The following is a 72089-nucleotide window of genomic DNA, read 5'->3' as shown; positions in this document are numbered from 1 at the left end:
CGTTACAACGATAATCGTTACATATATGTCTCGTTTCGAAACCCTTAATTTAGTAGTCTTGTTTTTACATATGTAGTTCATTGTTAATATACTTAATGATATGTTTACTTATTAATTATCGTATTTAAACATAGTGTAACAATATCTTAATATGATTCATATGTATTTAGTAAGACGTTGTTATAACGATAATCGTTATATATATCGTTTCGAGTTTCTTAATTCAATAAACTCATGTTTATGTATATCACTCATTGTTGATATACTTAGTGAGATACTTACTTATCATAATATCATGTTAACAATATATATATCCATATATATGTCATCATATAGTTTTTACAAGTTTTAACGTTCGTGAATCACCGGTCAACCTGGGTGGTCAATTGTCTATATGAAACCTATTTCAATTAATCAAGTCTTAACAAGTTTGATTGCTTAACATGTTGAAAACACTTAATCATGTAAATATCAATTTCATTTAATATATATATATATATATATATATATATATATATATATATATATATATATATATATATATATATATATATATATATATATATATATATATGTAAACATGGAAAAGTTCGGGTCACTACAGCTGTGTTAGACTTCCGCTGCATTACTTAGAGATGTCTCAATCATGGACCTTTTATTTTGCATTCGCAACTTATGTTATTTTAAATAATAGCTTTGTAACGACCTTTGTGTCACATTATCTTTTGTAAAACGTAATCTTTTCATGAATGCAAAACTCGTTTTAAAACAGCATGTAGTATTATACCGTGTAATGGACCTGTTGTTGACGATTCGTACATGATGGTTTTGTACGGAGCATAAAAATGGTAAATTGTTAATTATCTTCTTGAACACTGAGAGTGGAAGTGTGATGACCCATCCAAATCCATATAGACGAATATATCATTCATCGATTTCTTTGCGAGGTATTTGACCTCTATATGGTACGTTTTGTAAACATTGCATTCTTTTGAAAAGGCACACCATAAATGAATATTTAAATACAAGGTTTTCGACATCTGATGATTTCTACATATAGATAATCACCGTAAATAATAGTTTACAATAATACTTCCGTTGACAATGCAGTCAAAATAGATACATGGTGATGATTTTGTGAATGCAACGTTTTCTCGAATAAAGCATGTATGACTCCATGCACATAGCTTGTATAACATATAAGCAAACAGCGAAAGGCTTCTAGGAACTTGAGAATAAACATGCTAACAAGTGTCAACACAAAGGTTGGTTAGTTCATAGTTTTAATGTTGCGCATAATCCGTATGTAAAGGTGGATCACAAGATTTCAGTTGTTTCATCCAGAAACGTTTATCAAAATATTCTACAAGATTGAGCACCCTGGTAACTAAACTTTAACGTATATATAATAAGTACCCCTGTTTTAACATACATGTAACCAACAAGTACAATACACGTAATCCAACGTGTACTAACCTTAAATAGCATACGTCTGTTTTATAGTTCAGGCTAGGGTTTCTATACCTGGAACAGACGGGGATGTCAAGCCCTATGGATCCATATACAACTATTCATGCCCACCAGTTCTTATAACCGGCAGCTACTAGTTACTAAAGCTAAAGGATTTTCGGTTCAAACTCAGTGTAGAATTTAGTATGTACTTATATCCATTGCGTTTAAAATAAAGTGCATGTATTCTCAGCCCAAAAATATAGATTGCAAAAGCAATTAAAAAGGGAGCAAATGAAACTCACCTTAGCAGCACGTAAAGTCGTTCACCGAAATGTGACCGAAACACAGAATACCAAATAACCGTAGATCTCAACCTAGAGAACATATGTTGGTCAATAAATATCTATCAAGCTAGGTCAGGTCATAGTGTATCGCAATCCTAATGCTCGAGATCGACATACAAAAGTTATCAAAAGTCATTTCAAAAAGTCAATCTGACTCAATACTATAGTTGAATGATCATGGCAATCGAAATATTTTAACATTTCACATAGTTTCCCAATTCTTGTAAAATTAGACTATAGTTTTTATAAGGCTTTAAAATATGATAAAACAGTCAATTTTGACAATTGTTCAACAAAACGAGACGTGTCTTATATAAGGATTCATTTACTCGGCTGGTAATATTTGAAAATCCACTTTATCAATCTCATAAACAAGTTGTTTAAATCTTAATTGTAGATTCAAAAGCAATTTCAATTAACGTCAATCATAATTCAGTTGATCATATCTTTTAATTCGTTCATCGAAATTACGCGATTTCTAAATGAAAAGTTATTGATTTTTCGCCAACTTTCCAATAACATGCATATCATATACTTTTTATCAGTAGTATATATATTAAATTCGTGATTCATCATACACTATCTAACAACAAAAATTAGCATACAAGCATGCATAAACATATATACTCGAGCACTAGACATGTATACACTATTTATATATAAAAGATAAGATATGAATGCTCACGTATCAATATTGTGATTCAATATTGCAGGAAAGTACGTAGACGCAACAGATATGATAAACGCTAGGTTTGACTTGCGAACAATACCCATGAACCGGAGAATAATAATAATAATAATAATAATAATAATAATAATAATAATAATAATAATAATAATAATAATAATAATAATAATAATAATAATAATATAAATATAGAGAGATCGAGAGATAGAAAGTTGATGGATTCAGCAGAGAAAATTCGGGCTTTTATAGCCACTTCTGAAATCAGTCCCTATGCGATCACATGGGGTTTGTAGGTATAAACCATGCGATCACATGGTACCCTGGGACAGCTCACATTATTCTTGCCCCGCGATCGCGACATTTTGTGTGATATGGGCCTCGCGATCGCGGGCCTGTAATATCCAGCTCATCAATTTTTGGCCACTTCCTTGTCGACATATTATTTTATTATATATATAATTTATATAATTTATATAATTAATTATATATTATATTTTATTCTCGCGCATAGTTGATTTGTAATTTTTGTTCCAATAATTCGTACGTCGTCACTCGACTTATGTCCCGGTTCCAGTTTTTCGAACGTCCTTTCGTACACTGAGAAAACTTGTACTTTATGTTACGTGACTCGTACCTTTGTCAAAATATAGACTTAAATTATCCATAAACTATACCACTCGAAATATAACCTATACATTTAAGTGTTTTGGTCATTTACTTCTATAAATCATCTTCTTGTTATTTACTAATATAATAGTATTATCAAACGTTTTATAACCAAATTAATATATATTCAATATTCATAAACACGTTTTAAATACATGTCGCAAGTTATTCATACAATTAATACTTTGTTACGCTTTCAAGTTATATTATATATATATATATATATATATATATATATATATATATATATATATATATATATATATATATATATATATATATTTACATATAATTGTTCACGAATCGTCGAGAACAAACAAAGTGTAATTGAATATATGAAAGTAGTTCAAAAATTTTGAGATTCAGTTTTACAGACTTTGCTTATCGTGTCGGAAATGTTAATCATACAAAGATTAAGTTTAAATTTGGTCAGAAATTTCCGGGTCGTCACAGTACCTACCCGTTAAAGAAATTTTGTCCCAAAATTTGAGTGAGGTCGTCATGGCTAACAATAAAAATGTTTTCATGACGAATATGAGTTGATAAATAGAGTTTTATCACCGTTGAATAATATGAATAAAACAATTTGATCACACGAAGATTACGAGTGAAGTTATAATAAAAAAGAGTGAAATGGAGAATAAAGATTCGTCTTAACTCTTGACGTAGTAACGATTGATTTCCGGAATTTAAAGAATAGAAAATCTTCATAATCTAAATAAGATTTGATTCTTCGGGAATTAAGGAAATTATTATTTCCTTTGATTAAATGTGTAATCTGCCTCGATTGTTATGTCTGATTGATAATGCTAAAAACGAACATATATTTCATAGCATTATCCCTCAAGAAAGACAAGCTTTTAGTTGCAATTGTCCTAATTACAAGTGATATTCGTTTAAATAATAAAAGGTGAAGACAAAAGACAGATTCGACTAATTGAAGACGCAAACGACCAAAAAGCTCAAAAGTACAAAGTACAATCAAAGAGGTTCAAATTATTGATGAGAAACGTCTCAAAATTACAAGAGTACAAGACGCGAAACGCAAAGTACAAGATATTAAATTATACGCAAGGACGTTCAAAAATCCGGAACCGGGACCAGAGTCAACTCTCAACGCTCGATGCAACGGACTAAAAATTACAAGTTAACTATGTATATAAATATAATATAATATATAATTAATTATATAAATTATATATATATTATATTTATATATTAAAACCGTCGGCAGACTAGGATCCAAACTTGTGTGAGCTGGGTTTACGAACTCCGCGACTTGTGGAGTTTGTAATGCAAAAATGCCGCGACTTGCGGAGATACCCTGGACAAAAATGCCTATAAAAGCTAACGCATTTTGATCGTATCATATATCCTTTTTCTTCTTCTCTCATCAAACGTATTATATATATATATATATATATATATATATATATATATATATATATATATTATAATTTTAATTTTAATTTTAATTTTAATTCTAATAATAAGGGTATGTTAGCGAATGTTGTAAGGGTGTAAGTCGAAATTCTGTCCGTGTAACGCTACGCTATTTTTAATCATTGTAAGTTATGTTCAACCTTTTTAATTTAATGTCTCGTAGCTAAGTTATTATTATGCTTATTTAAATCGAAGTAATCATGATGTTGGGCTAATTACTAAAATTGGGTAATTGGGCTTTGTACCATAATTGGGGTTTGGACAAAAGAACGACACTTGTGGAAATTAGACTATGGGCTATTAATGGGCTTTATATTTGTTTAACTAAATGATAGTTTGTTAATTTTAATATAAAGATTTACAATTGGACGTCCCTATAAATAACCATATACACTCGATCGGATACGATGGGCGGGGTATTTATATGTACGAATAATCGTTCATTTAACCGGACATGGGAATGGATTAATAGTCTATGAAATTATTAAAACAGGGGTGAAATTATGTACAAGGACACTTGACATAATTGATAATAAAGTATTAAAACCTTGTTACAGTTTAAGTCCCCAATTAGTTGGAATATTTGACTTCGGGTATAAGGATAATTTGACGAGGACACTCGCACTTTATATTTATGACTGATAGACTGTTATGGACAAAAACCAGATGGACATATTAAATAATCCAGGACAAAGGACAATTAACCCATGGGCATAAAACTAAAATCAACACGTCAAACATCATGATTACGGAAGTTTAAATAAGCATAATTATTTTATTTCATATTTAATTTCCTTTATTTTATATTTAATTGCACTTCTAATTATCGCACTTTTATTTATTGTTATTGTATTTAATTGCACTTTTAATTATCGTACTTTTTAATTATCGCAATTTTATTTTATCGCACTTTTATTTATCGCAATTTCATTATCATTATTTACTTTACGCTTTAAATTAAGTTATATTTATTTTTAATATTTTACATTAGGTTTTAACTGCGACTAAAGTTTTTAAAATCGACAAACCGGTCATTAAACGGTAAAAACCCCCCTTTATAATAATAATATTACTTATTTATATATTTGTATTTTTATAAATTAAAACTAATATAGCGTTAAGCTTTGGTTAAAGATTTTCCCTGTGGAACGAACCGGACTTACTAAAAACTACACTACTGTACGATTAGGTACACTGCCTATAAGTGTTGTAGCAAGGTTTAAGTATATCCATTCTTTAAATAAATAAATATCTTGTGTAAAATTGTATCGTATTTAATAGTATTTTCTAGTAAAATATACACTATTTCATATACACCTCTGCGCACATCACTGATATTTCGCTATAAATTGACCTTTTCCGTTTAATTTATTTTCACCACTCCTACATCTTCTTCCCCATTTCATACTTCCAAAAGATTTTGAAAATGCTTCATCCAGTTCTGGTCCTTGATCTCATTTTGACTGTCACTACAATCATTTTTTTATTCCAACTCCCACCGAAGGAATCTGTTTACTTCTACTTCGCTCTTGGAATAGTGGTTTTCATAATCCTTCCTTGCATTTGTCTTTCCATAATTATTGACATCTACGATTAATGATTTCTTCTATCTGCTATGATTTATACTCCTCAATATATTTCGAAGCTTTGTGTTATTGTTTTCTCTTCTCGGCTTTGTGTGAAGCAAGTAATGGTCCAGAATTCGTAGCTATGCATTTCGGAATGAACATAGTTAATGTTCTAAGAAAGAAATTGTAATGGCACGATCTTGATTTGTCAAATTGCCAGAATTCAAAGGAAGAGATAGAATTATCAAGAGAATATGTTCTTGATATGTTTAGAGATTAGATAAAATGTAAGAGTCGTGTAACATGGCACATGATGATGGTATGGTCTGTGAATCATCATATTCCATTAGAAACTCATCATGACTTACTGTAATATAATCACGTTGATCAAGTGTCATTATATTATACTAACTCATGCTTCAATTCCCAACACTACTTCAAAAACATCCATTTTTCGAAATTTTCAGAATTTAGAAACTAAAATAGTTTCTTTTATGATGTAACACAGATAACGCGAAGAGATAAATAATTTCGGATAATAATAGTTATGAAGATATCTTCAGAAATATCGAAGATATTTATAATGAAAGATATGATGATATCTTAGAATTTCTAATATCGAAGGATGATGAACAAGATTTGTTCGTAAAGGTTTAGAGTCAGGAGCAAGGTATTTGTTAATGACTTCAGCAGATACTGAATCATTTGGATTCTTTGAAGGCAGGTTTAGTCTTTGTGATTTGTCCACAGCCTCCTTCATGGTTTGCTCAATTAGTTTTCCAGTTTCAACTTTTCTGAGTTTTGCCACATTTTATCATCAAACTTTCGACCGTTAAGGACGTTTACAGTTTTTGCTGCTTCATTCAGCTTTTTCAACATTCAGAGTATTGATTCGTAGACTGGGTGCTTTTCAGAATTTCAGAATGGAAGATCATAATTCTAAGAGATAAATGTTATATGTAGACATATAACTGTTGATGTAGAAACGCTGCGTGATTCAAAAGGATCTAGCATAGTTTTGAATTCAAAGTATGGTTTTGTAAGATGTGAAAATCTAATGGTGATATCTTCTGTTAAATCTTGACTCAGATTCTGATCTGTCAACAATCAGAATGTGTAATCGAATTTGTATGAAAATGGTTGTTATGATTCTTATGGAAGAATGTATATCGTTGTGAGTATAGTTAATGATTCTTGAATCAAAATTGAATAATGTACATTGTAACATATTAATTGTGAACTTATATATTTCCCGGGTAATACCTACCCGTTAAAAATTTCAAAAGTAATATTTTGTACAGAAGAATTTTACTACAGTCTTTATGAAAATATGTATGTATATTTTCTTCAGATGTAATACGGATTTAATGAGCTAATATACTATTAAACTCATTTGATTTTCGGCTGGAACTAGAAGTAAATAATCTCTAAAACATTTAGAAACTACATATTCTCTGCAGAATATTTCTTCAATGAAGTGATGAATCGATACTTCATCGTTTATTGTTGTTGGTACTCCTTGGTACCTATGGTGCGTATGATGTTGATGTTCGAAGTACAGATTTTAGATGTGATATTGAGGTGTGGGTTGCGGATGTGGTTGTTGGTGGTGGTAATGATACTGTTGGTATTGATGATGGTGGTACTGTTGATGCCAGTGATGCTGCTGGTGCTTGTGGTATTGAGGTTTGTAGATGTTGTTGGTGGTACTGGTGTTGTTGCTGTAGACGTAAGTTTATCTTCCAAATTGCGTACTGTACCTTCCAGAAACTCCATTCTTTCTTCAAGCCTAGCACGAAGCTCTCTAACTTCTTCCACTAATCCTACTTGATAGTAGATGATGAATTACTAACATAATTCTATGAATGCGTTATTCAAGGCGGAATATTCGGGCAAAGAGTGTGAAAACGGTATTGCGAATTGGTTGACCGGTGAGCACGTCAAGTTCTCCGATGTCGGGAGGTAAATTTGGTTCGCGGTAGGGTTCTCCCTCTTCATTTCTCCAGCGAGTGGGTATGTCTCGAACCCATCTCCATCTCCTCCAGAAAGAAGTGTAGTCAACCAGTTGAGGCACTTCGGTCACATTACCTTCAGAGTCTTCATAATCGCCTTCAGAACTATATGAACTCGAATTTGGTACAGGTTCCATCTTACACGATCAGCTAAAGAATTTTCGATATGAAATGATTTTTGGATTCGGATGATATTCCAATTACATAGAATACCTATATATAGTCCAACAGATTCCGTAGATTACGGAGGAACTTTCAGAAGCTGTCAGGCAGAGTTTATAGTAACAGATACGTTAAGATATGAATTTTGTCTATACACTATTCATGCAATTAATACAGTAAGATGTGTCTTAGACTAAGAATGATAAGCAGGTAATTTTCGACAAGAAATGATAAGTAAAACTTTTGACATGCAAACACGGTCGAAGTCCAGACTTACTAATGCATCCTAACAACTATCAGTTAGACACACTAATGCAAGACCTGGTTCGCTATGACCAATGCTCTGAAACTAACTGTGATGACCCGTCCAAATCCATATAGACGAATACATCATTCATCGATTTCTTTGCGAGGTATTTGACCTCTATATGATACGTTTTGTAAACATTGCATTCTTTTAAAAAGGCACATCATAAATGAATATTTAAATCAAAGGTTTTCGACATCTGATGATTTCTACATATATGTCTATCAAGCTAGGTCAGGTCATAGTGTATCACAATCCTAATGTTCGAGATCGACATACAAATGTTATCAAAAGTCATTTCAAAAAGTCAATCTGACTCAATACTATAGTTGAATGATCATGGCAATCGAAAAATTTTAACATTTCACATAGTTTCCCAATTCTTGTAAAATTAGACTATAGTTTTTATAAGGCTTTAAAATATGATAAAACAGTCAATTTTGACAATTGTTCAACAAAACGAGACGTGCCTTATATAAGGATTCATTTACTCGGCTGGTAATATTTTAAAATCCACTTTATCAATCTCATAAACAAGTTGTTTAAATCTTAATTGCAGATTCAAAAGCAATTTCAATTAACGTCAATCATAATTCAGTTGATCATATCTTTTAATTCGTTCATCGAAATTACGCGATTTCTAAACGAAAAGTTATTGATTTTTTGCCAGCTTTCCAATAACATGCATATCATATACTTTTTATCAGTAGTATATGTATTAAATTCGTGATTCATCATAAACTATCTAACGACGAAAATTAGCATACAAGCATGCATAAACATATATACTCGAGCACTAGACATGTATACACTATTTATATATAAAAGATAAGATATGAATGCTCACGTATCAATATTGTGATTCAATATTGCAGGAAAGTACGTAGACGCAACAGAGATGATAAACACTAGGTTTGACTTACGAACAATACCCATGAACATTACCCATAACCTCCATAGCTATAACTCATAGTTTCCTTAGCTTAAATCCGTTTGAAAACTCGTTTTGAAAGTGACACGCTCATGACCTCGTCGTAGTATTTTATGTATAATACTACTAATAATAATAATAAGATTAATCATAATATTAACCTTAATAATAATATTAATAATAATAATGATAATAATAATAATAATAATAATAATAATAATAATAATAATAATAATAATAATAATAATAATAATAATAATAATAATAATATAAATATAGAGAGATCGAGAGATAGAAAGTGGATGGATTCAGCAGAGAAAATTCGGGCTTTTATAGCCACTTCTGAAATCAGTCCCCATGCGATCGCATGGGGTTTGTGGGTATAAACCATGCGGGGACAACTCACATTATTCTTGCTCCACGATCGTGACATTTTGTGTGATATGGGCTCCGCAATCGCGGGCCTGTAATATCCAGCTCATCAATTTTTGGCCACTTCCTTGTCGACATATTATTTTATTATATATATAATTTATATAATTAATTATATATTATATTTTATTTTCGTGCATAGTTGATTTGTAATTTTTGTTCCGATAAGTCGTACGTCTTCACTCGACTTATGTCCCGGTTCCGGTTTTTTGAACGTCATTTCGTACACTGAGAAAACTTGTACTTTACGTTACGTGACTCGTACCTTTGTCAAAATATAGACTTAAATTATCCATAAACTATACCACTTGAAATATAACCTATACATTTGAGTGTTTTGGTCATTTACTTCTATAAATCATCGTCTTGTTATTTACTAATATAATAGTATTATCAAACGTTTTATAACCAAGTTAATATATATTCAATATTCATAAACACGTTTTAAATACATGTCGCAAGTTATTCATACAATTAATACTTTGTTACGCTTTCAAGTTATAGTATATATATATGTATCTATTTACATATAATTGTTCGCGAATCGTCGAGAACAAACAAAGGGTAATTGAATATATGAAAGTAGTTCTAAAATTTTGAGATTCAGTTTTACAGACTTTGCTTATCGTGTCGGAAACGTTAATCATACAAAGATTAAGTTTAAATTTGGTCAGAAATTTCCGGGTCGTCACAGGAAGCCTTTTTCCGGTGTTATCCTTTCGGAATGTTGAAAACGATGATTCACCCACTCCTCACCTCCGTTGTCGGTCGTTGGCCTCACCCGACCACTTTAACGTCTTATTTAATAAATAGTTATATATTAAAAGGTCATCTAAGTATATCATTTTGTGTTTGTAAACTAACCATATTTGAAAATAAATTTGTAGGCCACTCAAATTTTTTTCTTATTTTTTTTCACATTAAATGAGGCTAGAAAGTCATAATAAATAAGTAAAAGTAAAATAATACATATATACTTTTATATCTGGAGAAAAACCTAAGTAATAGAGATAGTATTAACAAAGAAATCCTTGTGTATTCACATTTCTTGATGAGTTTTTATTGGAATCCAATGATTCAATGAAGAATATGGAGGAAGAAGAAGGCGATGGAGCAAACGTCGATTTATTGGCGACTTGAATGCCGCTTAGAGACTAAATTGAACTTCAGACATGCTAAAAAATTCATGAAAATTTGATTCTACCATTTAATAACATCTCACACGTTTTCTTTTTTCATTTTTAAACCAGCTTATTGGTTGGAGGTCCATTCGGAAGCAAACATCTCTATCACTTTAGGCAGATAAATGATATCTTTTTATTTAAGTATAGGGAAATGATTGTCTACATCATACCTCCCAATACCCCATTTATGTGGGATTGAGTTTTGTTGTTGTTGTTGTTGTTGTTGTTGTAATAAGGCGATGTAGATGAAGATGAAGAATTTCCGTGCTTGATTCGATCTTTTATTCATTTGTGTTTTCTTGGTTTTTTTCATGGCTTTCAAAGTTTGTTCATAGTTAGTTGTAAGAGTTGCGTCTATCGAGTGTATATAATTTGTGGTTGTGTGATTTATGTATATAAGAGATGTTTAATATGTTGTCGTATGAAGACTGGTGTATGTGGTCGTCAATATCGCTGTATTTTTATAGTTTCTGACTAGTTTCTTTATCATATTCATTTACTTGCATATCAGATAAAAACATGAATCAATATTTAAATTTAAGTATTCCACAAAATCGTTTTAATATAAACAACGTACAAACACAATTTTACAGGCCTCGAGATATATAATTCCTACCAATGCGGAGCTAGGGAGGGGGCAGGGGGATGCTGGGCCTCCCCCATCAGGCCCAAGTGCATTGAGGAATTAGTAGTCTATATATATACTTGTTGATGAAGCCCCATGCATTAATGTATATAATTATTTAATTATTTAATATAGATCTAGCGCAAATGATGCAAGTCCACTTATTGAAGAAGAATATTGTTTAATACTAACAATAGATGTTGGTCGTTAGCTAATGGATTTCATAATAAATTTGGAGTTAGGTGAAGTCATATACATAATTGTAGTTGTACTCGATTAACATTACTATGCAGATTGAACTTTATTTGAATATTTTGTGTGACATAATTAAAGAGATATCTACAAAACTTAAGCAATCACATAGGTTTATAAGAGATAAATTTAGAAAATATACGTTGGTTGAATTTATTTTGTGGAACTTTGGGAATTAGCTCATTAATGAAAATAACTGAAGATTATCGTTATTGTTCCTCAAGAGAGATTTTAAAACGCATTTTTTCGTTCGATAATGTTCTCATTGTTGCAGGTTTTGTAACGGCCTCCAACTCTTTATGTTTTTTGGTAAATGTATACGCTCCTCAAGAGAGATCAAAGAAAGCTAACCTTTGGTCTTTCCTTCTTTCTTTTATGTCTAATAATCCTGGTGAGTACATTGTGTTTGGAGACTTTAACGTGGTGCGTAATGCATGGGAACGACAAGGATCAAGATTTTGTTCTCTTAAGGCTCAAGATTTTAATAGTTTCATAGATGATTCAGGATTGATTGATTTCCCCATGGGCGGTCGAGCTTTTACACGCTCTAGTAAGTCTTGTGACAATCGTGCTAAGCTAGACCGGTTCATTATTTCTAATGGGTTTTGTAATGCATTCCCGGATTTAAAAGCTCGTGTTCTTCCCAATCTCTGGTCGGATCATTGCCCGATTATTATCTTTAATGAACAAGTTGATTTCGGTCCGATTCCCTTCAAGATCTTTTCTTCTTGGTTTGTTATTGATGGTTTCGATGATGTGGTTAAACAAGCTTGGGATAACCCCTCGTTGTTAGCTACTTGTATCGGGATTAATCCTTTTATTGCTTTCAAGTTGAAGCTTCAGTTTGTTAAAGACTGTCTTAAAAAATGGAGAAAGGATAAATTTGATTCTTCTTCTAATAATAAGTTACTGATTCTAGAAGAAATTGATGTTATCGACTCGGAGTTGGTAAATGGTGGAGATCATGTTACCTTGTCTAATAGAAGAGTGCAACTTGTCAAAGAATTGCATGATATTAACAAGACAGAAAGTATGGATGTAGCACAAAAAAACAGAAAACTTTGGATGGTTCACGGTGATGAAAACTCTAAATTTTTCCATGCTTCGTTAAAAAGAAAACGTCGAAAACTCGTTGTTAATGGTATCAATGTAGATGGAATTTGGACCTCCTCTCCTTTGGAAGTCAAGCATGCTTTCCTGGATTTTTTTCGTAAGAAATTCAAGAAACATCATACTGTGAAATTTTCTCATCCTTCTTCTCATTTTCGGACTCTTTCTCAAGAACAAGCGGATAGCATTGAATCTCCTTTCTCATATTCAGAAATTAAAGAAGCAGTTTGGGCTTGTGGTGATGATAAATCGCCTGGACCTGACGGGTTCTCTATTCGATTTATAAAACATTTCTGGGATTTGATTCAGGCGGATGTGGTGGCTTTTGTTCAGAATTTTCACTCTTCGGGATTTATTCCCAAAGGTTGTAACTCGTCCTTTTTTACATTGATTCCAAAATTATCAAACCCCTTGAATGTGAAAGATTTCAGGCCTATCAGTCTCATTGGGGTGCAATACAAAATTATAGCTAAGCTTCTTGCTAATCGATTGGCCAAAGTCATTGATACGGTTATCAGCAAAGAGCAATCAGCTTATGTTAAAGAGAGACAAATTCTTGACGGGCCTCTTATTATTAACGAGTTTATTGATTGGTGTAAGAGAAAGAAGAAAACCACCATGCTCTTCAAAGTAGACTTTGAAAAGGCGTTCGATACTATCAGCTGGGATTTTCTTGTTTCTATGCTTGAATTCCTAGGATTTGGGCGGCGGTGGATTTTTTGGTTAAAAGGGTGCCTTTATTCTTCTCTAGCTTCGGTTCTGGTTAATGGCAACCCTTCCGAGGAGTTTAAAATTGAAAGGGGCCTTCGCCAAGGAGATCCTTTATCTCCCTTCTTGTTTATCATCTGTATGGAGGGTCTTCACGGTGCCATACTGAATGCGATTGATTGCAATTTCTTCAAGGGCATATCGATAGAGGGAGCTTCTTCATTTGTGACTTTATCTCATTGTTTTTTTGCAGATGATGCTTTGTTTATAGGGGAATGGAACGACCGGAACGTTCAAAATCTAATACGCATCCTTCATTGCTTTTACCTTGTTTCCGGACTACAAATTAACGTAAACAAATCTAATTTATTTGGTATCGGTATCGAGGAATCTGAGGTTCAACGGCTTGCTAATGGCACTGGTTGTGGCTCGAAAATCCTCCCATTTTCGTACCTTGGCCTCCCAGTCGGAGCTAACATGAACCTTATTAACAACTGGAAACAAATCATCGAAAAAGTCTAGTCTCGACTTGCTTCTTGGAAGGTGCCTTTACTTTTGTTTGGAGGTCGGCTTACTTTAATTAAATCTGTTCTGGGCTCGCTTGGTACTTACTTCTTTTCGCTCTATAAGGCTCCTAAAAGCATCATTAAATCTATTGAAGCTCTTCGGCAAAGTTTCTGTGGGGTGGTGTTAAAGATGATCGGAAAATTCATTGGGTCAAGTGAGAAGTTGTGTGTAAAAGTAAACAAAAAGGTGGTCTCGGGGTTACAAATCTTGAATCTCTAAACTTGGCTTTACTTTATAAATGGAGATGGAGATATTTACATTGCACGGATTGGATTTGGGTCAAGGTTATAAAGGCTATTCATGGACCTCAGATAGATGGATTCTCTCCTCCGATTAAACCGTCGTCTGGGGGTGAGTGGGCTAGCATTAATCGGGTCATTATTGACTTGCATAATCGCTTTCCAGTTACCTCCTCTTTACTTTTGATTAAGGTTGGTAATGGTCTGGATACTTGTTTTTGGATGGATACATGGATTGGGAAAACTTCTTTGAGTGCTCGCTTCCCTCGAATGTTTGCTCTCGAATTGAACAAGACTTGTAAGATAGCAAATCGTCGCTCGATTAATGGGGTCTGGGATTGGCATTGGCGTAGAGATCCTAGACCGGGAATTGAATCTCAACAATTTAATGATATGCTCGATTGTTTAGCTATGGCTACCTTTTCTAACTCTCCGGACTCTTGGACGTGCCCCCTTTTTAAAGATGGCAGATTCTCTGTCAGCGGTTTTCGCAAGCTCATTATCGCGGATCAGATGGGGGAATGGCCGACTCATTGGTGTAACATTATACCTCCAAAAGTTAACTTCTTCCTTTGGAGGGCTCGGTTGGATCGATTACCAGATAAATGCAATTTACTAGATCGTGGGGTGGTTGCTTCTATCCTCCTTTGTTCATCTTGTAATATCCAGATCGAAGACTCTTCTCACATATTCTTTGATTGTGAAGTCGCGACGCAAGTTTGGTCCTTTGTTGCTCAATGGCTCGAGATCGATATACCTCGGTGGCAAAACTTTGACGCTTTCTGGCAATGGTGTATGGCCTCATCCAATGATTTCAAGAAGGTCATGGTGACGGAAGTGGTGTGCTACGCGGCTCTTTGGACAATTTGGCGCTATCGAAATGGAGTCATCTTTAATCCTAATAAGTTTCGGAAGTGCCATTTACTAGATTCGGTTGTTTTTTCTTCGTACGACTGGATTTCTTCTCGTTATAAGAAAGCTAGACTTAATTGGAATTTATGGTTATTATTTCCGTTAATGTCCTTGTAACTTTGTTCTCTAGCGTCTTGCTAGCTTTTTAATAATATTTGAGCCGTTCAAAAAAAAAAAAAAATTATCGTTATTGTTCCTTTTATCTACTGATGTCCAATTTGTTATGATTTTGAATTTTATTAATGTTCTTTTGACTACTCTTTAGACGGAATATTTTAAACTTGACCTTTGTTAAACTCGTAAGTTGGATAATTTAGTAAGCCACCCTAATTTCCGAATCCTGGCTCCGCCCCTGATTCCTACTGTTGTAGAAAACCCGATTACTCACAGATTAATCCATGATTACTCGTTATTAAGAACTGTCCGTTTCGAGTTTTCAAAATCCGTTCAATTAATCGTTTAATGTCGGTTAACGAGTCAAAATCGGATTTGTTATCAAACTCCGTCAATGTCAATCAACATTTTATAATGTATTTAAACTAAATTTAGAGTTTTTGGAAGAAAAAAAAATAACGATTTTAGACTATTATGTTAAAGTCTATGTTTGTGTTTATGAGTTTCTTCTATATTTATACATTATTATTTAAATGTATGAAAAGTCCAATTCGAATAATTCTCGAGTGATTCTCGAATTACCGATTAATCCACAAATAACAAATTTTGCAACCTTGGCTATCATCATTAAGACCACAGATAACGCGTTCGTACTTCACCCAACCCACTTTGATGTTTCGCCACAAATGCCCCACAAACGTCAGTAATGAGGCGTTTGTCAAAGAAACACGAAAAATTTCGAGTGCATTTGTAATTTTATATTTTAGTTATCTTTCATATATTTTTCATCACATTTTAACCAACCTCCAATTTTATATTATGCTCCATCGCCGACAAATGCTTTCTAACAATCTTACTCATTGCATTACAGCAATACTAAACACAAACATAACCAAAAAAATCTTCACATGAGCAGGGGTGGAACATTATAGAGACAGAAGGGGGTATCCGCCCCCCTCGATTTCGGGAAATTTTTTTTTTAAAGAAAAAATAAGATTTTTTTTAGTGTTTACCCCCCTTCAATTAGTTTCGCTCTCTCGAGTCGGGGTCAAGTTCCGCCACTGCACATAAGCGTCACCAATATTTTGTATTGGTGGTCTAATTATTATTACTCCATACTTAGTAATATTAATGGAGTATTACTGTAAATTTATATTTATCTAATCATCAATATTTTTAAATTTATATAATCACCAATATTTTTTTTTTTTTTTTTTTGATAACCTGAGTATCCAATATTTTTTTAAACTGACTAATCCCAAGACGACTACCCGCTTTGCGAGCAGCCCGAAGTCATTGCAGACGAACCTCCGTGGCCATAAGGGAGAATAACTTTGTGGGTGCAAGGAATCGAACCCTTGACTTCCACATTGGAAGGTAAGGGTCTCACCATGTCACCACCACCCTCATGGTTTTATAAAAGGGAGTTGATATTGAGGTTATCAACTACTTTTAAGGTTGTAACATATGATTTATGAGCTGTAACATGATAACTTGGATGATGTAATATTAGTTGTATTAATAATTATTAATCGATAATTATTTTTATTTAAATTAAAATATAGAAAAATTACTTAAATACATACTCCCTCCGTCTCATTACAAGTGTCCACTTACTTTTTGCACACATTTTTAGAAAATCCCACTAACTTCATTCTCCACCAATCAGAATTCTTCTCTCTCCAGAATAACCTCTTCTCATTGGTTGAAACACAAAGTGGACACTTGATATAGGACATCTCAAAATAGAAATGTGGACACTTGTGGCGGGACGGAGGAGGTAGTAACTCTTATTCTCTCTCTAAAATACATGGAGCTTTGAATGTTATACTTTATTTATATTTTAAGTACAAGCTTATAATGCATGGTACAAGCTAATAAAGTATAAAAATAATTCACAATTCATTTTTACGAAGATGTTAAGTTAACTTTTGAGTTTGACTTTGAAAAGTGTTTTCAAACAAAAAAAATATATGAGATATATACATAGTATTTTGAGAATTGTAAATTATAACTATGAAAACACCATGTATAATAGAAAAAATATATTTAATAAGTGTTATGTTAAATTACTATCAAAGCAATATAGACTATATAGTTTTATGTGCAAAACCAATTTTTAACGTAATTATAGTTCTAAGTTTTACGGCTCTATTGAGTCGATATCAATCGTCGATTTATTGGCGACTTGACTGATTTTTAGAGCCTAAATTAAATTCCAGTCAGGATTTAAAACCCATGAAAATTTGATTCTACCATTTTCATGGCGTCTATTATTATTTTTATTTTAGTTTTTTTTTATTTTAAAAAAAACTTTTTCTTACTTAAAGGCCGGAGGTTATCTCGAAATCAATCTCTTTATCCGTCGAATAAAGAGAGAGATGACTTTCTCTACTCATGAGAGTGTTACACTCTGGATGGAGAAATAACTTGTCTTTATTCTATAATAGAGGAAAAATTGTCTATATATCACCTGCACATACCTCATGTGTTATTAGATTTTGCGGGTTGTTGTGTATAATTCTAAGTTATTAAATAATCAGATTTCTAAAATAAACCTGTATTTTCACGAGCCAAATTGCAAATAGTGGATGAAACAAATACGGAGTAGTCAAAGGGTTTTGTCTCCTTTGTGCTGCCGTAGCGCAATGGCTGCCGTTGCAACCTCACCTCTCCTTATCCTCCACCCCCGTCGTCTCACTCTCTTCGCCACCACTCTCCGCCCATTCTCCGCCTTCCACCACCACCCATTTACATTCCACACTCTCACTCAAACTCGCCTTCCTGTTATTTTCGCCAGTACCAGTAAGCACCACTCGTTTTCGACCTCCCCGTTAACCACCCACCAGAATTACATTTCCAATGCCACTGAACCGCCTCACGCCGGCCGATCCGGTTCAGTTTCTTCACCGCCGGTCGATTACGCAGAACCGCAACAAAAAATAGACGTGAATCCCCCTAAAGGCACCCGAGATTTCCCTCCTGAAGAAATGCGTCTCCGCAATTGGCTCTTCAATAACTTCAAAGAGGTTTTTATTTATTTATTTATTTAATCAATTCACACACTCATGTTCATGTAGCACTAATTAGGTTATGTTATTTAATCAATTTGATTGGGAAATTGTTTCTATAGTGTTGTTAGGGTTTGCGTAATCGAATATTCTGTTGAATGTTAGGTTTCACATTTGTTTGGATTTGAAGAGGTTGATTATCCTGTGCTAGAAACCGAAGCTCTTTATATAAGAAAAGCAGGGGAGGAAATAAGAGACCAGGTTTAGTATTTTTTTAATTCATTCTTGTTGCATATATATGACTCGAGTATGCTGACGTGTTAGTAGCAGTTTCATATTTGCAATGTGAAATGCAATGCAGCTTTATTGTTTTGAGGATAGAGGAAATCGAAGAGTTGCGTTGAGGCCAGAGCTTACACCTTCTTTAGCTAGACTTGTCATACAGAAAGGGTACTTCTTATATATGGTTGATAAATTTCTACTGTTTCATGGTGAAATGAAACGGGTCATGTGTATAGTTATTTATTTACTTCAGTATTTTGTGATTTGTGTATTCAGGTACGGATGTCAGAATTTGATCTCCGTGTTTTTTTATGTTCAGAAAATCTGTACCTTTGCCGATAAAATGGTTTGCTGTGGGACAATGCTGGCGGTACGAGCGAATGACTAGGGGACGGCGTCGTGAACATTATCAATGGAACATGGATATAATTGGTGTGCCTGATGTATCAGTATGTTCTTGTTACTTCATTTAGTATTAGTATGTTTATCTTTGTAGTGTTTTCGCAAAATTGACCCATAAGGTGCCTAGTTGGTTGTCTCGTGTACTGATGTTAGATTATAGAAACATATTCATATTAAATAAGCTCAAGTATTTATTGTATTATGATAGGGTGAGGCCGAACTCATCTCGTCTATTGTTACATTTTTCAAGCGAATTGGGATTACTGCAAAAGATGTCGGGTTCAAGATATCTAGCAGAAAGGTGTGGATTACTCATCATTATCGTTTTATAGTACTTGAGATTGTTTCTTACTTCGTTGCATTCCGTATATTACTCCATGCGGAGCTGTGCAAAATTTCATTGTAGTATTGCAAGCGAAATTGTATACCTTTTATTTAAGTCATAAACCTACATGTATGGTTCTGATATCTATATTGTAATTGTAACCTGAATAGGGAAAACATCCTCCGTTTATCCATCTCATAATTTTTGCCTGAAATTAGTAAGGGCAGGGCATTGATTTTGTGCTAATGCATATTAGTTGGTATGTGTTAAGCTGTTCCATATAGGCTCTAAATTTGTAATTATTAAGTTGCTCTCTATCTCTCAGCACAGGTTCTACAGGAAGTGCTGAGCTTGTATTCCGTACCAGAAACTTCTTTCGCCAAAGCTTGCATCATTATAGATAAGGTTAGTGGTTCGTATATGTCAAAATCTAAATTCGACATTTGCTTCTGGTGCCCATGTAGTATTGTCCAACTGCATATGAATACTTCTGGTTCAACCTTGTCATCATTTCTTGTGTGCATATTAGCTATAATCTACATTGTACATTACACTTTTGTATGTTAAACGATGTATTATGTACTCTGTTGGTAAAAAGATGGGGAAGATACCTATGGAAGAGATCAAGAAAGACTTGGAGTTGGTTGACTTATCAACTGAGGCTATTGAGGATTTACTGCAAGTTCTTTCCATGAAGTCTTTGACGGAGTTGGAAGGTATAATTTACTGTTTTAAAATTTAAATAAAAAATACATATTCATGGGCTATATGATAGTTCTATGTTGAGTTGGATAAAAGACCATTGTTTGTTTCCCGCAGAAAAACTTGGAGGTGAAGGGGAAGCGGTGAGCGAACTAAGACAACTGTTTACACTTGCTGAGAAATATGGTTATTCAGAATGGATTCAGTTTGATGCTTCTGTTGTTCGAGGCCTAGCTTATTATACTGGAATTGTATTTGAGGTCAGATTGATAATTTTGTGTGTTCATAAAGATAAATACCATGAGAATATTTGAAGTAAATTGTCTTCATGAATCGTTACTTTAATCACTGTTTATGCGATATTTATATTTGTTCAGGGTTTTGATAGAGAAGGTAAGTTGCGTGCCATTTGTGGTGGTGGGCGTTATGATCGTTTGCTTTCTACTTTTGGTGGTGATGATTTACCTGCATGTGGCTTTGGCTTTGGTGATGCAGTCATTATTGAAGTGAGTTGGAAAACTCTGAATATATGCATACAACCTTATTTCATGTATTTGTTTTTATAGTCTTATGACAAAAATAACATTAACAACTTATTGGTTTATGTGATTGTGGATAACTAACAGCTGTTGAAGGAGAGACAACTCTTACCGGAACTTCCTCTTGAAATTGAAAACATTGTTTGCTCGCTCGATCCCGATCTTCAAGGCGCAGCTGCCGCAGTTGCTAATGCACTTAGAGAGAAGGGTCAGTGTGTTGATCTGGTTTTGGAAAACAAACCACTTAAATGGTAAGCAGTTTTAATATGTCATTGTATATCTGCTTCTGTTCATTGTTGCCTTATATTAGATACGTTGGTTTCTAGAGGTGTCAAAATGGACGGGTTTGTCAGGTTGGCTAAACGAGTCAAATCAGGGGTGAGTCAAAATTTCATTCTTGGTACAGGTTGGGTCTGGTTAACCTGGAAAACCTTTTATTAAATTTAATTCTAGTAAATTTTCGGTGTGTCAAATAGTTTTACAGAAGTTATGTTATTTCATTATTCTGATTTTTGAGCTTGTTTGCGTTATAAATATATTTTGGGTGATTATCAACGTCTTCGAGTCATTTGATTTTAAGCATTTTTTTATACTCTAACTATGTTGTCCGTTTGCGATCATAGAGAAGAAACATAGCCCAAATCGATCGATTAATTAGTGAATGGTAAGTGTGTATAACCACTCTTGATATATGTCTGTCTCAGGGTGTTCAAGCGAGCAGCGCGAATAAATGCACGGAGATTGATACTTGTAGGAAGCTCCGAGTGGCAGAGAGGTATGGTGAGGGTCAAGATCCTATCAACCGGGGAACAATACGAAGTTAACATTGATGAATTAGAGTGACATGAAACTAATTTTTTTGCTTGTTAGTACATATGAGAGAATATTTTTATGATTATATATCCACTGAAAACAAGTGGTGTCATAAATTGGATTGCTTAGAATTTTCTAATGTATCAATTGATTATTTTAGCTATAATATTTGGCTTGTCAATTTATTATTTACTGACTAAACAACTTCTTCACCAACTGTTATGTCTGATAAACTGTGTCTTAAATTGAGTAATCCTTGGTGTAATGGGGTTATTAATTCCACTATCATTATTTGTATTGAGCTACTCCCTTGAGAGATTTTTTGAGTAATCTTTGATTGATCAAATAGATTTATATACCTTCTTTTACCATTTTTAAAAAGGTTATGTCAAACTTCTCACATTTTTACCCTGGCATGACTCATGATAGTGGTTGAGTTACTATTATCTTCACGTGTATACAAGGTAACTAAACTCCTTTAGACCAATTGTAATGATGATAGGTTTTTTTGTTGTGTTGATGAGTAAAGTGAGGTAGTTGACGGTGATGTGAGAGGTGTTGGTAAAATAAAGGGTAATAATATATCAACCATTAAAATTACTTCATCCACTACAAATATGCATTATTTAGTTGTACAGTACAATTTATTAATGTATAGTTTGTGGTGGATGAACTAATTTGGATGGTGGAAAAATTAACTTTCTAAAATAAAGAGAGGTGATCCGTACACCACATTTATTTTGCCATACACTACTAAATAAATTTTTTGGACATTTTTACCCTTCCTTTTGTTCTCCACCAACTCCCCTTAACTTCTCAAAGGAAGGGTAAAACTGTCTAAATAATTGTTTTGGTGGTGTATGGCAAAAACAAGTTGGTGTACGGATCAACTCCCTAAAATAAAGGGTAGTATAGAAGTTTTTAATAAAAAAAGAGATAAAAAATATTTAAAAGATATTAATTAATGTAATATTAAAACATTGTTAAATGCATACAATTGCCACCAACACGCTATGAAGGTTCATGTGCTACCATCCCACATTTGCCACCACCAAGCCGCGCTACCGTGCGTTGGTCAATTTTTGCTCTAAAACGCCATGTTACAAGTAGTTTTAACTAGTTCGGATCCGGCCCGCGCGATGCGGCGGGGACTTTCGGCCTACGTATTTATATTTAACGTAGTTTTATGTATTTACAGAAGGGAAAACGGTTCATGTGTTAAGCGCCGTTGGTGGTGTTGTCGTCTTTACTGTTTTTTAAAATCTGTCCGGTTCGAACGTAGTTAGTTTCGTTTTGTTGATAAAATTATTTCGAGTCTGACGGTGCTGGCGAAAAAATATAACTCGCTGCGAGCAGGAAGATACCGGCTGTCGTTGTTTTTAGCGTTTTTTAAAAAATGTCCGTTTCAAACGTACTTTTTATCGTTTTGTTCGTAAAATTATTTCGAGTATGACGCTCATGTCGAAAAAATTTAACTCGCGGTGAGCGGAAAGATACGGGTTGTCGTTGTGTTTAGCGTTTTTTGAGAAGTGTCCGTTTCGCGTATAGTTAGTCCCGTTGGGTTCGTGAGTTTTTTTGGAGTTGAACGGTGATCTCGGAAAAATTTAACTCGCACCGAGCGAGAAGATAGAGTCCGTTATAAATTTGGGTGGAATTATTTTCTTTTATTTTAATATAATTATATATTTACACTTTTTATTCCTGAGAAAGTGTAAACTTTAGGGGCTGTTGTGTAAATATAACGGAAGTTGAGGGACCGTGTGTAATGTAAACGCAAACTCAAAATTACAATCGTTTTTAACTAAAACTACACAAATTTCCACCTCTTATATACTATAAGGGAAACTACAATCGGTTTTAACTAAAACTACACAAATTTCCACCTCTTTTAGTATATAAGGGTTAATTAATTAATAATTAATAATAATAATTTGGATAGTTGATAGTTGAATAATTGTTACTTGTTAGTTGGTATTTGTTTTGAACTTTTAACTAAAATTGAAAAATTTAACTATATTCTTTAAAAATTATACGGAGTACTTAGTAAAGATAGAATACAGTAATTATCCCTCCAATCTAACATGCGTTCGTAATTGTGTCATTTTATTATTGTCATGTTGTCGGTCAATCTAAGTTATATTATTTATCTACTAATCTTAACATGTGTGGTTTCACTACCAAATCCGGTGACTTTCATGTTTCGATGCTATCAATATCAAAATATTTTTTATATACAATTTTTTATTTATAAATTCACATCATGCTTTATTTACTAATTTGTTGGTATTAAATGAAGATATATTCATATTCATATTTGCTTTTGTTTTTTTATATTTCATTTTTACAAATTATGTTCTATAAACAATTTATATTTTTTATTAATAAACATTTAATTGTTTTTGTGAGTAGATAACATTTAACAAGTTAGAGTTAATGTAGAATAATGAAACCCGAACTGGTTTGGACCATAACATAACAACTTATTCCACTGTTGCAAAACACCCCGTCTCGAGCCGTTGCGACGCTCGTTGCGATAGTTTGGTGACTAGCCCGTCCCGTCTCGAAGAAAACCGTCTATTGTGACAGTCAACGTTCAAAATTTGGGTCAAAGTTGAAAAAAATCATGTCAAAGTCTCTCAAAATTCGGAAAAGCCAGAAAGTCGGTAAAATCGGTCAAATTTGTCGTATTTTAGTTTGAATTTTCTGTATATTAACGGTGATAGCGATTATGGGTACAAATTAGTCAATTAAAATTTTGGCTTTAAAATATGTACACATATACATTTATATACTTATATATAAAACTCAACTTTGGTCAACGTCCGTCTCAACCCCGTCTCGAACGTCTCGACCTTTTTAGAACCCGTCCGTCTCGACCCCGTCTCACGTACTTTGCAACCTTGATTTATTCTAATAGTTACCTAATACATTAGCGATAAATATATGTTCCCATATAATTTATTACTTGTCATGCAAGCTATTTGTCTTGTTACGCAAGTTTATGAGTTTGAATTATAGTAGGAGTCTAGTTTCCTAATTGACAAAATTTCATTCCTCGTCCCTGAACTTAACATCGACTTTGACTCCCGGTCCTTTTTCTTTTTTTTGTGCAATCCGAGTCCCCAAACTATGAAAAGGGTACAGCCCTCGTCCCCCCGTCTACTTTCTGTCAAAACCTACCGTTACCCCTTATCACGTGCATGTCATGTGAGGGCATTTTTGTCATTGTATTTTCTTCTTCTATCATAAAAACCCCCAAAACTTCACCTCACTCTTTATTCCTCGTCCCCAAATTAGGTCAAGTTCTTCTTTAACGATCCTGAGGCTCGTATTCGATGGATTACACAATTCGACCTATAGATCCTGATTATGATCTTGGATTTATTTACGGTGAGTATCTGTGTATCTTAATTGCATTTTTTGTTCTGTAATTTCACACTCGATATCATTTTAAACCCTAATTTTTTACATTTTATTTTGTGTTTTATTCGTAACAGGGTGTGATGATTTACTGTTTACACTAAAGATTCATCATGGTGGAGAGTTTACTGATGCTCCAGGAAGGGAATATGTGAATGGGAAAGTAAGTTACATTGATTTTATTGACATGGATATGTTTTCAATACATGAGCTTGACCATCTCATTCAGGACTTGGGATATGATGGTTTCAAGGTGATAGTATATCACTTTCTTAGGCCTGGTAGTGACCTTGATTTTGGTTTAGAACCATTAGGTTCAGATGATGATGTTAGAAATATGCTTAAATATGTCAAAGAAAGTAGGAAGAAGAATAGGGTTGTGGAAATGTCTGTTTACACAGAACATGAACTCAACCCAAAGGTGATTGTGCCTGAGTTTGTTAGTCCAGCTGGTAGAAGTAAATTTGTGCTAAAGGAGATAGTTGAGGAAGAGGAAATAACAGTTAAGAAAAAACCAAAAGGTAAAAAAGGCAAAGTTGCTAAGAAGCTAGTTGTAGAAGGAGCTGAAGTAACAGTTAGTGAAGTTCCATTGGTCCCTGCATGTGAAGTTCCAGTAGTAATGGATGAAGCTAATAATGTTGAAGATGATGAACCATTGGTGCTATCTAGTGAAGTTCCAGTAGTTAGTGAAGTTCCATTGGACCCTGCATGTGAAGTTTCAGTAATTAGGGATGAAGCTAATAATGTTGAAGATGATGAACCAGTGGTCCTTTCTAGTGAAGCTCCAGTAGTTAGTGAAGAAGGTGTTGAAGATGATCAGCCTGAGGCATTAATTGAAAGTGATAATGATGATGATGAAGATGATGCTGAGTTTATTGTAGATGAAGAGAATGATATATTTGATGAGTTTGTTGACATGAGAGAATTTGTAAACAATATTGATATTGATGTTGAATACATGGGAAATTCAACCAAACAACCTACTGAAGCACAAAAGGATGACTATGTTGATAATGAAGTTTTTGGTATTGATCAATTTGATAGTGATATTGGTGATGAGGATGACCCTGGTTTTATGAGGAAAAAAAAATTAAACAATTGAAGGCACAAGAGCAGGAAAGACCAATTGGAGTTGGTACTATTAGGTTCATTCATGGTCAAGAGTTTGGAACTAAGGCAGAGGTTACAGAAGCAATAAATTTGCATGCAGTTGAGAGTAGAAGGAATCTGGTAATAGTGAAAAATGACAAGATTAGAGTGAGGGCAAGGTGTGAGGGTGTTGTTTGGAAAGAGTCTGGTCAAACTTCAAAAGATGCGAAGGTAGGTGAGACTAGTGGGACCAAATTAAAGGTGGGAAATAAAGGGAAAAAGACAAATACACCCACTACACCCAATAAAGATAAGAATAAAAAATCACATCATAGGGCAAAGCACATTGAATGTGACTGGGTTTTACATGTGTCCAAGGAACCTAATGCAGATACATGGGTGGTTAAAACATACAGAGATCGGCATGATTGTTTTGAATCAAGAATCATTAGGCAATGTACATCAAAATTACTTTCTAAACAGTTGGTTGATCATTTACAAACAAACCCAGAAATCCCAGTGAAAGCAGTGAAAGCCCAATTAGAGAAGGATTTGGAGGTCAAAATACATCCACATAAAGCTTTTAGGGCACTTCAAAAAGCCAGACAATTGATAAAGGGAAGCTACATGGATCAATATGGAGAACTAAGAGATTATATACTTGAACTGAGAAGGTCTAACCCTGGTAGCACTGTTAAGCTTGAGGTAGAAGATTGTGATACACCATCATCAATGACAAGAGTGTTCAAAAGGATTTACATATGTTTGGGTCCATTGAAAAGAGGTTTTAATGCTATTGGAAGAGATCTTCTTGGTTTGGATGGAGCTTTTATGAAAGAACCAGCTAGTGGTTTTATGTTAACAGCTGTTGGTCTTGACTCCAATAATGGAATATACCCTCTTGCTTATGCAATTGTGGAATCAGAATGCTACAGTTCATGGTTGTGGTTTCTTGAATTATTGGCTAGAGACTTGGATTTGACTGAGATGTCCAATTTCACTTTCATAAGTGATAGGCAGAAGGTACCATTAATACCATGTCTAATTTATGTCATATATTACTTAGTTTTTAATGTCTAATTTATATACTATGGTTATACTGTGGTTACAGGGACTAATAGCTGCTGTTGGTAAAGTTTTTCCTGTGGCTGAACATAGATTCTGTTTGAGGCACATTCAACAGAATATGAAGAAGTATTGGAGTGGGGTTGCATATAAGAATCATTTGTGGGCTTGTGCAAGTGCCACCACTGTACCTCAGTTTGAAAGGAGAATGGCTGAGTTTAAAGATTTTAGTGAACCTGCACATCTGTATCTTTCTAAAATACAACCTGCACAATGGGCAAGAAGTCATTTTACAGGTAAAATTGGTCTTTATTTCCTTTAAATTCATAGTTTGGTACCATTTACAGTTGCATTTTATTAAAGTTTTAAATATACTGTCCCATAGGGCGTGCACATTCAGACATATTGTTAAACAATCATTGTGAAGTGCTAAATAGATGGCTATGTGAGGCTAGAGACAAGCCAATCATTACTGCTTTGGAGTATATCAGAACATATTTGATGAAAAGAATTGCTAATGTTAGAACAACAATCTCAAAGTCTAAAGGGCCACTTACACCAGCTGCCACTAAGATGTTTGACAACATAAAGAAAGAAGCAATGAAATGTGATGTTATTTGGAATGGGGATGATAAGTATCAGGTGAATGGTCATCATCATGACCAATGTGTGGTTGACATGACTTTGAGAACTTGCAGCTGTAGAAAATGGGAGCTTACAGGCATGCCTTGTAAGCATGCAGTAGCTGCAATGTTGAACATGTCTGTTTATAGTCAAGATGTTGTTTTAGAGTCAAATGTTCATCCTGTTTATTGGTTATCTACTTGGGAACAAACTTATTCACATACCATTAACCCTGTGAAAGGCAAATCTGAGTGGGTCAAGTCTCCAGTACCAACAACTTTGGTATGTCCAAAAAAAATTCCAACTGCAGGTCGTCCTAAGAAGAACAGGAGGAAATCACTTGAAGAAAAAGATGACATGGTTAATAAAGGAAAGCTGTCAAAGAAGGGTACAAGTATTAAATGTTCAAGGTGTGGAATATATGGTCATAATGTAAGGGGTTGCCCAACTAGAGGTGAAGGGTTGAAAAGAAAGCAAGCAAGTGGTAAAGGTGCCAACAAGCAATCAAGTGGTAAAGGTAGCAAGAAGAAAGCAAAAACTGGAAATGGTGGTCCTTGAATGTGATTCTGTTTATTGTCTTTTGGTTTGTGTTACTTGTCTTTAGAACAATGTTATTTGGTATTTGGTGTTAATGTAATGAACAATCTAGTGTATTGTCTTTTGGTAATTTGGTACTTTTGTAACGAACAATGAATTGCTTTAATTAGTACTTGTCTTTTGGTAAATTGGTACTTGTTATGTGGTACTTGTCATTAGCTAAATTAGATGTTATTTCTCTTGCTAATTGATGTTATTTTGCAAACACAATGAGGGAATCAAAACATTGATTTTTATTGATGTTAAAACACAACATTGGCACATACAGTACTTCAGCATACATTACCAACATTTTACAATCCCAAACAACACCATTGACAACTTAAAATACAATAAAGTACAATATAATTCCAACCCAATGAAGAAAAATAATCCACTTTAGTCTTCTTGTTTTTTGCTTTTCCAATTGAAGCAAATCTTGTTGTGGCTCATCCCCGATAGCGTCAGCCCTAGTAGGTGGATCAATCCAACAAAAGAAACCACAATCTGAAAACTGCAAATATAACAGATTACAAAGCATTTAATCAAACCTCATTTCTGGATTCGACATCAAAATCAGAACTAAAATTAAAATAAAATTAGTCAAAAAGAAGAACCTGATTTCGACATCTGAAGAAACGCCTATCTGGATTCTTTCGTGTTGTTGACGTTCGTTGAGCTGCAAGTATACCGCAATTACAATAAACCATCGTTATTTGATGTGTTTGTTGACGACCTGCGTGCTCGCTTTTTAGAAAGATGAACAGGTAGTTTTTTGGAAAGATGGAACCCTAATTTGGGGACGAGGAATAAAGAGTGAGGTGAAGTTTTGGGGGTTTTTATGATAGAAGAAGAGAATACAATGACAAAAATGCCCTCACATGACATGCACGTGATAAGGGGTAACGGTAGGTTTTGACAGAAAGTAGACGGGGGGACGAGGGCTGTACCCTTTTCATAGTTTGGGGACTCGGATTGCACAAAAAAAAGAAAAAGGACCGGGAGTCAAAGTCGATGTTAAGTTCAGGGACGAGGAATGAAATTTTGTCTTCCTAATTAGATGAAGAAAGAAATCCCAATGTATATATATATATATATATATATATATATATGCGTCGATCGATATTTTCGTGAAATGCATATATAAATCCTTTTTTATTTATTTATTTTTTATTTTTTTTTTGCTTATATTAACCAAACCAAACCTAAACCTATATACTCTGTCAGTTTATCATCTAGCTAGGTTAACTCTCCAATTCGATAATTCTCAATGGCGAATAAACAACTACCAGATTTTGGAGGTAATGGCGGGTCGACCCGTTCTGGTGGCACCACAGCTTCACTTTCATCACCGCCCGTCGATTGCGCACAACAGCAACAAAAAATAGACGTAAATCCCCCAAAAAGCACCCGAGATTTCCCTCCTGAAGATATTCGTCTTCGTAATTGGCTCTTCAATAACTTCAAAGAGGTTGGTTGAATTTTTTTTTTTTTTTTTAAATCAATTAATTCTCATGTTCTTGTTGCACTTCTCACGTTATGTTATACGTACAGAAAGCACATCAATTTGTTATAATGAATTGAATTATGTGTTTCACTTGTTTGATATATTGAGACATACTGCGTCTAAAATGGTTTGCAATTTTGAATATTGAATATTAGGTTTCACGTATGTTTAGATTTGAAGAGGTCGATTTTCCGTTACTAGAAAACGAAGCTCTTTATATAAGAAAAGCTGGCGGGGAGGAAACAAGGGATCAGGTTTAGTAACTTTTTCGTTCTTGTTGTGTATATATAACAGATTCTTGACATGTTAGAAGCATGCAGTTTCATATTTACAATGTGAAATGCAATGCAGCTTTATTATTTTGAGGATAAAGGAAATCGACGAGTTGCGTTGAGGCCATAGCTTACTCCTTCTTTAGCTAGGCTTGTCTTACAGAAAGGGTACTTCTTTGTCCAGTGTTTTATGGTTAATTATTTAGTATTTTGTGATTTGTGTATTCTGGTAAGGATGTCAGAATTTGATGTACGTGTTTTTTTTATGTTCAGACAATCTTTAAATTTTCCGATAAAATGGTTTTGTGTGGGACAATGCTGGCGGTACGAGAATACGACCAGGGGAAGGCGTCGTGAACACTATCAATGGAACATGGATATTATTGGTGTGCCTGGTGTATCCGTATGTTCTTGTTATTTCTTTTATCATTTATTACCCGGGATTACCCGGGATATTCAGTCATGATTGGTCAATATTGAGTCAAAACGGTACAAGTCAAACTTGGTCAACATCTGAGCGTACTCTTCGAGTTGACGAGTACACCACGAGTACGTACATAGTCTTGCAACCTTATGTATTGGAGTGTAAAATAAGCTTAAGTATTTGTTGTATTATAATAGGGAGAGGCTGCGCTCATCTATTCCATTGTTACATTTTTCAAGCGAATTGGGATAACTGCAAAAGATGTTGTGATCAAGATATCTAGCCGAAAGGTTTGCATTTATCTTAATTATTTTTTCATAGTACTTGAAGATATTTTATTAGTTCGTTGAAATTTAACATAGCTTCCTGTGGAACTTTTCAAAAGTTGATTGTAGTACAGGCTCTAACATTGTAACCAATGTTATTAAGTTGATCTGTTTGTGTCAGCACAGGTTCTACAGGAAGTGCTGAGCTTGTATTCTGTACCTGAAACTTCGTTTGCAAAAGCTTTCAGTATTATAGATAAGGTTAGTGGATCATCTGTGTCGAAAGCTAATCTAAATTCGACACATACTTGCGGTGTCCATTAAATATTGTGACTTCATAGGAATGATTAATTAGTCTACCATATCATTTTTTCTTGTGTGCATATTGTGCAGTATCTACACTACATTACACTACGCTACACCTTCTCTTGTATGGATTATGTTAAATGATGTATTATGAATTTTGTTGATATAAAGATGGCGAAAATACCCTTGGAAGAGACCAAGAAAGAGCTGGAGTTGGTTGACTTATCAACTGTGGCTATTGAGGATTTGCTGCAAGTTCTTTCCATGAAGTCTTTGACGAAGTTGGAAGGTTTAATTCACTTAACGAATATGTTATGAAAACTTTGATAAATGCTATGCCCGGCAATTGACACTTAACTCTCAAATTGGGTCAAGCTTTCGGGTCAAATAGGTCTTGAGAAAAATTAGGTCTCGCAATGTAAACCAAAACTTTAAAAAAGGTACAATGTGTTTCCCTCCAACCTATTGGGTCCTATATAAAATATAAATGAACAAGTCAAGTGGGTATTAATTCATAAAGCTCAATAAATATGGATAGGTCTAATGGGTCTAGTGAATGGGTCAAGCATAAAAGATCATAACAAGTTTCATCCGTCAAGCGTAATCATAAATGTAAAAATCAAATGTAAAATTATAAATGCAAAACGTAAATATAAACGTATAACCTAATCATAAATATAAAAATCAAATGTAAAAGTACAAGGCCCATTTGGACTCATTTGACCCATTTCGACATGTTCTCCTATCCGACCCATTTAAAAATATGACCCGTTTGATCCATGACCCATTCTAACCCAAAACAATTTTAATCTGTTACCCAAACCGACCCAATTTAACCCGTTAGCTAGTATAATAAATGCACAAGTTGAAATTACGTTTTGGTTTTCAACAATATTATTGATAAATACGGTCCTAGTAAAGGAGTGTAGTTGATCTAAGTAAATCCATTTGTCTCTTTTTAAGGATCAAAGTTTATCGAAAGTATATGGTAGACTGATTAATGACATTTAAATTGTTAAAGTTGCTACATGCTTAAAACTCTACACTCTATTTGAAATCGTGGTCTCTTCTTTTCTTTGGGGTTTCGTAGCATACATATAATATATTGGTATATATTTTCTAGTTGATTAATTTATTATTTATTATTGTTTTTGTTTCCGCAGAGAAACTAGGAGGTGAAGGGGGGGAAGCAGTGAGTGAACTAAAACAGCTATTTACACTTGCTGAAAATTATGGTTATTCTGATTGGATTCAGTTTGATGCGTCTGTTGTTCGGGGCCTCACTTATTATACTGGGATTGTATTCGAGGTCAGATTGATTAATTTCTATGTGCTCATAAAGATAAATAAAATACGATGAGAAAATTTGAAGTAAATTGTGGTCTTTATGAATTCTTGTTACACTAATCACTCTACATGCAATATTCTGATATATGTTCAGGGTTTTGATAGAAAAGGTAAGCTGCGTTCAATTTGTGGTGGTGGGCGTTATGATCGTTTGCTTTCTACTTACGGGGGTGATGATAAACCCGCCTGTGGCTTTGGCTTGGGTGATGCAGTCATTATTGAAGTGAGTCTGTAAATTCAGGAACCGTTTTCTATATCATATGACATATCCTACGCATAAATTGCTTCTTTTATAGTCTTATGGCAAATAACATTAACAACTTATTGGTTTATATAATTGTTGATAACTAACAGCTGGTGAAGGAGTTACAACTCTTACCGAAACTTCCTCTTGAAATGGAAAACATTGTCTGCTCGCTCGATCCAGATCTTCAAGGCGCAGCTGCCATAGTTACTAAAGCCCTTATAGAGAAGGGCCTGTATGTTGATCAGGTTTTGGAAAACAAACCACTGAAATGGTAAGCAGTAGTTTTAATATGTCATTCTACTATAGAGGTGTCAAATTGGACGGGTCTGACAGGTTTGCTAAACGGGTCAATTCAGGAGTCGGTTAAAATGTCTTGGTGCAGGTTGGGTCTGGTTGGTCTGTAAAAACTTTTAAATGTAATAATGGGTCTGGTGGGCCATGATAGACAAAAACATAGCCCACATTAATACGTGAAGGGGTAGATATTGGCCACACTTATGGGATTTTGAGTTGTATATAACCTTTGTTTGTATACATCTCAGGGTGTTTAAGCGAGCAGCACAAATAAACGCACAGAGATTGATACTTGTAGGAAGCTCAGAGTGGCAAAGAGGTATGGTCAGCGTCAAGATCCTTACAACCGGGGAACAATACGAAGTTAATGTCGATGAGCTATGTAACACCCCATGGAGTGATCTCAATGTTTTATACAAGTTTAGAGACCTGAATGTATGATTATATATTATGTTTGAATGACCAACTTTGCTAGACATGGTTACGTTACTATCTTTAAGGTTACAAGTACAATTATAAAATTTAAAGTAATTTAGTAACTGATGTTAAATTTGATATCATATTAGTGTTTATTTGTTTAAATGATTTGTTAATTTTGGTTTATCAAATTTGATTTTGTATAAATCAGATCAGATGATTGATGATTTATTTATCTTGTTAATTTGTATTTAAAATACATTTTTTTAAAAAGAGGAAAAATAAGTTAATGGATGCCATGTTACAAGTAAATTTCACTTTTTAATTAAAAAAATTGACGTCACCACAAGGTCATAAATGGTCTAACATTAAAGATAGCTATCTCCAGTGGCGGATCCAGAAAAAAATTTCACCGCGGGCAAAAAAAAAATTAAAACGTAAGAAATTTTTTTTTTTGACAAAATATAGAGGTTTTGGGGCAAAATATAGATTTTTATTGAGCAAAATTTAGAGGCTTTTGAGCAAAATACGAAGGTTTTAGGGCAAAATTTGAAGATTTTGGGGCAAAATATGAAGGGTTTGGGGCAAAAAAAACAAATTTCCACCTGGGGCAAAATCGAAAAATCGAAAAAATTTACACTAAAATTTCGAAATCGTCGGGGGCGGCTGACCCCACTTGACCCCCCCTCCCTCCGCCCCTGGCTATCTCTATCGAAAAATCCAAGTATATAACTACAAAATTGTTAAGGCCATTCCTAATGGTGCATGTGATATCACGGGCATGATATCACGGGCAGTTATGCACTTTTTGGCCAAAAAGTGCAAACTGCATGTAATTAGGCAGTGTCAGTTTCTGACATTTTAAAAGACTAATTCTGTCGCGGCGTAAAATCGAGCCCGTCAAATGAGCTAGCGACGAGTAACGGATTCTGACGCCTCCATCGCAGCGTCAAAAAGTGACGGAACCAGGCGTGAGTCGATTACTTGATGGAAGAGAGAGGGAGCGTGAGGGAGTGAATGGACCAATTACCTTGAGAGAGAGAGTGTATATATTTGTTATTTATCTATTTTTTATATATAATTTCCAATTATATTTTACCACATCATCCTCCAAATATTTGACACAAAAACTTGACATTTTGGGTTAACGAGAGTCTAATACAGTCACTGTCAAAAAACCAGTTTTCACCAAAAAGTGCACAATTTGACTCTGACATCACCGAAGTTAGGAAAAGTCTAACCGTCATGTCAATTTTTGTGTTAAATATTAGAAAGGGTGATCTGGTAAAAAAAATTTGAGTATAAATTGGGTGAGAAAAAATAAATTAATTATAAATATATATATATATATATATATATATATATATATATATATATATATATATATATATATATATATATATATATATATTAAATTAGAAAAAAATCTGATTGGTTGAAGGCAAAAGTAATTTTTTTTTTACGTTAATGACTCAACTGACGCCCCTACTGACGAAAACTGATGACCCATTAAATCCGTCAGTTTTAACTAGTTGTGGAGCCCTCGCTTCGCGCCGGGGGCTCTATTTTGAATGGGTGTTAAAAAAAAAGTCTTTCCTTTTGTGGATCTATTTTGTAAAAAAGAATTTTTTTCGACATCTAACATTGAAGGGTTGTTCCTTTTGCGAAAGTTGCTTCTTTTATCGTTAAAGTTAGTTGATCTATTTTGTAAAAAAAATTATTTTTAGACATCTTTTGATAGCATTGAAGGGTTGTTCCTTTTAAGAAAGTTGCTTCTTTTATCGTTGGAGACAAAAAAAAAATGTAGCACAGTAGTGGCCTATGTGGGTCCTACTGTTTGAGCACAGTGTAGAAGCCGGTAAAGCGTGGTGGGTGTTTTTGGTGTTAGTGATGGGATAAATAATAATTTATAGAGTTAATTACACCGATGGTCCTTGTGATCTTGGTCAAATTACGTCACTGATCCCTAACTCTTAAAAATTGTATGCTTCGTCCCTGTGGTTTTAAGTCCAAACGGCGGTGGTCCCTGTGGTCTTGGTTAAATTACGTCGCTAGTCCCTAACTCTTAAAAATTATATGCTACATCCCTGTGGTTTTAAGTCAAAACGGCGGTGGTCATTTTTTAAACTTCCGATCCGTCAAATGTCTCTGTTACATGGAAACACGTGATGATCACATCATGTCTAAAAATGTAATTTAAACACGTAAATGTAATTTAAACACGTACTCTTTATTTTTAAACACTATATACCGAATAAATACAATTTTTTCTTTTTGTATAGTTGTAAATACAACTTTTATCTTTTGTATACACATTTTTTTTATTTATTATTTTTTTAAAAGCAAAACAACTATATACCACTAAAAACTGTAAAAAGAGAAACATACATGATCATAAGAGAAAAAAAACACAAGCACTGGCCCTAAGATAGCCCACATGCAGCCCCTTCGAAACATACATGACACAGCCCCTTTGTATACACATTTTTAGATTAAACTTTGACATCTCAATCGTATTCATATATGTTTGTTACATGTTCGACTTAAGTTGGACATAAACTCTAATAACAAGCATATCTAGTGTCAAATCTTTCACAACTTCAATAGAGCATTACATGAATTCAAAAGTATATGGAATACCGAAGGCTAAATTGATATTTGCTAGTAGCACCAACAATCGTGATGAGATTATGATCAACACCTAAAGTCTAAATTTGATTCTTTTTCAATTCCCTTATTTCTTACTCCAATTTTAACCAAGACTACAAGGACCACCGCCGTTTGGACTTAAAACCACATGGACGAAACATATAATTTTCAAGAGTTAGGGACTACCAACGTAATTTAATCAAGACCACAGGGACCACCGCCATTTAGACTTAAAACCACAAGGACGAAGCATATAATTTTTAAGAGTTAGGGACTAGCGGCGTAATTTAACCAAGACCACAGGGACCATCAGTGTAATTAACTCTAATTTATAATATAGGTATAAAGTAGTGGGTTCGATTTATATTTTAATGAAAGTTAGGGGGTTGATTTGTAAAAAATGAAAAATTGGATAGTGCTATTCATAATAAATTTGACAAATTTTGTCTATTAGTTATATAATAATAATAATAATAATAATAATAATAATAATAATAATAATAATACGTGATCTGACGTTTGACGCACTGTTAGAATAGGTCTAATAGCCATTAAACAGTCTTTAGAAAATCCAATAAAAAATCCAAAAATATATAACTACAAATATAAATCCTGTTTTGTGTTCCCTCGTAACCAAAATTATATTCTGTCAGTTTATCATCTAGGTTAACTTCCCAATTCGATAATTGTCGATTGTCGATGAATAATAAACAACAAGATTTGGGTGATAAAATCCCATCATCACATGTTTCTAAACGTAGAGGTAGTGGCGGGTCGACCCGTTCTCGGGGCACCACAGCTTCGGGTCAATCTGTATCCACAAGTGGCAGTTTCAGGTCCCCTTCAACCCGAAGCGAGACTCCGGTAATGACTCCTATTAATGACACGAAGTTTAATGATGCTGATGATGATGCTGAATCTCAAGGTGGTGTTGTTGTTGGGTATGAACTCTTCAATATAAAATTTTCTAATTGTTATAGTCATATGAAATAACTGCTGAATTAATAAGATTAGGGTTTCAAAATTATGCAATAATTGGGTTACATAAGGAAATTAAATAAACTTATCGTAGAAAACCAAATTTTAGTTTTCATATGCATAAAACCCTAATCAATAATAATTATGTTATATATATTTATTATATATTATATATAATTATTATTGTTCAATAAATCAGTACAATGAAATAAAAAAGTGTGATAAATGCATTTACTAATATTGGAAATGAGGTTAGAAGTCCAGCATAGGTTGTTATGATGTCGCTTAAATAAACTTATCATGGTCGGATGGCCCCTAGTATTCGTACAAGGGTTCTTAGGTTCAAACCTCACTAGCAGCGAGGTGGATCTACAGTGGTGCAACCGGGGTCAAATGCCCCCGATGCCCCAAAACCCCAATTTTTCGGCCGCGTACATCTTGGGGGTGGTGAGGAAAGAGTCAGAAACGGGATAACCTGGTTAGGCCACGTACATTTGATAAAAATACTCGCCCTCTCCAGTTCCCGGGTAACGGAACGCCTCATATGTTTAACCGTTTACAAAATGAAGGGAGCTAACACATATGTTGTTGACGTATATAAATGTTGTGACAATATAAAACGGTATATGTGTGGTTAGAGGGTAAGATATTTGTACCTAATGAGTTAGTAATTAAATGGAGGGTGTTAATGTACAGTAAAAAGAAGAAACGAGGTCAACGTGCAACTCGAGGCGATAAAAAAGGTAGAGGACTCGGGAAGCTTAGCTTGAAAGGTCTGTAGTTTGTATTTTTGTTATTTTATCGAGAAAGAATTTTTTTTTTTTTTTTTTTTGAAAGGCAAGTAAGTTTTATTAAAATATAAAGAAACGAAACAAACTAGCAAGGAGCTAGACAAGACACGAGGCTACAAGCGACCGCACCAAAAAAACGCACAAACAACCAACAAACACGAAGCTATAGGAAACACACAATCACGAGGATATTAAAAGAACACGACACAACAGCTAATTAGACTATGATTCCGAATCCGAAGACGCGCAAGAAGAGCAGCCTGAGCAGCAATCGATATCCTCTTCCGAGTCTTTCATCACGTTCTTGATAAGATATCTATCTTGCCATCGAAATTTATCCCGAAGCCGATTGCGTTTCATATTTCTCCTACCCCACACATGTTTAATGAAATGACTTTTAATCAAAGGATGAGCTTTTTTCCCCTTAACACGAAAACGAGCTATCGTGGTATATGTTAAACAAGGGGACACGTCATGTAAATCATCAAAATCTCTTCCGATTGGGCTAGGATCACCCGCATCACATTCGTCTGAACCCAGGCCCATCCCATTTGAGGCTTGTTTGACCATTTCAGAATCTTGGTCTGGCCCAATTGAGAGCTCCTCCTCATTAGCAAGTCCACCATCACAAGGAGAAAAAGGGTTTGTTGGAACGTCACTTTCTTCATTGGGTTTCATTGTATTATTATTATTAAAATTGTTATTAATTTCTCCAACCCTCGAAACATCTGCACTCGTGCTATCATTAACCTCAGTAGCCACATGACCATCTTTTGATTTCTCGTCATTAAAGCTTACATTGGAACCACTCGACTTTTGGGTTGCCTCCACCTTCATACCATCATCATAAGATAACACCAGAGAAAAGGCCATTACCGGCGAATCAATACCAATACTATCGACGTTCGGATTTTTGATGTCGTTGTCAACTGGGATCTGATTTTCTTCTCCTTTCTTCTCCTGTGGTTGACTTCTCGAACAAAACATCGCCGGAGGTGTTGTACGAATCCTCTTGGCAGGAGGATTGTTCCGATATGTTATTAGCTTTAGCTTGAGACTCGACATCATTGTGTAGACCTTGTTTATCATCGATATCAAAGGACTTACAGTCCACTTCTATCAAGGTCCAAGATAGACTCTCTTTGCTATAACTAAAAACAAGTTTATGATTGTTCAATGAATCAGGAAGATTAAACTCGAGATTTTTACCACCGACCTTAAGTTCGATGCGATTAGCCACCGGAAACTGAAACTCCTTATAGTCTTGATTGTTACCTGTGAGCTTATCAGCATAAGATCTTTCCTCCCAATTAGTTGGTTTAGATGAAACTTGGTTCCATGGAGCAGCCGGGAAGTCCACATAACTATCGGCGTTGAAGGAGCTTTTTCCATCATAGCACTCTGAACGATTAGTAGCCCCTTGCTTTCTCTCCAACGCTTTGAAAGCTCGAATTCTCTTTCCGTTTATTTGAATGGTATTTAAGACCTTAGAAAAGCTTTCATCATCGCGAATGTCCTCGAATCTAACGTATCCGAAGCCTTGGCCACTCGATAATCTCTTCCGAGCTAGATACACGTCTGTAAGAACACCATACTCTTCGAAAACTCCCCGACAATCAGCTCTAGACCAAGTGTCCGGAAAGTTGAAAATCATAAACGACGAAATACGATTATAACACGACTTGGTACACGCATAGCCATTCGACTTGGTACACGCATAGCCATTCGAGAAAGAATTTGAGTATTTACAAATAATTGTTTGTGTCACTTGAAACTATTTAGCAAGCATTTCACTATTCTCATTTTTGGTTTCCATGACTATTCATTACTACATTTTAATTTATATTTATTTTGTTATTTGTATTCTTAGTGTGCCAAAAAGTAGAAAAGATGGGAAGAACTACCTATAGTCAGGTTAGTGGATTTAATTGTATGATCCAAATTCAGATTTACCTTCCCGTACGAGTAATTAAGTCTTTATAAACTTTTACATTCACTAATTGTAGAATAGAATATAATATAATAATATTATTCTCATTTTTACTTATATTGGCAATGTTTCTTTTTGGTCATATCTATCATCTTTTATATTGCCCTGTTTTTACATTTTCAGTTTGCAACTCAGTTAGTGTAGATCGTTATGTGTAACGTCTATTGGTCCTGTATATCAAACTAGATGAATTTAAAGTAAATCGTTATAACTTTCTTACGGATTTAAAGTCATATCATGATAGCCAAAGCTGAACATTAAAGTTTAATTTTAGGTTGCAGATGAACTAGTAGCTGAATTTTCAAAACCTGTCAATGGTATTCATGCTCCTAACAAGGTTCATTTCTTTAAACTTATGTACTAGATATGCTGTACTCCTTGGTAATACACATTGCATAAAAACTATTTTTTTTTTTTGCTTATTCATTAGTCTCTTGTTCTACTTAATCAGTTACCACGGCAACAATATGATGAGAAAAATATTCGTCGAAGAGTATACGATGCACTAAATGTGTTCACGGCCATGGATATTATGTTTAAAGATAAAAAGGATATACATTGGAAGGGTCTGCCCCTTTCTTTCTTTAACAATATACAACAACTAAAGGTCAGCCATCAGCTTAGAATATTTTTTATTTTAAACTTCAAGGTTAATTATGAAATTGAAAACTCAGCTATTATCCAATTTGACAAATATTTCTTTTCATACTAGATAATTTTATAGCTTTTTCTTAATTTTATTTTTTTATAATCATATTATTTTATCATTTACAATTCACATCCATGTTGATTCAAAAATCAGAGTGACCGGCTTGCTTTACAAAGTAGGTTTGAGAAGAAATCAGCTTATTTACAAGAATTACAAGATCAAGTGAGGACGATTTTTTCATTTTAAAAAAATGTATATCTTAATTTGTGTATGGAATGAGGACAATACTTTTGTCCACTAAGTTGGTTTTTTTTTTTTTCCTTTTACAAAGTATGAAGGTCTTCAGAATCTGATACAACGAAATCGGGAATTATATAGTTCCGGAAATGCTCCGGCCGCTGGTGTGGCTTTGCCTTTTATTCTTGTGCAGGTATATCTATCTATCTGACCATGTTTATTATATTCTTTTTTAGCTTTTTATCATGATAGAACGGTAAACAACCTGAATTCCACTAAATAGTTTAAAAGAAGATGCAATTCCCAATAAAATAAGAACAAGTTCCATTTATGAATGTTTCATATGTCGGCAATATACGACAAACTTACAATATAGAATTACTGGTTTGCACATTGTCACAAATGCATACTTTTGATGAGATTGATTTTGGACCACAATGATTCCCTCTAATTTGTCATTATACTAAGGGTATTCTGGTCATACAATTGTTCGGTCAATGCTGTAATTACTTTAACATTGAGTAAAAATATTACTACGTATCATGTAAAATCATTACTAAGAAAATAGAACTAGTAATTAATTTGTTCTTGCTATTTCCTAATTGTAGACTCGGCCTCATGCCACATTAGAGGTGGAAATTTCAGAAGATATGCAGCTAGTCCATTTTGATTTTAACACGTAAGTACATTTTACTTATTTTGTTTCTATGACTACAAGCTGCGGCCTTAATATGGTCACATAACCTTATTACTTATAAATCGTAATCTTGTTTTACTGGCATAAATGCAGCACCCCTTTTGAGATACATGACGATAATCATGTCCTGAAGGCAATGCAGCTATGTAATCAATCAAAAAGTGGTGATGACATGGCAAACAATAGCTATTGTGGGTATACTCAAAGCGCGTGTTAAGCATGAGCATTACTTTTTTCTTGCTCTGTACAAGTTTTGCCATGTCTTGCGTAACCTGTATATGCGCCATATATTGTGTATATTCTTGATGGTTTATTCTCTTTTGCTACAAAACAAACTCTAGTGTGCAATGTGGTCCAACTCGTTGTTTCACTTCTAGGTGGACCATTGAACTTGTAGGGCCCATGGCCATGATCATCGTACACTAGGATTAAGATCGTTCTTTAGAAATTTTGGCCTACTTTTTGGAATATGTTGAAACAAACGATGCGGCTGTTTGTGTCGAGTGCGTTTCACTTATTTTTTGTATTTGCTAGTATATAGGATATGATTATGGAGTTCTATGGAGTTCAATTATGCTACAACCACTAAACGATGTTAGGTTTTGGCCTCTCTTTTGTCGAATGACATGTTCGTATAAGATGAAGAATGGAGATTTTCAAAGTTAATAACTCAATCAAATAACGAACTTCGGAATGTAAAAAAAAACCAAAATATATAAGTGAATATCTCTAATAAGAGTCTAAATGGCATCACTCTTAAAGAATTGAGTCTTAAGGGCATGACTCTTAAAGAAGCGAGTCGAATAGAGTGTCTGAAATTTTTGGGCTAGACTCGGGAATAGTGTCAGAAATTTTTGGGCTAGACTCAATGTTTATTCGGCTCGAACTTGATTCGAATTTGATTAAACTTTCAAAATTATGCTCCAATTCGAGCTCGAATAACTATTAATTGTTTGAGCATGAATTCAATGCTCGTTTAATCCTTAGGTATTTTTGATTCAAAGTTGACTTTTGAGATTAAGATGTTCTTCGGGGACAATTAAGGGGAAAGAGGGAATAGTTCAAATAAGTTTTTATATATATATATATATATATATATATATATATATATATATATATATATATATATATATATATATATATATATATATATATATATATATATATATATATATATCATTAAAGTAAGTAGAGATCTTCATTAGAATAGTTCAAATAAGTTAGGAATCATAACTGAAAGTTAATAAAAGTCTCTTTCAAACAATTATTATAACTCAAAATCTTGAATAGAGATTGGTATCATAAATTCAGACCCCATAAGCTATATATGTAAGTGAGTATTTGAGTCTTCTATTTATTTTTAGGGTTTATTCAATTTGTAAGTTGTTTTAGTTATATCAAATGTGGGATGTAAAAAGTAAAGGATGTTTGTCCCGCATAAAAAGTACGGAGTAAGTAAATAGAGGTTTTATACATGTAACACACATCAAGTGCACATTTTTTTAATTATATGATGTTAATACAACTTTTTTTTTCTTTTTCTTTTTGTTATCTTTTTATTTTATTGTATTTGTATTTGTTAAGTTGTCATATGAAACATCAATTAAATTATATTATGAAATACTAATTTAAACAAGCACAAGCTTATCTCCAAATGTCTCTTCTATTACGAAGACCACATGGTGTGAAGCTTATGCATGAATGTTTTTAATTTACTTTCACGCATGAATTTATTGTACACCGAAGTTACATATTGACTTTAGACCGATGGTTATGTCATTTCCTACCTTCCTTAATGAAGGTAGGTAGCGTGCGAAACTAGTCACAAAGAAAGGAAGTGAAACGTGAAACCATGTGCAAGTTACTACCTTGACGTCCCTTGCCATAGAGGAGATGTGACTCACTAATATTTTACTTGTAATTTGTGCTTTATATATTGTACATATTATATTTTGTTGATATTTTTGTGGGTACTATTTGGTGAAAGATAGCAAGGGTTTAATGAAAAGCTAATGAAATAAATTTAAAAGATTTGTGCTAATGTAATATTTACGTGAAAAAATAGAAGTTTCTTAACCGGACTACGATAGAGAATGACTTTAGTAGAATTTATAATTGTATACTAATTTTTTTAGGTTTTATGTAGAACCCTAAATATTTTCGTCATAAAACTTCTATACAAGTATATGGAAGTTGAGTTGCTGGAAGCTGTGAAATAACAAGTCACGTCCTATGTATTCATGAAAAAGAATAATACTGGTAAAGCCATGATATTTACGTTACATTTATTATTTATTTATTACGGAGTATATTTATTATTATTATTACTGTATATTATTTTTAAAAACATATAGAAAATCATAAATAAACACTTGTCGATGTTAGAAACATGGGAGCCAAAAAGGCCCACGTCCATGAACAAACTACCATACAAACACGTACTAAAAAGGAAAGAAAAGGAAAGGAGAAAAATACAAACACAAAAAGTAAAAGGGTCAAAAGTGAAAAATACAAACAACCGCGACAAACTTAGGTGGGGACGTGGGGTGAACGAAAGTGAGTGGGATAGTACGCTTAGAGTCTTTGACCTTTCAACCGATATCTTCAGCATTGCTCCTTACAGAATAGGGTCATTTCTAATATCTGCTTAAATCCCAAGATCATTAGACCATCTGTAACAATGGGTGCTGGAGCTTAAAATTGACTAACACGCCTGTAGCAGGCGGCTAACAAGGCGTGTTGCAGGATCTTTGGGTGAGACATGCTGGAATGAGGCACGAGACAAATTCGAGCGTGTACAGCCTTGGTTAGCAACGTGGAAGTAAAATAGTGGTTCAATTCAAAAGGATATATTTATATCCGTATTAAATTATAATTTAATTTAAATTATATTTATTGATAAACTTTTCTATATAAATACAACATAATCAAACACAATTTCAACTCACATTTCTATCTTTCACTCATTTTTACTCTTTCAATTTTCTAAACAAAACATCAAATATGGAGGCTTATTTAGCTATTACCGATAATTCTTCAAACGATGACGATTTATTATTAAAAGTTATGGGTGCGTACTCCGAAGAGCTAGATCGAGAAGCTGATGAAGGCCCAAGTGAAAGACCCCCCACGAGCACCATCTATGTATCTTTATAGGGATTGTGAAGGTGCTGGAAGAAATCTATAGAGAGACTATTTTTGTGAAACTCATACGTTTCCTCCTCACAAATTTAAGAGACGTTTTTTAATGCGCTCGCAATTATTCCTACGTATCATACAAGGTATATCCGAATGCTCTCTTAATCGTTTGCCTGCACACTTTGATTTTTTTTTAAACAAAGACCCGACACTACTAGTTGTCAATGTTTTAAAATATATCAAAAGTGCCCATCTGTGTTACGCCAATTGACATACGGTACAACATGTGATATGTCTGACGAATATTTTCATATGAGTGAGCAAACATCATTAATGTGTTTATACAACTTTTGTTTGTGTATTACTGATTTGTACCAACAAGAATATGTACGAAAACTAACTGCACACGATATTCAACGATTATATGAATCGCACGAAGCAAAACATGGTTTTAGAGGAATGCTTGGAAGCATCGATTGCATGCACTGGAAATGAAAGAATTGTCCTGTTGCATGGCAAGGACAATTCATGAGTGGTCATAAAAAAACCCCATCTATTATACTCGAAGTTGTAGCTTCATATGATATGTGGATATGACACGCCTATTTTGGTGTAGGCGTGTAGCAGGTTCCAACAATGATATCAATGTGCTAAACTGTGATGACCCGAAAAATTTCGACTTATTTAAACCAATTCTCTATACGATTTTTTTATTTTGACACGTTAAACAAAGTCTGTTAGATTGAGTCTCAAAATTTTAGAACTGTTTCATATATAAAATTACCTTTGACTACTCTCGACGATTCATGAACAATTATATGTATGTATATATATATATATATATGTACAACTAAAAACGACTTTCCTACAGTAAAACACTATTTGCTACAGTAAAAATGACTTTGCTACAGTAAAACACTATTTGCTACAGTGAAACTGTACTTGCTACAGTGCTACAGTGAAAACGACTTTGCTACAATAAAACACTATTTGCTACATTAAACACTATTTTATGTCGACGAACTAGCAAACAAAAACAGATAAGGCGGCCATGCGATCGCATGGCAAAAATACTGAAAACTCGTGCGATCGCATGGGGTACTGTAGCAGGCCAGAATCCTATAAAAGCTCAAGCTGGTTTCCAGTTTCTTTCCAATTCTTTCCTCCGTATTATTTATTATATTTATATTATTATTATTATTATTATTATTATTATTATTATTATTATTATTATTATTATTATTATACATAAAATACTACGACGAGGTCTTGAGCGTATCACTTTCAAAATAATTTTTCGAGCGGGATAGAACTAAGAAAATTATGGGTTATTGCCAAGGAGGTTATGGGTAATGTTCGGGGGTATATTTAACCTAGTGTTTATCATCTCCGTTACGTCTACGTACTTTTCTGAAATATTGAATCACAATATTGATACGTTGAGATCTACGGTTATTTGGTAATCCGAGTTTCGGTCACATTTTGGTGAACGACTTTATATGTTGCTAAGGTGAGTTTCATTTGCTCCCTTTTTAATTGCTTTTGCAATATATATTTTTGGGCTGAGAATACATGCACTTTATTTTAAACGCAACTAGTGGAGGACTCGCGAATTCGCGGGACTATGTGAGTGTTTGTAAAGAAAAATGTTTATAATTATTGTATTTAATGTAAGTAGTTATGTTAGTTGTTCTGTATCCAATGTATGTACATAAAATTTAAAACAAACCATATATATCTGTAAAAAAACATTAAAAGTTGAACATAGTATAAAATACTTAAACAGTTATTGTAGACATACAAAAAGCATTAATAATGAGAACCAAAAACATATTTATTATATAAAAAATCTAGAAGGAAATGTAGTCATTGAAATGCAACATAAAAACAAATAAAAAAGTTTGTTTGAGGCATTTGCCTCGTGTGGTTGCACAATCAGACCACGTTTATTGTAGCATGAGTATTGCGTGTTGAAAAAACACACATTATATTTATGCAAAAATTTGACAATGCATCAAATCAGAATGGTTGAATCTTTGGTATTTTGAGAGATGCAACTGCATCAGATGTTTGTTGACTTGGTGTGTCTTCAGCAAGAAGGTTATTTGGGGTTGTACTCTTACGCCTAACAGAACTTGAATTCGAAAAACACTGTCGAACAAAATTCTTTTTCTGTGAAATGACAAATTAAATATAAAATCATCAATCGTAAATACATATCCAAAAAAATAATTGTATAAATTAGTATATATATTATGTCTAAATTATAATTTATGAATTTAGTACAATTATGGATTGAGTAGAAATTTGAAATAGCTGAAGACCCGCGACTTCGCGACTTCGCGGGGATTTTTGAGTGTTTAATGAAAAGTAATGTTTAGAATGATTGTATTAGAGTAGGGTAGTAGCGTTAGGTTTTACCAAACAACTATATATTAATTTTAAAAATCAAACAGTGTGGACATAAAAAGAAAATGAAATCACACATTTGGTCTGAGTGCATTCTAAAATTAAAAAAATACATATGCAAAAAATGGTAGTACAAAGTACATATGACAAATGGATCATAAGGTAATTGTGATCTTAATACATGATCACAAATGGGTCAGAGTACATCTCAAAATTAAAGAATACGTATGTATAAAATAATGAATGATGATTGTAGCAACTATAAAACAATAATAATAATCACCTTGTTCAACGTGACATGTTTTTCAACCTGTACCATGTTGTCATAAAACGCACTGCACAAAAACTTCTCACATTAGACTGATAGGCCAACATGGCAAAGTAGTAAAAAATGAGATAAATTGCGAATTTACCAACACAAAAATGAGAGTTTTGAAATACACCCAATGGTTGCTAAGGTTCTGAGCAGATCTCATGAAGTTTTTGTACTCTTCGAAAAGAATGATTAGTTCCATTTATAAAAACAACACTTTATATACCAAATCAAAAATGGGAATTAGAGATGTAGTTGTAATCTTATAATCAATCTATCTACATCTATTTACCAATTTAAAATGACAGTAACCATTTACAGAAGACTATGATGCTTATACCTCTTATCCCAATTCAAAAAGACATTATGTTTTTAACATGGTGATGAGATTTAAAAAAAAACTTAAACTTTGATTATTACTGGGATGACACATTCAAAATTTGAAAATTAACCACCAAAAAAAGTTATAAAGTTGATTAAAACAGAAATTAGGGAAAAAAATTAAGAAATTTAGTTCATACATACCGTCGATGGAGATGTTGAGAAGCTATTGTTTCGCCATCGCATGTAAGGTTCCAACCGACATAGTTGTTCTCGATTCCTGATTTCATACACATTAAGATTAGAAAATTGAGTGGAAACATTTATAGTTGATTTTGATAAGTATCGACGAATTTGGGGAGAAACTTATTGTTTTTTCTATCTGAAAGTCATGAATGATCAGATGGTCTAGAACCCCTAATAACTATCTGAATAACCTATGAGAGAAGACATCTTCTAAAAGTTCACTATCACGAAAATGAAAATGCCAATCATCTGGTTGAGCAATAGTAAGTTGCATCCTAACTCTGTAGCTTTTAAATCGTTTAAAATCTCCTAAATTTGAAGCGTATAATCTTGAAGGCTGTCAAAAGCAAAGTAGCAGGCTTTATTAAGCAAGATGTTACTTTCTTGAAGACGGAGAAATAATTAATTAGCACAACAACGAAAGTACATGATTTTCTCACTGTCATTCCATTAATTATTCATCCCCTTTAAAGAATATGATACAAAGTAATGAATTATTGAGTAAATAAAAAACATGGAGTCTATTAGTTTTACTTTCATGAGGCACAAAAACGTTGGGTGAACTCGATATAAAAAGGTTATGATACACGCATTATGGGATGTAGATGCAAATGTAATAGGTAATACATATACAACAATAATAAATTGCTATGGCTACGTACTTTGCTGGGAAGAGCCAAACTTTTAATCAGTCCGTAACTGCAGGAGCAAATCGTTCGTCTGCTCACATAGAACAAACATTCAATTATGACTTGTAAAATAATACAGATGGAGCCCAAATTGGGTAACCCATCGTGTCAGATAAACACATTGAATCAGTTTGTAATCTTTTGTACCAAAATGTTCATATCAAAGTGATCTACCAATACATCAAATCGTTTTACAAATAAAACTTGATACACTGATACATGGTAGTAATTAGATAATACATCAAAACTTGATACACTAATACATCAAATCGTTTTACAAATATGCATTACAACGCTCCTCTTCGGGATGATATATAGATAATAGAGTTGGCATATTAGACCTAGTTAACATACGAATGCATTCAACAGGAATGTATTTATTTCTAATGGGTCAAAGGTCAAAGTTTATCCAAATATGTTCCTTGCGACCCGCCCGACCCGTTTTAACCGTATACCTAATCCATCTGACCTGCCTATGTTACCAGGTCTAATGGTGAAGAATCATGCCTTTATTCAAAATAAATAAATAAATTAGTAAATCAAAAGGATAAATATATTGAACCTCAATGCACATAGAAACTCATTTGTAACCTTTACTTGAAGTTCATCTACCTATAAACCCCCTTGGATTAGCTAAAAAATTGTGAATTAAAACTGGAATCTATAATCAGTAAATTATGAATCAACATCCGATTGTTGTAAAGTTCAATTCCAAATTACAAAACAACATCATATACTTCAACTTGTTACTATGAAGATAAGAAGAGAACTTACATATCACCAGTTGTACCATTAGTAGACAAATTTTGGTTAACATTTTCATCTCTTCCTTCATACCTTCAACATCAGATGCATTCACTTTACCACTCTTCCCAATCGACTCCGATTTCGATTCGTCTCTGCATTGTACTGCATAATCCAAATATATGTCATTAAAATCTTAAAATCGGTCATTAAATTTATGGTAACAAAATCTTAAAATTCTAACAATCTACTGATTCCATACCCATTTTCCCAATTCTATTATCTCTTGAAACAATAAACATATAGATACAGTGTTATATCTATTTCTAAGAGCAATCATGGTAACTTTAATCATAGAGACCTCAAATGTTTCATTTGACTGACATTGCTTGATGTCAACTATTAACGAAAGCAAATAGCACATAATAACTTAAATAACATCAATATGAAGTAATAACACACCTCTACACCATCACCTTGTATATAATCCATTGTCAAGGTTTCAGCCTTATTTTTCCTTTATGGTAAATGGTGTTAACACCTACGTATCAATGAAAACTGAATTGTATCAAGAAGTTAACAATATACGCTTGAGACATTAACATTATAAACTTGATTGATGCAATAAACGACAACTTAAAAGTGAAATTCTCACAACTGAGTTAAAGCAACTCACTGAACTGGTTGAGTATTCTTGCAAGCATTATTAACAATTGTATTGGGTCGATAGCTGGCCCTAGAGCAATTTATAAGTTGTTGGCATTGCTCCGAGCAACGATCCGCTGGAACTGCAAAAAAGTGATACCTTTCTGACCTGGTTTTACACTGACATGTTTTGTCCTTGTGACATGACCCGCCCGTTTGAAATAAGACCACCTGAAACAAATGACAATTAACCATAGACAATATATATATATATATATATATATATATATATATATATATATATATATATATATATATATATATATATATATATATATATATATATATATATACATGAATCATAAAACCCACTACAAAATTAGGTCAAGAGATGAAAAAAGCTACAAACTTCACATACATAGACAATATAATATATGTAAACAACCAAATGTAAAAGTATACTACCATTTTGACCTATTTGACCAATTTGACCCATTACACGTTTCAATTGTGTTTACCCAAACCGACCCAACCTGACCCGTTTGGACCTGTTTAAATTTTTTACTCGTTTGACCCATGACCCATTTCATCCCAAAATCGTTTTGACCCTTTACCCAAACCGACCCAAGCTGACCCGTTTTCCAGGTATAATTTTAGTTAGTAATACACTTTCATCTTTTAAACTTTAATCATATCATATTATAAAATTTACCGATCACTTATTATTGACATAAACTTAGTTATGTTATCTATAATCATTTTTAAAATACACATTAACATTTTAAAAAACAAATCTTCAAGAAAGAGTGTCCTGTGCAACACAACCCGGCCTATATTGACATATTACTTAACCCACAACAGTCTTGCAAATATGTACACAATATAAAGTTTAGGAAGAACATGCCTTTTTGTACGCACTCATGACACAATAACGTCGCGTTGAGTTCCTTGCCTTTTGTGTGAATGTATCTGCATAACAATGATAAAACATACTAATCAAAAGAGTCACATCAGAACCTATTCGTTGGACTAAGCGATTCAAAATTAAACAAAGATGAATCAAAACATACTAATCGAAAAAAAGTGTTTCAAATGCCTTTAAAATTCAATATAATTTCATTCCAGCAGCACAACACATCTAAAGACCAAGATATAACACTTGCCCTTAAATATTTTGATGTAGTGTTTCTGCTACTCTTCAATATCTAAGAAAAAGATAAAAGGATCCATATCAATAACCATAATCACATTCACACACAATCATCTTTAAGTATTAAAATTAGCTCCTTTCATACTCATAATCATCTAAAAATGTGAATGATATATGTGAGCATAGACCCCTAAATGGCCGCTTAAATACCGTTCTCACCACATCCTTGAAATTGGGAGGAAACGTTGTACCTACATCAAACAAAAGTTGGATGAAATTAGTAACAAAAGTTTTACTTAAATAGAAATTTTTGTCAGGTACAATGAACTATCACACACCAAGTTTCTGAGAAAATATTGATTCGTTATCAACTTAAGTTTCAATCCACCCCATTAAATACTCCACACATTTTGGTGTAGATACTCCTATAGGTTTTTTGATAGAAACTTCATGAGCCCACCTGTACGATATCTGCAAAAACAAAGAAAATACTTGATAGTCACAAATCTATTATCAAATACAAATATAGTTGGCAAACAAACTGTTTTAGATTTTATTGCTTTCATATAATTTTAACTAACTAATGAAGATGGATTAAACAAGTTACTTTGTTCCAGCTGTCATTATTGGGATGTTGATGGTGTGCAGAACTCTATGACAGTACCATAAAGGATATTAACCTAATTAGAGAAATTAACAGCTGCAATAACATAAGGTACTTACATAAAAAAATTAGTGCTGAGATACTCGAGATCAAACACAAATTTTTAAAACCTAAGCAGCAGCTACTTCTGGTATGGCTTACCCTATGAATATATGAAGGAATCAAGATTTGAAAAGACATGAGCAGAATCTTACACCAATAAAAATTAATAGCAAGCTGTCAAAAAAGGAATATTAGAGCATAAATGAGTCTGTAACAACTATAAAATGCATTAGCTGACCCCGAAACCATGTTAACTATAAATTCGTAGATCATATTGTATAATTAAACACACAAAACAAAGAGATATCAAAACATAGGCTTATGCAACCACAAACACTATAAGCTAACTTCTATGTAACAGTCACTTCAACTGGTTCAAAAGGTCATAGAGATCCAAATCGAAGCTCAACTATATCAAAATCTTTGTTGAAGATATCGATACATCAAATGTTTTATAAATGACAAGCTTACCAATTTATTCATCCATATCATAATCCGAAAATTAGATGTAACATTACTTCGACATTAAAATTAGATGTAACATAACTTCGCCATTACAAAGAGAACGAATAAAAGTGAAAGATTTATATTTAATACCATTTAGTTTTTGAGTTTCAAATGTGAATTACGCTTTTGCAATCCAAATTAAAAACCTGCAACAATTAATCAATTTTAAAGAATAAAATAAAAATTAGAGACATGTTGCAAATCAAGTTAACCCTAATGCGTAACACATGTTTTACTGAAACATTATAAACGAATTAACATAAAAAATAAACTCAAATAGAATTTGATCGATGAATGAGAAATTAGAGGAACGATTTCAAACCTATTGCCATTTATTTCCAAATTTTGAATCTGAAATACGCATTTGAAATTGAAATTGAAAACAAGCAACGATAAATTATTTCCGATCAAACTTTAATTAGAGACATGCTGCAAATCTATCTAACCCTAATTCGTAACATTTGTTTTACTGATACATAATTATCGAATTATTAGGCAAAAGTAAACAGGATAGTAAGTTTAAATACCTAAAGTAAGGTGCTTTCAAATACACCGTATGCTGGATCGGAAAGGTATCACCATGCTTTCATCCATACTCTATAAATAACCATGTATTTTTCAAAAATTTCCTTGATGGCGACAGAATTAGAATTAGATCGATTACGAAGTATTGCGGAAACCCTAAATTGGAGAGAGGAAAGAAAAAATGGGGATAACGTGTGTACAAATTATTAGCTGGAAACTAAAACCTATGCCCAACCCCGCTTGTTTAATTTTTATGAGGGCATTTTAGTCTGATTAGATGTTAAGAAAGGGTCTAATCACGTGATTAAGAGTATTATTCTAATTGTATGGTTAAGATTGATGGAGATCAACAAATTGAATGGCTAGGATTTATTTTTAAATGGATTTGTCACTCAATTGTGTGTTTACTTTAATATATAGAGAGATGGATACAAGTACATACTAAATTCTACACCGAGTTTGAACCGAAAATCCCTTAGCTTTGGTAACTAGTAACTGGCGGTTATAAGAACTGGTGGGCGCGAGTAGTTGTATATGGATCCATAGGGCTTGACATCCCCGTCTGTTCCAGGTATAGAAACTCTAGCCTAAACTATAAAACAGACGTATGCTATTTGAGTTTAGTACACGTTGGTTTGCGTGTATTGTACATGTTGATTGCATGTATGTTAAAACATGGGTACTTATTATAACGTTAAAGTTTAGATACCAGGGTGCTCAATCTTATAGAATATTTTGATAAACGTTTCTGGATGAAACAACTGAAATCTTGTGATCCACCTTTATGTACAGATTATGCAAAACATTAAAACTATGAACTCACCAACCATTGTGTTGACACTTGTTAGCACGTTTATTCTCAGGTTCCCTAGAAGTCTTCCGCTGATTGCTTATATGTTATACAAGCTATGTGCATGGAGTCTTACATGGCATATTTTTTTAAGAAAACGTTGCATTCACCAACTCATCACCATGTATCTTATTTTGACTGCATTGTCAACGGAAGTACTATTGTAAACTATTATTTACGGTGATTGTCTATATGTAGAAATCATCAGATTTCGAAAACCTTTGATTTAAATATTCATTTATGGTGTGCCTTTTCAAAAGAATGCAATGTTTACAAAACGTATCATATAGAGGTCAAATACCTCACAATGAAATCGATGAATGACGTGTTCGTCCATATGGATTTGGAGCGATCGTCACAGTTGGTATCAGAGCGTTGGTCCTAGCGAACCAAGTCTTGCATGAGTGTGTCTAACTGATAGTTGTTAGGATGCATTGGTCGTAGCCTACTTAATTATTGAAGACAAGAAGAAGGCGATCCCTTCCATCCACCACATTGCCCTCTTGGCGAAGAACCTGAAGCACTTACCGGAGAACCTGTTCGTAATACCATTTTCTCTCACATCTCCAGAATATCTCATCATGATCATATACTCTCTCAAATTCTGGATCTTATTCATCCGCTCGTCCGAACTGCCAATCATCCCGGAGTAGTAGAAGAAGTCAACGAGCTTCGTGCTCGGGTAGTGGCTTTGGAGAATATGGTGCAAATGTTACAAGCACCAGCAACATCACCGGCATCAACAGTTGTCATAACCCGTCCTTAACCATAAGAACGAGTTAGATAACGTATGATTTCATTGCGAGGTATTGACCTCTATATGCGACATTTTTAAAAGAACAACTGCATTTATTTTACATTACAAACCATAACTCTTATTTTAATACAAGCTTTAGACAATATAAAGATGATTATCGTTTAGCGATAATCTTAGACTTACAAACTTTACATGTGATGATAACAATACGATTTCTAGCATATTTTACATTACAATTCCTCGGATATGCAGTTTTATTTTTGACACAAATATGCATACTCAAGATCTTGCTTAAATTCAACATGTTGCAACGGAAGCTTTTAGTTATCACCTGAGAATAAACATGCTTAAAACGTCAACATAAAGTTGGTGAGATATAGGTTTAATGCCGGCAGCAATATATATATATATATAGACCACAAGATTTCATATATAAACATTTTAATAAAAATATTCTAAGTGGTTGAGCACTTGGTAACCATACTTAACATTTAATCACGTCGCATATTCCCTTTATTATGAAATCTTACTACACCGTACCAAGTATAGTCACGAAACGAAGTACTGTGCAACCGTTGAATACTGGTCGTCCAGTCCGGTTGGGGTTGTCAGGCCCGATAGATCTATCAACAGGATTCGCGTTTACAATACCGCTGTAAATAGTAGTTACCAAGCTACAGGGAAGTATGCCAGTGGTACAACTCAACGTAGAATATATTTTTCAGTTACTTGTGTCCATATCGTAAAACATAAAATACATGTATTCTCATCCCGAAATGTTTAGAGTTTAAAAGTGGGACTATATACTCACTTTTTCCTTGAAGATATATATATTTTGACTTGGTCTCCGGTTGATATCACGAACCTATCCATATATAGTTTATCAATATATTTCCATTTTAAACAATCGTCACATATATATACTTATTATACTTTTAATAGTTTTAATAATTTCTTAGTCCGTAGTTAGCAGTCCGATGTTAGTAATTCAATTTTAATGGTTCATATTTAGGTGTTTAATAAATAAAACCCCCATCGAAATAAATAAAACCCCATCGTATTTGTATTGGTCGGGATTAATCTTGACCCACGGTACCGGTGTTGTCAAATGACGTGTTGCGTACATAAAGTACCGGTGTTGTCAAATGACGTGTTGCGTACAATCATGGGATCTTATGATTAATCTTCTCGTATTGTTTACGGGTGGTCCTGAAATATATAAAATTAAATTATGAGTACATATATATAAAATATCATGTTATTTTAGAAAGATGTGATTCATTTAATTTTTCTCCAATTATTTTCGTGGCTAAACTAGTTTTGGATATCCGATCTTGTTTTGGTCATAGTTTCTTCGTTACAACTCCGTTTTCGTTGGTTCAACTTGCCACTTCCTTGGATCGAGTTCTTCTTTAAGACTATGAACTGTAAATACCTTAGTTTGTATTCGAAATCACAAGTCATAGCTCAAACTTTGGTGAAACTTATGAAGTTAATCATTTTCCCTTATGTAAACAACATTAAATGATTATTTTTCTAAAAATACTTATACTTTGAGTTAAATCATGAAATTTTTATGTGTTATCATATTCATAGTAAATATCATTTTTCCAGAAAATAAACCTCCAATTCAAGGTTCAAAATAGTTTTTAATTATCCAACCCAAAACCGCCCCCGGTTGCACTCCGACGTCGTAAAAACAGTTTTTAAGGTGTTCTTTGAAAAACCAAGTTATACCTTGTTAAATTAGCATATATTTATGATATATTACAGGTCTTGAAGTATTTTAAAAGTTAAGTTAGAAGGATCTATTTAGTTTGCAAACAAGTTTGAAATCATTCAAACTATGTTCTTGTTGTTAAAATTGTATACCATAAAATAAGATAGCTATATATATATATATATGAATCGAATAAGGTTATGAACAAAGTTACTACCTCAAGTTACTTGGACAAGATTGCTGTAAAAGAGAAGTAAAAACCTAGAACCAAAAGAGTGGTGGAGTTGGATGAAAGATTGGAAGTAAACTTGTGTTCTTGGAAGGATTCTTGAAGTGTTTTTGTAAGGGTTTTCCTATGGTGATTAAGTGTTGTTTTTATGGCTAGATCTTCATGGATACTAGCTGAATGGTTATGGGTTTCTTATGACTTGTAAGTAGGTGAATTAGAGAGTAGTTTAGGAGTAGAAATGGTGAGCTAAACATGGCTTGGTGATGGCCATTTAAAACGTGAGCAAGGGGGGACAAGGACAAATTTCCAAGCTTGTAATCTTGTGTAATTAGTCATACAATCATACAAAGTAATTACCTTATACATAAGGCATGAACAAGGGCTGGTTGGTGGTGATTTGATGTGTATATACTAATAGTAAATATGTATAGAAGCTAGGTATGATACGAGTACATATACTCTAAATATACGTATAGAAATCTTGTGAAAACGGAACGAGGATTCAAATATAGTTATATTTTGTGAATATACTTATATTGTTTTATGTATTTAAGTCCTTAAAAAGTGATTAAATACATTACATATACGATATATGTATAAACATTATAGGTCATAAGTTTTTATGTCAAATAACGTTACGTATGGTTATTGTTTTGAAAACTTAAATTAGTAGTTTCAAAATATACTTATAACTTATTGTTATTAATACAAAATGAGATATTAAAACATCCTTAGATCATGTTAAATATGTATATATACATATATATACACAAACGTATAATTATCATATATTATATAGTTCGTGATATCATCGGTCAAACTAGACGGTCAAACGTTGTGTAAAACTCTTTTCAAAAACATAAATCTCAACAATTTGGATTGCTTATCATGTTGGTAAGGTTTAATTTATAAGTATAGATCGATCGAAAAAGTCCGGGTCATTACAGTACCTACCCGTTAAATAAATTTCGTCCCGAAATTTTAAAATCGTACCTATTTTGCGTCATCGGGAAACAAATGCGGGTATTTTTGTTTCATTTGATCCTCTCGCTCCCAAGTAAACTCGGGACCTCTTCGTGCATTCCAACGAACTTTAACGATCGGTATGTTGCTCTGCTTGAGCCGTTTAACTTCACGGTCCATGATCTCGATTGGTTCTTCTATGAATTGTAGTTTCTCGTCAACTTGAATTTCTTCAAGAGGAATGGTGAGGTCTTCCTTTGCAAGACACTTCTTAAGATTTGAGACGTGAAATGTATTATGTACTCCAGCGAGTTGTTGTGGTAACTCGAGTCGATAAGCTACCGGTCCAATGCGTTCGATAATCTTGAACGGGCCTACGTACCTTGGGTTCAGTTTACCCCTTTTTCCAAAACGTATTACACCTTTCCATGGTGACACCTTTAACATAACCATGTCACCGATCTGAAACTCTAATGGTTTCCTTCGAACATCGGCGTAGCTCTTTTGGCGACTACGGGCTGTTTTCAATCTCTCCTTGATTTGTACTATCTTCTCAGTCGTTTCGTGTATGATCTCGGGACCAGTTAATTGTCAATCTCCTACTTCATTCCAACAAATAGGAGATCTACACTTCCTTCCGTACAATGCTTCGAATGGCGCAGCTTTAATGCTCGCATGATAACTATTATTATACGAGAATTCTGCTAACGGTAAATACTTATCCCATCCGTTTCCAAAATCGATCACACATGCCCTGAGCATGTATTCAAGAGTCTGAATTGTTCTTTCACTCTGCCCGTCGGTTTGCGGATGATATGCGGTACTCATATCCAAACGAGTTCCTAGTGCCTCCTGTAGTGATTGCCAGAACTTTGAGGTAAATCTACTATCACGATCAGATATAATGGAAATAGGTATTCCATGCCTTGAAACTATTTCCTTTATATATAATCGTAATAATTTCTCCATTCTATCCGTTTCCTTTATAGGCAAGAAATGTGCAGATTTGGTAAGACGATCAACAATCACCCAAATGGTGTCGTATCCCCAGGCAGTCTTTGGTAACTTCGTGATGAAATCCATGGTAATACCATCCCATTTCCATTCTGGGATTTCTGGTTGTTGAAGTAACCCTGACGGCTTTTGGTGTTCTGCTTTGACTTTGGAACAAGTTAAACACTCCCCAACATATGTTGCAACGTCTGTCTTTAAATTAGGCCACCAATAATGTGTCTTAAGATCTTGGTACATCTTTCCAACTCCAGGATGTATCGAGTATCTTGTCTTATGTGCCTCGTTCAATATCAACTTCCTTAATCCACCCAACTTCGGTACCCAAATACGATTTGCAAAATATCGAATTCCATCTTCCCGCATAATGAGTTGTTTCCCATACTTCTTCATTATTTCATTTCCTATGTTTTCTTTAGTAAGAGCTTCTCGTTGAGCCTCTTTGATTTGTGAGTTGAGATTCATGTGAATTTTTATGTTCATTGCTCGTACTCGAATTGGTTCTCGTTCCTTTCTGCTTAGTGCGTCAGCCACCACATTCGCTTTCCCGGGATGATAACGAATTTCACAATCATAGTCATTTATTAACTCGACCCACCTACGTTGCCTCATGTTCAGTTGTTTCTGATCAAAAATATGTTGAAGGCTTTTATGATCAGTAAACACAGTGCATTTAACCCCATACAAATAGTGTCTCCATATCTTCAATGCAAACACGACTGCTCTCAGTTCTAGATCATGCGTCGTATAATTCCGCTCGTGAATCTTCAATTGTCGGGATGCGTATGCAATAACTTTCTTCCGTTGCATAAGAACGCAACCAAAACCTTGTCGCGAAGCGTCACAATATATTTCAAAATCATCGTTCCCTTCTGGTAACGATAAAATAGGCGCCGTAGTTAACTTATTCTTTAGTAATTGAAATGCACTCTCCTGCTCAGATGTCCATTCATATTTCTTCCCTTTTTTGCGTTAACGCTGTCAACGGCTTAGCTATTCGGGAAAAATCTTGAATAAACCTTCTATAATAACCGGCTAAACCCAAAAATTGGCGTATCTGCGTTGGTGTCTTAGGAGTCTCCCATTTTTCAATGGCTTCAATTTTTGCTGGATCAACCTGAATTCCTTTGCTACTAACAACGTGGCCAAGAAATTGCACTTCTTTCAACCAGAAAGCACATTTAGAAAATTTAGCATATAGCTGTTCTTTTCTCAACAACTCTAATATCAACCTTAAATGCTGCTCATGCTCTTGCTCACTCTTGGAATAGATAAGAATATCATCAATGAAAACGATAACAAACTTATCTAAATATGGACTACAAACTCGATTCATGAGGTCCATGAATACAGCTGGCGCATTTGTCAACCCAAACGGCATGACCAAAAATTCGTAATGACCATAACGTGTCCGAAAAGCAGTTTTTGGTATATCTTCTTCTTTGACGCGTAATTGATGATAGCCCGATCTTAGGTCAATTTTCGAGTACACACATGATCCTTGGAGTTGATCAAATAAGTCGTCAATTCTCGGTAGTGGATACCGATTCTTGATAGTTAACTTATTTAATTCACGATAATCTATACACATCCTAAAAGATCCATCTTTCTTTTTAACAAATAGAATCGGAGCTCCCCACGGTGAAGTACTTGGTCGTATGAATCCACGATCCAGTAATTCTTTTAACTGACTCTGAAGTTCTTTTAACTCGGACGGTGCAAGTCTATATGGAGCACGGGCAACTGGTGCAGCTCCTGGTACTAAATCTATTTGAAATTCTACAGATCTAAATGGAGGTAATCCCGGCAACTCTTCCGGAAAAACTTCAGGAAAATCTCTTGCCACAGGCACGTCGTTGATGCACTTCTCTTTTTCTTTCTTTTCGACTTTATTAACATGTGCTAGAATAGCATAACATCCCTTTTCTAAACACTTCTTAGCTTTCAAATAGCTAATGAGTTTTAGCTTTGAGTTACCCTTCTCTCCATAAATCATCACCGGCATTTTATCCTTACAAGGAATGTGAATTGCCTTCTTGGCACACACAACTTCAGCTCCTACTTTGGACATCCAGTCCATGCCGACTATTACATCAAAACTTCCTAATTCTACGGGTATCAAGTCAATTTTAAACGTTTCTTCGGCTAAATTTATTTTACAATCACGGCAAATTTTATCGGCTTTAATTAGTTTACCATTAGCTAACTCAATCATGTACTTAGCATCTAGAGGTAATGATGAACAATTCAATTTAGCGTAAAAGCCTCTACTCACGTAACTTCTATCGGCACCAGTATCAAATATAATAGATGCGGATAAGTTATTAATGGTAAACGTACCCGTAACAAGCTCCGGGTCTTCACACGCCTCTCTAGCATTAATAACAAATGCTCTTCCACGTGCAGATCCATTATTCTTCTCTGGATTCGGACACTGGCTCTTATAGTGACCTTGTTTTCCACACCCATAACAAGTAATGGTAGCCAAAGCAGTTCTATTTGCATTGGTGGCAGGAGTCTTGGTACCATTTGTATTTGTAACGAGAGCCCTACAATCTTCAGCAAGATGACCCTTTTGATTACATTTGTTGCATACCACATTACAGTAGCCAGAGTGATGTTTGTGGCATCGGTTACATAAAGGATTTTGTCCTTTGTAACCAAAGCTTAAACCACTACCCGCACCTTGCGTGATTTCTTGTTTCTTAAAAGATTGTTGTTGGTTACCTCGATCATAATTTCCATTCCACTTTTTTTTGTTACCTGATACCTTCACATCAGTATTGGATACTTTCTTATCCATGATGACCTGATCCATTAGCTCGTTTACCATGGTTATAGCTTCATGAATTGTCTTAGGTTTCGATGCTGTAACATTTGCCTTGACCTTTTTGGGCAAACCATCTTTGTACATTTCAATCTTCTGTTCTTCGGTTGGAACCAATTCAGGACATAGCAAAGCTAATTCCATGAATCGCTGATTGTAGTTGGTGATTTCAGTACCAACAACCTTCAGGCTTCGTAATTCATCTTCCAACTTCCTAACCTCGTTCCTTGGACAATACTCGTTGATTAACATTATTTTGAATTCTTCCCATGGGGTATCATAAGCTACATCTCCTCCTACAGCCTTCACATAATTTTTCCACCACGTGAGTACACTATCTTGTAAAGTGCACGATGCATACTTGGTCATGTCCTTTTCAACGCAACCACTGATTTTAAACACAGTCTCCATCTTTTCTATCCACCGGGTTAAACCGATCGGTCCTTCCGTTCCACTGAATGATGAGGGCTTGCAAGCTTGAAAAGTCTTGTAGGTACATCCTACACGAGGATTTGGGTTAACTGCAGCAGCTCTTGCAGCTTCGACCCATAACATTCTGTCGTTCACTCGCTGGTTGATGAATTCCTCGACTTCTTGTTCCGTCATTCGATTCAATCGCGCCATTTCCTAATGAAAGAAAATAATTATTCACATGGAATATTATAGATGTAGTGTGTATTTATAGTACATTATAGCTTGTTAACAATATGAACCAGGTATTATTATAAAAGCCTTTTCTTCTTATTAGCATTTTATAATTATATCTAGGGTAGTACCTACCCGTTAATGTTCATACTTAATAGCTTAGTACAGAACCAATTACTACAATCTAAATAATACTTAACCATGGAAAATTATTGCATTTCATACTTCACTATTTTACATATGCTTATCTTACATCGAACATTAAGCAAACCACACTAATAATATTATACAAAACATTATATGATCCCATGGTTTAATACGGCAGCGCATCGTTTGGTCTATTTTCTAGGACGTTTAGGTTCAAGGAATGGCCTAACGCTTATCCTAGCTGTCTGCCTATATTTTGGCTGTGGGGCTGAAGAACTAGATGTCGGGATAGAACGAATAGGAATAGCGGGAATAGGGGTGGTAGTGTCTAGTGGAGTTGGTGCCACATCATCCTTACTAAACTCAGGATTTGAATTTTCTAATTCATTAGCCTTTCGTTTATTTCCTAGTTCGAACTTGTCTTTCGTAATTTCTTGTATTTCTTCCTCGGGTTCACTTTCCTCCTCGGGTTCACTTTCCTCCTCGGGTTCACTTTCCTCCTCGGATTCACTTTCCTCCTCGGGTTCACTTTCCGGGTTCTCTATAGTCGGTTCATCCGGAATTTGTGAGTCTTCCCCAAAGATATTATTTTCGTCATCGGATAGGTTAATGACTGGAACACCATCTGAAGATTCTGATTCGGAGTCGCTGAATGTGATGACAAGTTTTGAGCCCGACATCTATCACACAACAACTAACCCATTAGTACTACATAATATTTACATATAAATTTTAACCAACAATGATAAGCAATGGTTTTTAAATCAGACCCGGTCAAAGTCCAGACTTACTAATGTATCCTAACGACTTATCAGTTAGACACACTAATGCAAACCTGGTTCGCTAAGACCACCGCTCTGATACCACATGTCATAACCCGTCCTTAACCATAAGAACGAGTTAGATAACGTATGATTTCATTGCGAGGTATTGACCTCTATATGCGACATTTTTAAAAGAACAACTGCATTTATTTTACATTACAAACCATAACTCTTATTTTAATACAAGCTTTAGACAATATAAAGATGATTATCGTTTAGCGATAATCTTAGACTTACAAACTTTACATGTGATGATAACAATACGATTTCTAGCATATTTTACATTACAATTCCTCGGATATGCAGTTTTATTTTTGACACAAATATGCATACTCAAGATCTTGCTTAAATTCAACATGTTGCAACAGAAGCTTTTAGTTATCACCTGAGAATAAACATGCTTAAAACGTCAACATAAAGTTGGTGAGATATAGGTTTAATGCCGGCAGCAATATATATATATATATAGACCACAAGATTTCATATATAAACATTTTAATAAAAATATTCTAAGTGGTTGAGCACTTGGTAACCATACTTAACATTTAATCACGTCGCATATTCCCTTTATTATGAAATCTTACTACACCGTACCAAGTATAGTCACGAAACGAAGTACTGTGCAACCGTTGAATACTGGTCGTCCAGTCCAGTTGGGGTTGTCAGGCCCGATAGATCTATCAACAGGATTCGCGTTTACAATACCGCTGTAAATAGTAGTTACCAAGCTACAGGGAAGTATGCCAGTGGTACAACTCAACGTAGAATATATTTTTCAGTTACTTGTGTCCATATCGTAAAACATAAAATACATGTATTCTCATCCCGAAATGTTTAGAGTTTAAAAGTGGGACTATATACTCACTTTTTCCTTGAAGATATATATATTTTGACTTGGTCTCCGGTTGATATCACGAACCTATCCATATATAGTTTATCAATATATTTCCATTTTAAACAATCGTCACATATATATACTTATTATACTTTTAATAGTTTTAATAATTTCTTAGTCCGTAGTTAGCAGTCCGATGTTAGTAATTCAATTTTAATGGTTCATATTTAGGTGTTTAATAAATAAAACCCCCATCGAAATAAATAAAACCCCATCGTATTTGTATTGGTCGGGATTAATCTTGACCCACGGTACCGGTGTTGTCAAATGACGTGTTGCGTACATAAAGTACCGGTGTTGTCAAATGACGTGTTGCGTACAATCATGGGATCTTATGATTAATCTTCTCGTATTGTTTACGGGTGGTCCTGAAATATATAAAATTAAATTATGAGTACATATATATAAAATATCATGTTATTTTAGAAAGATGTGATTCATTTAATTTTTCTCCAATTATTTTCGTGGCTAAACTAGTTTTGGATATCCGATCTTGTTTTGGTCATAGTTTCTTCGTTACAACTCCGTTTTCGTTGGTTCAACTTGCCACTTCCTTGGATCGAGTTCTTCTTTAAGACTATGAACTGTAAATACCTTAGTTTGTATTCGAAATCACAGGTCATAGCTCAAACTTTGGTGAAACTTATGAAGTTAATCATTTTCCCTTATGTAAACAACATTAAATGATTATTTTTCTAAAAATACTTATACTTTGAGTTAAATCATGAAATTTTTATGTGTTATCATATTCATAGTAAATATCATTTTTCCAGAAAATAAACCTCCAATTCAAGGTTCAAAATAGTTTTTAATTATCCAACCCAAAACCGCCCCCGGTTGCACTCCGACGTCGTAAAAACAGTTTTTAAGGTGTTCTTTGAAAAACCAAGTTATACCTTGTTAAATTAGCATATATTTATGATATATTACAGGTCTTGAAGTATTTTAAAAGTTAAGTTAGAAGGATCTATTTAGTTTGCAAACAAGTTTGAAATCATTCAAACTATGTTCTTGTTGTTAAAATTGTATACCATAAAATAAGATAGCTATATATATATGAATCGAATAAGGTTATGAACAAAGTTACTACTGATGTCAAAGCTAAGGTATACAAAATAGTTTATATTTTACTAGGAAATACTATTAAATACGATACAATTTTACACAAGATATTTATTTATTTAGAGAATGGATATACTTAAACCTTGCTACAACACTTATAGGCAGTGTACCTAATCGTACAGTAGTGTAGTTTTTAGTAAGTCCGGTTTGTTCCACAGGGAAATCTTTAAACAAAGCTTAACGCTATATTAGTTTACTTTTATAAAAATACAAATACATATATATAAGTAATATTATTATTATAAAGGGGGGTTTTTTACCGTTTAATGACCGGTTTGTCGATTTTAAGACTTTAGTCGCAGTTAAAACCTAATGTAAAATATAAAATAAATACAAGACTTAAATTAAAGCGTAAAGTAAATAACGATAATGAAATTGCGAATAATAAAAGTGCGATAAAATAAACTTGCGATAATTAAAAAGGACGATAATTAAAAGTGCAATTAAATAACAATAAATAAAAGTGCGATAATTAGAAGTGCAATTAAATATAAAATAAAGGAAATTAAATATGAAATAAAAGAATTATGCTTATTTAAACTTCCGTAATCATGATTTTTGACGTGTTGATTTTAGTTTTATGCCCATGGGTTAATTGTCCTTTGTCCTGTATTATTTAATATGTCCGTCTGGTTTTTGTCCATAACAGTCCATCAGTCATAAATATAAAATGCGAGTGTCCTCATCAAATTATCCTTATACCCGAAGTTAAATATTCCAACTAATTGGGGATTCGAATTGTAACAAGGTTTTAATACTTTGTTTAATGAATACACCAGGTTATCAACTGCGTGTAAACCAAGGTTTTACTACTTTGTTAGCAATTACACCAATTACCCTTGAATGTAATTTCACCCCTGTTTTAATTATTCTAGTGGCTATTAATCCATTCCCGTGTCCGGTTAAATGAACGATTATTCGTACATATAAATACCCCGCCCATCGTGTCCGATCGAGTGTATATGGTAATTTATAGGGACGCCCAATTGTAAATCTTTATATTAACATTAACAAACTATCATTTAGTTAAACAAATATAAAGCCCATTAATAGCCCATAGTCTAATTTCCACAAGTGTCGTTCTTTTGTCCAAACCCCAATTATGGTACAAAGCCCAATTACCCAATTTTAGTGATTAGCCCAACATCATGATTACTTCGGATTAAATAAGCATAATAATAACTTAGCTACGAGACATTAATGTAAAAAGGTTGAACATAACTTACAATGATTAAAAATAGCGTAGCGTTACACGGACAGAATTTCGACTTACACCCTTACAATATTCGCTAACATACCCTTATTATTAGAATTATAATTAAAATTAAAATTAAAATATAAATTATATATATATATTTTACGTATATATGAGAGAAGAGAGAAAAAGATTATGAATTGCGATCAGAATTCGGTTGCTTTTATAGGAAAAGTCGACTTTTGGGGCTCCGCGACTCGCGGCATTTTTGCCTTCAAACTCCGCGAGTCGCGGAGGTTACTTTTACAGCTCAGAGGAGTTTGGCTCTTTGTTTACCGACGATTTATAATATATATATAATATATATATAATTAATATAATTAATTATATATTATATTATATTTATATACATAGTTAACTTGTAATTTTTAGTCCGTTGCGTCGAGCGTTAAGAGTTGACTCTGGTCCCGGTTCCGGATTTTCGAACGTCTTTGCGTACAATTTAATATCTTGTACTTTGCGTTTTGAATCTTGTACTCTTGTAATTTCGAGACGTTTCTTATCAATAATTGGAACCTTTTTGATTGTCTTTTGTACTTTTGAGCTTTTTGGTCGTTTGCGTCTTCAATTCGTCGAATCTGTCTTTTGTCTTCACCTTTTATTATTTAAACGAATATCACTTGTAAATAGAACAATTGCAACTAAAAGCTTGTCTTTCTTGAGGAATAATGCTATGAAATATATGTTCGTTTTTAGCATTATCAAATATTCCCACACTTGAGCGTTGCTTGTCCTCAAGCAATATCGTCTTGAAATACTAGAATCACTTCTTTATTCTTCACACTTTGTACATCAGTGATTTTCTATACGACGGTATAAACAATGGTAGTAACGATATGGTTTACAGTCCCACATGACTATAAAAATTTAGATCCATTAAGGAAATTGGATCTTTATGAAAACATTTGATCTTTTGAAAATTAAATCTAGTTTTTACCCTAGATAAGTTTTCCGGGATAACCCTTTACCGGTGTTTGCAAAATATTTTTGTGGGTTTGGTGGGTTTCAGATTTGAAAATTTTAGCTTAAAACTTGCGGTTTTGTGTCACCCACTTGCTAACCTTGTATTTGGAAAGCAACATGTCCAGTTTACTTGTCCCGTATATTACCTTTCGGTAAACTACCGTCCGGTTGTAAAGGAAAGCGTTGAACAAGCAACTGTTAAGGCAATGTCCCCTGACATGCTTTTAATTATGGTCTATAACGTGTCGGACGCAATTACTATCCTTGGTAGGAGAAATAGTAAAGCTCACCTTTATAATTTTTCGATATGGCACAAGGTCCTGTCTTTGACCATGCTATGCAACTACCGTTCTTACAGTTGACACCCGATTTAGTTCAGGTGACCTAATGAATTCCAGGTGAATTCCTAGGATTTTACGTTCAATGGTAATGAACGCATTGAAAATAGGGTTTTCAGAAAACAAATCGGTTTGTAATTTTGATCAAAATATTTTCTCGTTCAAGCTCGAGTTTAGATATCATTGAATTGCATGAGTTTGTAATTCTCAATCTTTAAGGTCAATCTCTAGGATTGAGTAATATCAGTCTTAAAAGCTGATTTTTATTCTTTAAGGAGATTATCCTTTCTGGAGATCTGATTCATTAGTCTTGTCCAGCTAATTTGCATTGTGCCCCCCCATTGTACGAGATAAATCCTTCTCATGGTTAGGATAAATCTGACCACTTGGCGACCCTGTTTTATGCTGAGGTCCGTGGATTTCCAACCGATTTTAGTGATGACTTTTCTAGATTTTTCGTCAACCTACAGCTGGTCTGGACGACAACTTCATGACCTAAATCAAGAAGCACGTGTCTTTTTCGGAAGACTTTACTTCCTTTTAATGATGGAATTGATTCATCGTGTAGATCCATCTCTTCTTTTCTTTCATCGGGTAAAACAGTTTAGTTTAGCCCAAAGCAAAAGTATTTTCAGTTATTTGTTACAGAAATATGTGACATATGTTTAAGATAACTTGGTAAATTTTCCCACACTTGGCTTTTATTTTCCTTTTTATCGTCTTCTATTCCATTTTAAATGAATTTTAACATTTTGGTTTGTTTCTCAATTTATGTCCTTTTTTGAGGTAACAATAATTTCGGTGTTAAAACCTAGTTTTATCGTTCATAAATATGTATAAACATGATTTTGAATTCATTTAATTGAAAATTTTGAAAAATTTTACTAGAATTGGGTAGTCAGTATATAAGACTAGGGCTGTTCTTTTTTATCAGAGAGCACTAGATTCTAATACAACTACTGCTTTACTAGTATTTTTAATGGTAACCAAGTGTTTAAGATAAAAATTTTAAAATCCGAAAGAATTTAACCCCTTCCCACACTTAAGATCTTGCAATGCCTCATTTACAAGAAATCAGTAACAATTTAAATTATTGAGGGTGATTTGTGTGAAAATGATTAAATTTTTACCAAAGTTTCCAAATATATTGGCGTTTGTTTGCTGAATGATAAATGGTGCACATCATTTGTTCATTCCGTCTTGTTGTTATTTCACATATATTTTGCATCTTGTCGTCAAAATTAGTTGCTTTTGCTGAACTTAATGCCAGTCTTTGAAAATGCGTTGTTTTACCCTGTTGTGTACATAAGATAAACTGCAAACATATATACATATTTTTGAAGTTTGCTATATTACCCCACATTCAAAAATTATTAAAATCTAAGAATAAAAGTTAGATAATTATAAAAATGATTACAATATTAACAAAAGTATTAAACGTATCAATAATTACAAATTACAAAATAAAAAAAAATAATAAGTAAACTAAGGATGATATTGGTACCAATAGGGGTTCCAGGCATAACCATAGGTGCTATAGAATGCTTCGGCAGGGTCATACGTAGGATATGGTGGCTGCATCTCTATAGACCAAGGAGGGAAGATGGGTTTCGGTGTAGGAATATAGTTTCTACCTATATGTTGGCAATGAGCTATGATTTGGTTCTGATGAACTTGCCAATCTTCAAATGCTCTCTGTCTAGCATTTTCGTATTCCTGAGAAGCTATAAACCTTTGCATTTCTTGCATCTCATTCCCCCCTCCTACATTACCTTGCTGTTGGTTTCTCTCCACCTGTGGATGTCTACCATGGTATCGTACTGCGGCGTTATTTCGCCTCTTCAAAACTTTCGCACCATGGTATACATTTAAACCTATAGTATCGCGGGGTTCTGGTTCTTCTACTAATAATCCCCCCCGACTTATATCCACACCGAGATATTCACCAATCAAAGTAATAAAAATACCACCTCCTATTATGCTATGCGGTCGCATCCCCCGAACCATAGCTGATAAATAATAACCCACACAATACGGTATACTTACAGCGCTTTGTGGGTCTCGAATACACATATGGTAAAACAAATCCTGTTCATTTACTTTTTCCTTGTTCTTACCCCTTTGTGTAATCGAATTAGCTAAAAACCTATGTATCACTCTTAATTCGGCTCTATCTATATCCAAATAAGAGTAATTTCCCCCTTTGAAACGGTGATGGCTTGTCATTTGACTTCACACATCGTGTGTATCAAAATTTTCATCTATCTTTCTTCCGTTTAGTATCAATCCTCTACAATCGGCAGACGCTAACTCCTCAGGCGTATATATACGTAAAGCCTGAGCCATGTCCAGTAAAGACATGTGGCGCATCGAACCGCCTAACAAAAATCTAATAAAAGAACGATCGGTTAAACTAGCTACCCGATCATTCAACTCTATACTACATAACAATTCTTCACACCATACTTTATATACAGGTCTACGCATGGTGAATAAACGTACCCAGTCATTAAAAGAAGAATTACCATACCTTTGTACAAGTAATTCCCTAATTGGCCCGGCCAATTCTACAGCTTCTAAGGGTCCCCATTCTATGACCCTCGGTACCTCAACAACCTTAGAATGAAGCGTATGCAAACCCCTTTGATATTTTGGATAATCTATCCAAAGTCTGTCAAATCTCAGGTTCGGGTGAAACTCTTCCAAGTGCATATCGGAAAAGGTCATGACTGGATGAGGTATATCCTGCTTGTAGTAGTTATCCACCTCCTGTTGTTCCAAATTCTCAGCAGGAGCATTGCGGGCTTGGAATGAAGATTCACACCTTTCATTCTGCAAAACACATCAAACACAATTTTTGTGCATCCAAATATGCATTAGTGTCAGCAAAATCATCAATCAAAATAATTACAATGACATTATCAATTTATATCAAACTTAAGCTCATTTTCACATTTTTATCAAATCTACACTTTTTCAAATAAGCATATACGAAAATGTTCGCCAAGTTCATAAGCATTCAACTCAAATAACATGTCAAAATAATCATTACTAGCAATTAAACAAGTCTCAAATGGCATTATCTTTCAAAAATCAAGTTCATGAATTTTAGACTTGAAAAAGTCCACTTCAATTCTTAAAATCATGTTTAGGCTCAAAGTTTGGATCATTTAACTACCTAGACATGTTACACTACTCAATTTAGCAACAATTCATGACAAAAATCGGCCATAACCTGTTTATATCGAAAAGCCCCAAATTGCTCAAGAACACAAACCCTAGATTATTCAAAATTTGAAGTTTAAGGCTTCTAATCATGTTAAACAGCATCAATCTAGGTTATACAAGCATAATAAATAAACAATTTAAGCATAATTACACTAAAAAGCATCAAAATCAAATTGGGGAAAAAAATTGCTCAAGAACACCAAATTTCGGATTAAATGGTGTTTAGGTGTAGAAATTTACCGTTTTTCTTGAGTAATTCTTAGATAGCATCCTTCTCAACATGATTTTAGCAAAAGATTTGGTGATTAACGGTTAAAAATTGTGATTTTGGGGTGTATTTTTCGGATTTTTCGCGTGCAGTTTTTCGCAGGTTTTTATTGTTTTAGGGTTGGGACTGATCTGTTCCAGCTCTTTATTTTTTTTTCTGATTTTTCATCCCTCCGCGACTCGCGGTGAATAAACCTTCAAACTCCGCGAGTCGCGGAGTTTGATATATATATATATATATATATATATATATATATATATATATATATATATATATATATTTTTATAATCAAAAACTTATAAAACAATTAAGTACTTAATTTTAAAATTTTGTTTCCCTTGTTATTTAGAACGAGGTCGTTTCGGATCGATGTCCTAGTCCGTCCCTCGACAAAATTTTAAAATTTGTCTTTTTGTAGCGATTGTTTTAAAAGCTAAGATTTTTGGGTTTTTTCAATGTTTTTGGCATACTTTAATTCAATAAGATTAAAAATAATGATAATAAAAGTTCTCGTCCCTCCCTCGGGTAAAGCAATTTCGGTTTAAAGACCTAGTCTTCAACTTACGACGAATTTTAAAAATCATATTTTTAACTTAATGAGATAAAGTAAATTTTTGTTTTTAAATTCACACAACTTAAATATAAAATTCAAAATTAATATTAAAAATTCACACCAAACTTAAAATTTGAAATGCATAAAATTAAAAATTTATATTAAAAAAAATTCACACCAAACTTAATTTAAAAATTCATATTATAAATTCACACCAAACTTATATTAATTTTTCAAATATTTACAATTTTAAATATATTGTTTTTACAAAGTTTACAATATTAATTTAAGATTTAAATATTAATTTTAAAAACATGGTAAAAATAAAATTAAAAATCTTTTTGTCTTTTTATCCCACTTTAATCAATCAAATATTATCAAAAATATGCGCCCCTCTTTTCGGTAAAGTAATTTCGGTTCCAAGACCTAATTTAACTCATGACGAATTTTTGAAATATTTTGGGTT

General features: G+C 33.7%; 4 protein-coding genes and 1 pseudogene across 7 annotated transcripts; all 5 read left to right on the top strand.

Moving 5' to 3' along the window:
• The first annotated feature begins 14580 nt into the window (after nt 1-14580).
• LOC139899935 (uncharacterized) lies at nt 14581-15719 on the top strand. Its single transcript, XM_071882759.1, has 2 exons — nt 14581-14625; nt 14736-15719. Exons 1-2 carry the CDS (start codon nt 14581-14583, stop codon nt 15717-15719), a joined length of 1029 nt encoding a protein of 342 aa, XP_071738860.1.
• Nucleotides 15720-18285: 2566 nt separating this feature from the next.
• LOC139896046 (histidine--tRNA ligase, chloroplastic/mitochondrial-like) lies at nt 18286-21983 on the top strand. The gene is made up of 11 exons (XM_071878628.1): nt 18286-18745; nt 18893-18988; nt 19089-19177; nt 19329-19458; nt 19620-19712; nt 20067-20141; nt 20335-20452; nt 20556-20698; nt 20816-20944; nt 21065-21228; nt 21682-21983. The coding sequence occupies exons 1-11, from the start codon at nt 18308-18310 to the stop codon at nt 21818-21820; spliced, it is 1614 nt and encodes a 537-aa protein (XP_071734729.1). The 5' UTR covers nt 18286-18307; the 3' UTR covers nt 21821-21983.
• Nucleotides 21984-25951: 3968 nt separating this feature from the next.
• On the top strand, nt 25952-28546 carry LOC139899934 (uncharacterized). The gene is made up of 3 exons (XM_071882758.1): nt 25952-27322; nt 27411-27660; nt 27750-28546. The coding sequence occupies exons 1-3, from the start codon at nt 26927-26929 to the stop codon at nt 28544-28546; spliced, it is 1443 nt and encodes a 480-aa protein (XP_071738859.1). The 5' UTR covers nt 25952-26926.
• Nucleotides 28547-29829: 1283 nt separating this feature from the next.
• LOC139899933 (histidine--tRNA ligase, chloroplastic/mitochondrial-like) lies at nt 29830-33668 on the top strand (annotated as a pseudogene).
• Nucleotides 33669-36925: 3257 nt separating this feature from the next.
• On the top strand, nt 36926-42170 carry LOC139896045 (transcription factor-like protein DPB). 4 transcript variants are annotated; one of them, XM_071878624.1, is made up of 9 exons: nt 36926-37234; nt 37968-38014; nt 39933-39976; nt 40327-40389; nt 40504-40659; nt 40855-40923; nt 41033-41131; nt 41547-41617; nt 41729-42170. In XM_071878624.1, the coding sequence occupies exons 1-9, from the start codon at nt 36993-36995 to the stop codon at nt 41850-41852; spliced, it is 915 nt and encodes a 304-aa protein (XP_071734725.1). In that variant the 5' UTR covers nt 36926-36992; the 3' UTR covers nt 41853-42170. The 4 variants fall into 4 exon arrangements, with proteins under 4 accessions (XP_071734725.1, XP_071734724.1, XP_071734726.1 ...); XM_071878623.1 differs by having other exon boundaries at nt 37968-38044; XM_071878625.1 differs by having other exon boundaries at nt 37968-38044; nt 41547-41621; nt 41729-41831.
• The last annotated feature ends 29919 nt before the right edge of the window (nt 42171-72089 follow it).

Source organism: Rutidosis leptorrhynchoides, chromosome 3 (assembly GCF_046630445.1).
Source record: "Rutidosis leptorrhynchoides isolate AG116_Rl617_1_P2 chromosome 3, CSIRO_AGI_Rlap_v1, whole genome shotgun sequence".
In the NCBI taxonomy this organism is placed as follows: Eukaryota; Viridiplantae; Streptophyta; class Magnoliopsida; order Asterales; family Asteraceae; genus Rutidosis; species Rutidosis leptorrhynchoides.
This window is presented reverse-complemented; position numbering and strand designations above follow the sequence as displayed.

Bases quoted from the DNA above. Each gene is read 5' to 3' on its own strand.
- LOC139899935 (XM_071882759.1), top strand. From the start codon at position 14,581: ATGATCGGAAAATTCATTGGGTCAAGTGAGAAGTTGTGTGTAAAA. The intron at 14,626-14,735 runs GTAAACAAAAAG...ATTTGGGTCAAG, and splicing joins GTGAGAAGTTGTGTGTAAAA to GTTATAAAGGCTATTCATGG.
- LOC139896046 (XM_071878628.1), top strand. From the start codon at position 18,308: ATGAAACAAATACGGAGTAGTCAAAGGGTTTTGTCTCCTTTGTGCTGC. The intron at 20,142-20,334 runs GTTAGTGGTTCG...GTTGGTAAAAAG, and splicing joins CTTGCATCATTATAGATAAG to ATGGGGAAGATACCTATGGA. The intron at 20,453-20,555 runs GTATAATTTACT...TGTTTCCCGCAG, and splicing joins GTCTTTGACGGAGTTGGAAG to AAAAACTTGGAGGTGAAGGG.
- LOC139899934 (XM_071882758.1), top strand. From the start codon at position 26,927: ATGGATCAATATGGAGAACTAAGAGATTATATACTTGAACTGAGAAGG. The intron at 27,323-27,410 runs GTACCATTAATA...CTGTGGTTACAG, and splicing joins TCATAAGTGATAGGCAGAAG to GGACTAATAGCTGCTGTTGG. The intron at 27,661-27,749 runs GTAAAATTGGTC...ACTGTCCCATAG, and splicing joins GGCAAGAAGTCATTTTACAG to GGCGTGCACATTCAGACATA.
- LOC139896045 (XM_071878623.1), top strand. From the start codon at position 36,993: ATGAATAATAAACAACAAGATTTGGGTGATAAAATCCCATCATCACAT. The intron at 37,235-37,967 runs GTATGAACTCTT...GTTAATGTACAG, and splicing joins CAAGGTGGTGTTGTTGTTGG to TAAAAAGAAGAAACGAGGTC. The intron at 38,045-39,932 runs GTCTGTAGTTTG...TTGTATTCTTAG, and splicing joins CGGGAAGCTTAGCTTGAAAG to TGTGCCAAAAAGTAGAAAAG.